The 72,089-nt window shown below is 42.6% G+C and overlaps 1 protein-coding gene across 1 annotated transcript; it reads right to left on the minus strand.

The window, feature by feature from the left end:
- Positions 1–7,386: 7,386 nt before the first annotated feature.
- Positions 7,387–41,416, minus strand: pip5kl1 (phosphatidylinositol-4-phosphate 5-kinase-like 1). The gene is made up of 10 exons (XM_080476292.1): positions 41,338–41,416; positions 35,428–35,643; positions 22,267–22,317; positions 22,030–22,184; positions 17,362–17,486; positions 13,735–13,769; positions 13,595–13,650; positions 13,400–13,512; positions 10,244–10,406; positions 7,387–9,388 (listed from the first exon to the last, which is right to left on the minus strand). The coding sequence occupies exons 2-10, from the start codon at positions 35,641–35,643 to the stop codon at positions 8,947–8,949; spliced, it is 1,356 nt and encodes a 451-aa protein (XP_080332418.1). The 5' UTR covers positions 41,338–41,416; the 3' UTR covers positions 7,387–8,946.
- Positions 41,417–72,089: the final 30,673 nt, after the last annotated feature.

The following is a 72,089-nucleotide window of genomic DNA, read 5'->3' on the forward strand; positions in this document are numbered from 1 at the left end:
AGATTTGCTCGAGGATACGGAGTCTTGTAACTTGCGAGCGATGACGGCGTTTTTGTTTGAATGGCTTACGTCGGCGGTGGCAATGCAATAAGTGTGTGTCTCAGCTGTGTGTCATGTTGTGACCCCCCCCCCCCCCCCCCCCCCCGGTCATTTCTAACCCAGAATGCATGAGAGAGAACAGAGCTCACGTCGCTGGTTCCCGCAACCTGCAGCGTTCTCCGCAAACATCAGAAAACATCAGGACAGAAAACCTTTTGCAAATCGTCCTCAGGAATCCGCGGCGACATCCCAGCTGCAGTAGTGACGAGGTTACAGCAGACAAGTGGGGGGGTGGGGGGGTAAAGGGAGAGAAATGAAATAAACTTTGAAGCTCATTTTATCTGCAACAGTTAAACTCGGCGTATACAGGTGCGTCTCATGAAGTTAAGAATATTAAGAAATGAATCCATTTTAATACAATTTGTACAGTGAAATTTCTGGATAATTTATTTTTAATCATAAGCTCACAGATTTCTTTCTGTTTAATTATTTAAATGTAATTTAACCTTATAAGTCATAAAAGGGCAGTATCCCGAAAATTCCATTTGTTATCAACCAGAGTCTGTTAATGTCATAATTTCATTTAATTTAAAAAAAAAACTGTTTGGTGCGTCTTTCCTGACTATATAAATAAATAACTTTCCAATGACGTTTCCTGAGATGCATCTGTATGTTCTGTTGTGACAGTTGCCGACGATATAAAGACCTAGTAGATATTTTAAAATGACAGACGTTTGTGTGAGGGTGAAACACTGCGACTACCCAGTTTGAAAGCCCCTCAAAGAGCTGCGGGAGCGTTTCTGACCCTGGTGTGCAATAAATGAAGTTTTTTTTTCCTCCAGAGCTTTCCACTGCGTCTCGGTGCATGTGAACTGAGTAAATCTCATTGATATCGACCACGACAGGCTGTTCACTGCTCCAGAAAAACATTCCTTCATTGAACTTGTGGCTGCTCTCATCACACAGATCACTCGGACTGCCGAGAAAACGGTTGTGTTACGTTTGCCTGTTTATGTTTTTTAATTTGGAGTGTTTTTTTTTTAAAGGTTTCCTGTGTTACACTGTCCTCTCTTCACGATGTTCTGCTCCCTCTGATGGCCACTGGTTTGATGTGCAATAAACATGCATGTGTGTTACATGTGAAACTCCAGCATCTGGTTCTGCTCTGTGCTTTTCTTTCTTCTTCTTTTTTTTTTTTTACTGAATTAGAAAGTATATTAGGAACAACACGTACACTGACCAGCCATTACATTATGACCACTGACGTGTGCCATGATGAACAGCTAATTAATGTTATCGACCTGTAAGTGGTTGGGACATATTAGACTGAAAATCAACAGAACAAACTCATAAATTTTTTATGTAAATGCAGTTAAGTCAGTTTGACAATGAAGAGTGAGGTGGAGTAAAGGATGATCTAATAACAGTCGCACTTTGGAGCAGGGGTGTCAAACATGATGCCTGGGGTAAAGACCAGCACGCCACAGGGTCCAGTCTGGCCCTTCATGGAGAAAAAAAAATCATAAATGAACCGTGAACGTACATTTTGATTGAAAGCAACTGCTTTTTCAGTTTTATTTTTTTATTGGGAGGATGGATTCCATCATCCCAACCCGGACTTTATTAGGCTAACAACAAGCCGCGGATAAAATGCATTAACAGATAGAGGGCCTTCAAACAGGTGAAGGTGGAGGTGAGCAAAATACGGGAGGAGCTCAAGAAAAAGATCTTGAGAGGATAAGACGAGATAAAAGAGGAAGCTGGAGGGAGACGCTCCAGGATTTATGAGAGAAGACTGGTGTGACCCCAGACTGGCTGGAGAGCAGTTGAATCAGTGAGGATCAAAATGATTCTCTAAGTGCCATAAGGTGCATTACAGGAGTGTTCAAACCATAAAAGCTCCACAGGTCATAACGGTAACATTGGCATGTTAAAGCTAAAGTTAAAATCCTCCCATTCAAAACCATAAACAGGAGTTAAAGAAAAGAAAACCCATACCCAAGAATAAACTTCAAAACAAAATACCTAAATAATCAACAAAATTATAAATCCTGCTAAAACTCCCTGCAGCCTCCCCCAGCTTGCGCCCCCTGGTGGTTCAGCCCGGAACGTCTTCTGGGTGTCTGTTCTCCCAGGGAATCTTTTGGCCAGATGACGCCCAAAAAGACAAGAGGAGAATGTAAGTTAAAAACCTTCCACTCACACCTTAAAACATTCACTGCATGCACGCCAACACCAAAAAGAAACGATGATTTCACGATGCTCAATAGTGAATCGTGGCGTTGCCTCACAGACAGCCGCTCACTGAAGGTGACGCACCCGACCTAAACACTGGCAAAAACCCAAGCTTCATAGTTACAAAATGCTTAGTGTGTGCAATTAATTTGATATATGCAAATCATATTTGCTGTGTGCCAATAAAAAGTGCTCTGTGAACATTTAAGGCGCTGGTTGTAAAGGATGTGCGTAAGCACGTCGGTAACAAACTGGCTGTTTGTTACACTTCCTCCTCCGTCTGCAAGGCAAAACCTACGTCTTCGAGCTCCTGTGGAGAAACAGTCCGCTGACACACTGGACTTTCCGGGCCGGTACTGGACTGTGAAGTCGTACGGCTGCAGGGAGAGGTACCATCCAGTGATGCCACTCTTGGCATTCTTCATCCTGTGCAGCCACTGGAGGGCGCTGTGGTCTCCAGCACAAAGTAACGTCCAAAGTAGGTGGAACCTGAGAGTCAACAGCCCTTTTTACCGCCAAGCACTTCGTTTCCACTGTTGAGTACCTGGTTTCATGGTCCAGCGACCTCAGACTGAGGAACACGACTGGTCTCCTCCTCCTCCTCCTCCTCCTCCTCCTCCTGGATCAAGATGGCCTCCAGCCCACAGAGACTCTCCACCCCCCGTGTACACGACAACGTTTCAAGTGAAAACACCTACTCCATTAAAGAAAAATGTTACAGGTACAGGTGGCAACCATCAGCAACAAAAAGAAGCTTTAAAAAACAACAGAGCAAATGTAGTTTTTCTTTGAATGTATTTATTATTTTATTGTTTTGCCTTTATTTGTACTTCAACATAGTCCAAACAGAACTGCAGGTACTCGTGCAAAAATACAATTTGAAAATGATGTAAACTTAAAACTGTGGTCAGCCTGGCGTCTCGAAACCGGTGAGGAGGTGAAGAATGAGGGAACAAAGGGAAGAGGGTGAGGAGACACAGAGGGAGCAGGAGACAGAGAGGAGGGGACACAGAGAGAGGAGGGGACACAGGGGGAGGAGGAGACAGAGAGGAGGGGACACAGGGGGAGGAGGGGACAGAAGGAGGAGGGGACTCGGAGAGAGGAGGGGACACAGGGGGAGGAGGAGACAGAGAGGAGGGGACACAGGGAGGAGGAGACAGAGAGGAGGGGACACAGAGGGAGGAGGGGACAGAAGGAGGAGGGGACACAGGGGGAGGAGGAGACAGAGAGGAGGGGACACAGGGGGAGGAGGGGACAGAAGGAGGAGGCGACTCGGAGAGAGGAGGGGACACAGGGGGAGGAGGAGACAGAGAGGAGGGGACACAGGGGGAGGAGGGGACAGAAGGAGGAGGCGACTCGGAGAGAGGAGGGGACACAGGGGGAGGAGGAGACAGAGAGGAGGGGACACAGGGAGGGGGAGACAGAGAGGAGGGGACACAGAGGGAGGAGGGTACACATCAGTTCTTCAGTGTGTCTGTTCAGTCCACTGTTCAAACAATGGATGACCGGGTCCGGCCGGGGCAGGCTGTGGCGCTGGTACCAGCCTGTACCATGATGAGTAAGAGGATGCACATCTGGAGAAATGCTGAGCAACAGTCACTATTTAGTTCATTGTCGGATCAGAGGTGGTGTCGTCCGGTTTTTGATCCAATCATAGTCCATTTAAACGGCACATCTGGATCCTCCTTCTTGAGTTAATTCAATTTTTGATAGTAGGGGCTTGTGGGTAAAGGCAGTTGTGGGATTCTATGTGGATGTCACCAACTGCAAATGCCACAGTGCAAAGCATTATAGGATTGGTCCACTGAAATTAATCGGGTCAAATCCTGGTTCATATAAACTGGCACATTTGATCAGTGTTCATGTGGGCTTCAACTTTATTTATGTAAATGGGACAATCTGGGACATCTAAGTTTGCTCTTGCAGTGGTTGTTTTCTGTCTCTTGGCCTCTCAGGTAGCGTCTTTAAATTCAGGTGTACCACTGGGTTCTGTTCAGGGTCCGATCCAGTTTTCTTCAGGTATGCTACACCCTGTGAGAGCCATTATGCTGATGACATTCAGTTGTACGTTTGTTTGTCTGCCCGATACCACAGTGTTTGCAATGCTGGGTTGTAGAGCTGTCATCACTGTCTCAGTGTCAGATCACCGGTAAAAATGACAGAAAACTTTGTCCACTATTTTTGGAGTCTAAACTGAGAAAACTGAGCATCATATTTGATTAACCATGAAGTGAAATGAAATGGCCACATTAGATTTACCTTAAACATAGTCCTTTCCTCTCTAAGAAACTCCCTGGATTGAGGACCCAAAAGCCACGGTTCCACTGCACTTTCTGTGCCGGGATGTCGCGGGACGGGACGGGACGGGTTTTCGCGTGGTCCGACTGAAAAGGTTGTGGATGGTACGGAAAGAAACCCCGGCCACCGGCTACGATTTTCCACTACCTCTCCATTGAGGTACCTACTACCGAGTAACGGGTCTGTGAGGAGGAGCGACAACGCAGCCGTCTCCTGATTGGTCCTGACGATCGTCACTCTCCACTTGGGCCGTAAACCCTCCTGTTGTTGTTTACATACGCTGCTTTGTGCTCACTGGTTGTTTTGTTAACTGGGTTTAATGAAACGTCGGCGTGTGACACAACATCTTTCCACGAGGTTCAGACGCTCCTCTCAGGAACAGGAGGCGGAGCTTCAGCAGAAGCTGCTGTTTACAATGAGAAAGTTTGTGCTGTGGAGAACGACCCCGACAGCCGCAGGGTTGTAAAGCCGGCCGTTTCCGTGTTCTTCGCTCGACGCGCCCCCGTGTCATTCACAGCCCCGCCTACATTTTAATCCTACTTTCGGTGGTGGGACCGCGCGACAGAGCTGAGTCTGGGTGCGCTTTGCCGTACCGTAACCTCCCGCTCCGGTGGAACCGCGGCTAAGGTGGACCAAAAAAACCCAAGCTGCTAAATGAAAATGTTTATGGTTTCCTGCTCCAAGATGTGAACCCTTTTCTGTTTTTCATTTCTTTATTTAAAATATAATCTAAACATAAATGTTGGCCTTTGATGCATCGTACCATATTTAGCCGGAGGCTAATTCGCATCTGCAGTCCCGTTGGATCGCGCAGCACAGCCGACTTTAGCTGCATCAGTGAGCCCAGAAGCCGACACTACGAACCGGGTTTAACTCCCCTGATATCTCTGTTACCTAGTTAAGTCAGACACACGCGATCCTGATAAGCGTCACCGCAAAACATCTTATCAACTCGTTAATTGAAGCCAGGGTTTTCCCACCAGTATCAGTGGGTGTGCATGTACAAGGAGTGAAGTTTGTCTGACCAATCACAAACCAGCTCACTTCATGGAGGAGCAATTATTCTCCTGACAAATGAAGAATCCAAACACATCAACCAGACTAAAAGCAACACTGCTGCCGCAGCCAAAGCAGGAAGAAATGCTGCAGAAAATTCTCAAATCTGTTAATGCTTAACTTCATGAGATTATTTGATATTAATTCATCAAACAATAAAAACATACAGCACTCTGATCACTCAATTTCACCTCATAATGACGCAGTCGCATCGGGCAGCACTTCCTCACTGATCCTCCTTCAAACATTTTTCATTGGGTTATTTTGAGGCTGAGTTTCCCCCGTGTGAGTGCTATTTGTGTTGGAATATTAATTCCTCACTGTGGTGGCACGAGCAGTTCTGCTGTCCATAAATTCATATTTCTACAGTTCTGTCAGTGTGAGCATTATCATCAACTCATTATTCCAGATCAACCCTCAGGGAGCCAAACAGACTTGGAACAAGAACAAGAACAAGAACAAGAACAAGAACAAGAACAAGAACAAGAACAAGAACCAGAACCAGAACCAGAACCAGAACCAGAACCAGAACCAGAACAAGAACATTCTTCAAAGCTCAGTGACAAAACTTAATTTTATTATTTCAAAAGGTTTTCATCTCTCCCTAAAAAGTCTTTCTCTCCTCAAACCATCTGCACACCAATCAGGATCTTCTAAGAATGGGCAGGTTATCTGATTGGTCAGGAGGCGGAGCCTTTATACCGGTTCATCTCTGATCCAGATCATAACCTGCTCCAGAGCACGTTAGAGGTTCAGTCAGTTAACAGTGATTTTCCAGGTAAGAAGTGAACCAGCATTGAAAGACTGAAAACCAGAGTCAAATCCTGAAGTTAATCCGGAAGAGAAAACCGGAGTTAATCCAGAATAGAAAACCAGAGTTAATCCTGAAGTTAATCCAGAAGAAACAATCAGAGTTAATCCTGAAGTTAATCCAGAAGAGAAAAATCAGATTTAATCCAGAAGAGAAAACCAGAGTTAATCCTGAAGTTAATGCAGAAGAGAAAATCCTGATCCGTAATACTCTGTTCACCCATGGCCTCCCTTGCCCTTACACAGTTTTTGGTAGACGCTAACCATTGCAAACCAAGAAGACCTTGCAAAAGTTGCAGTTCTGAAGACGTTCTGATCCGGTTGTTTAATTTAAATATAAATTTGGTCTTTGTCAAACTCAATCAAATCCTCATTTTTCCGCTTGTAAAATCAACTCTAATATATTGCTCTTACTAACACCTGCCCTCATTTACATACACCTGGTTCAGAGCTACTATGAGCAGCCACACCTGTAGGGGGCAGTGTAACGAGAAGCATGAAGCCATATTAGCTCAATTTCTAGTGTACAAATGTGTTTATCTATAGTAGCCTGGCTGCTCTCAGTCTGGGTTGGAGGCTGATGTTGACGGCAGCACACTGGCTGTAGAGACGGAGACTCTTCCACAACTCCCCAAAGCCAGTGTGTCTGCATTTGAACTCCTGACTGACCACTCAGAAAACGATATGTGAGCGTTATCCTACTCTTTAGTTGCTCTCAGGATTGCCTGCACTCTGTATTGGTTGCTGAGAAAAGCTTTTCCAAACTAAAATTGATAAAACAAACTACCTGAGATCATCAATGGCCAGGAAAAGACTGTGGACTTGTGCTGCACTCAGAATGTGTCACATCTGTGTTGATGGATGTAAATTATTAGGCACTTCATTTTTGTTAAGACCAAACATTCCATGAGTGAAATGAGACATTCAGTCATTAATTTCACATGTATTGTGGTTAAAATCCTCATTTTATTGGAAGAGGGAGAGCGGAGCCGGCGCCGTTTCGCTCCGGTACCTTTAGGCGTGGGCCTCCGCCGCCTCCTCAGAACAACTTTGGGTTGGTGTCTTCCAGGTTCTACTTTGAAAATCCCACCAAATCACGGTAGGAAGCTCAGCGTTTTGTACCGTGAGTGAGTCGTGCTTTGTGGGTGTATTTTTGGTGTAAAGTGAGTTAAAGAGCAGAGTTCAGCAGGTAGTTCAGCTGTGTGAGTGAACCTGCGCCGAGTCACTCTACAACATGGCAGATGCTGCTCTGAGCTTCTTGTGGGTTTGTATTTAACCAATGTGTTGAGTTTATTAGTGTTTTCCTATGCCGTGTGTTGGATGTTTCAGACTGAAAGCAGATCTACACCACATTAGCACCGTGTTATATTAGCCATGAAGTCAGTTTAGATCCTGAAATAGACTTGGAAGAGATATCAACGTCTAACTGGGTTCATGCCTGATAGGAAATTGATGAGTGAGCGTGAAACGAGCCATCCTGCTGTACTTTAAGTGGACTGAACATTGTGAAGCAAACAAAAGGACCCTGAAGCAGAGACACATGTTATGAGCATGAGTTATGAGTTATGTTGATGACGAAGGATTTAATAATTGCTTTTAATAAATGAGAAGTACTTTTGGGAAGATGAATGATCGGTTTGTGTCAAACTTTAACTGTGTTTTCCACAAGAATTCTTGTTGAACCCAAGCTATGTTTGCAGATTTCTCAGTTTTATTTCATTTTTTCAATATTTCATTTATTTAAACTAAAAACTTAAAAAATGTTTTTTTATTTGTTTATTTTCTTTGTTTAAAGAAATCATGGTTATGTTCGTCAATTTTTTTTACCGAGTCAAAAATGTGTCAAACTACGATGTAACTCAAGTTGGTGCTTTTATTTTGTGGTTTGCTTTTGCTCATTTTGGGCACATTTGCACTTCTGCTTCCGTTTCGTCTGAAAGCGAAAAACATTAATCAGGATGATAGTTTACAGAGTGAAATATCTTTCCTGAATAAGTTCAGTCGCCCGGGTGCTTCGCGTAGAAAACGTCAAACAAAAGAAGTATGGTGTAAAAAACACATCTACAATTATTACAGCTGATAATGGATGCAACATTTGTCTGTAACCCTTCAGCATTAATGGTAAAGCTCAGAGGAGATTGAGGCGCATGAAGGGGCCCCGAATCAATGTTTGCATAGCGCCCCTCTGAGGCTTGGGCTGGCACTGCCTTCAGTCAAATTTCTCTACTAATGTAAACGTCACTTCAAATGAACTAACATGAGCACAAAGTGGAGTTTCGGACAAGCCCGATTTACGTGATCAATTATGTTCACCATAAAATGTTTATTTGCTCGACGTGCCGAACCTTTTGTGCCTCAGCCAGTCGAAGCCAATGACTTGAAATGAATTAATCTGGGCATGTGGAATAAAGGAACGATCGCACCCATGGAATAAATGAAGATAAACACACTTCATGTGGACTTTGGTTAACTAGAGTTGCTTGGTGACAGTTGAAGGATATTCAGGTTCTACTTGGTGTGGTTCTGGACCCACTGGCACAGCCGGACGCAGTAAGTCTGTGGACTGACAGTCGAGAAGGAACGACCGGGGTGTCTTAGCCTCTTCCACAAGTGCTCCAGCCTTTTCTTAAAACTGTAAACTGTGAAGATGTCAATGATCCCAATGAAGTAACGTTGCTCAGGGCCATCGATGACATGGAGAGGATTCTTTAAGTTTGGTAGTAATCGTCGGTTTTGGACTTTGAAGTCTGGTAGCTCAGCCGCATCGCTGCCCGGCCCTCCGTCACCCGGACTGGTCTGAAAAGCTCCACAGCCTGATGGACTCGCTGCATGTGGTACCTTTAAACCACTATCTGTTTCAGATGAAGGTAAGGTGCAGTCTTCTTCCGGGACTGCTCCAGGGACAGCAATAAGGCTTGCATGAACAGGGCTGGAGCCTGGATTCACAGACCTAAAATAATAAACGACAGGGACGACAATGAACCAACTATTCTGGAAGCTGCCGTGGGTTTGGTGTCGAAAGCAAAGTTGACTCTGAAGTAGCGAGTGATCAGTTTGAGACCAATGTACAGTATAATATATAGGCAGTACACACAAGATTGCCACCTCATATTTTTCTATTCCCCTTCAGGTGTCTTTGCCAGAAGTTACTCTGTTCTGGTCCTTGCCAGCTTGAGAAAACAAATGTCTCTGTTCTTGTGGAGTATGACTTCTCTTTCAGTCCCGGTCAGTCTTTGTAGTCGTTCTTGTCTGGATTCCTGTCTCGCTCCTGCCTCGGCACCATTCTGGTATTTATTGTAGATTGGTTTAGGTAGTCCTACGTTTGTCATTAATGATCATGATCTATTGTCTCTTAACCCTGATCTGTGATTGTGTCCTCTGTCCTTACACTCGGACTGTAAACCCGTTAGAAAGATTGAGGAAAATGACCTTTCCCCAAAAGATCTTTTGTGGAAGAAGATAGTTCTGTCGTTGGGTGCAAACTGGCCATCAGGAGCACATATGGTCTTTTAAAGTGAGCTACCTCTCCTTATTCTCTAATGAGGAAAGTGTTATAACCAAACTTTAGCGTAGCACTCATATCAAAGGTCCTGGATGAATGAAGAGTTGCTGGAATTGGTACTTTTTTAGAGAACTTAAATAACAGAACTTTTGAGAACGCCTGACTGTGGATTGAGTTTGAGGACTTCCCTGTGAGAGGTCACTTCCTGCGTAAGCGCAGTCTCCCAACAGACAAATATAGTACGGTTTTCTAACGGTATCAAAGTTTGGCTCACGAATCACAAGGTGCTCCAAAGACACTAACTTTTTGGTTCTCATGATGAGAGTAGCAAAGGAGAGGCTCTGGAAGCGCTCGTCGTGGTGTAGTGGTTGATGGGCCAGGAGAAGGCTGTAGTCCAACACGTTGAGCCTCCGGAGGAAGTGAGTGTCGATCTCCACCTGCCGGAAGAGCCAGGCCCGCTGACACTCTGCACACATGACACAACGCAGCACAGCGACCACAGCTGGAATTATTACCATGCAGAAAGTCACACGGGCCAGTTTGGTTCAGTTGGTATGATTGCACTGATCAGCCATAATATTAAAACCACATGCAGATTATCATGTATTGCAATAAGAGCTCTGTAAAGCCCTGATATAGCAACTTTCACATCAAGATAGATATAGACGAAAAGATGGAAGGACAGATAGCAGCGGCAGGCCTGCAGGGCCTGCAAGGCCTCCTCTGCACGCCTAAGAAATGTGTCTGAATCACAGATTGATGTTAATTATATTTTGTCCATAAATACTTACTTATACTAAATAATTCTAAATCTTTGTTCTGTTTCCTCTCATAGCTTCTACCCCAGTTGCGCTGCTTCCAGATGTGTAGTTTCATGTTAAAGCTTTTAACCAATCACATATCAGCCATCATCTGTTGCCAGTTCAAAGAAATCTGCCTGAGGTCTTCAGATAACGCTGCTGCTTCTGCCAATCAGAGTTGGTGATACCAGGGCCGTCTGGAAGGCTTCCGGTGACGCCGGCGTGATTACGCCCTCTGATTGGATAGTCAGAGTTTACTGGCCAGACCTAGCTAACTGCATCTGTAGCGAGATGCACGAGGAAAAATATAGTTGTGCTGATTTAATAGCAGTTTTGTCAACCTGCAATGGAGAAGGAGGTGAGAAAGAGATTTGGGTGTAGATTTATTGTTAAAACCATTTTCAAGGAGGACTTTTCAAAAGGTCAGTGAACGCACCGCAAGAGCATCAAGCTGGACCTTGCACACTACCAGCAACCTCCCGGTAGGATTCTGGATTATATTATCTACCGGACACAAGATTTCAACACCAAGAAAACGGTTTCATGTTTGTCTCCCTCCTCCACCCCCGGAAGTTTCAGGAATACCAGGAAAATGTCCTGCATGCAGCCTCTTTCAGCTGATCTCAGAGACACGGAGCACTTTGTCCCATTTAAGAACAGAACTGACTGTCATGTATACCAGGGATGATTTTGGAGGAACATCTCCCACTGATCTCTTTGACCCTCAGTAGAAGATCCTGAGTGAGAGCAAGAGGCAGCTTGAGTGGTGGTAGAAAAGGACTTCTTGATGGATTTTTGGTGAGTGAAATTATGCCATTTCCCTAAGTAATATTACAATTTAATGAGGTTATTAATTTTGCTTTTTTATTGCAGCTGAACTGCATTAGGAGAGTTTTGCACTTCGGGTTTATTTCAAAAGTAAAAGCATTTATTCTGGTTACATGAGTATCTATCTGTAATGCAACAGCTCTTTAAACTGCATTTCTGCATCATAACATGGTTTTTATGGCCATAAAAAGTTAATGAGGGGTGGATTGACTCAGACCAAGCACTACTGAAGGCCTCAGCCTGAAATGCATGGCACGCCACTAATAGCTGGTCTGTGTATGTATTGCACCGGTCCTCGCTGAGGTCACTGACCCTTTTCTCTGTCTTGGTGGAGTTAAAAAGCTGTGTGACATGAGGGAGGAAGGATTCCCTCAGTCTGTCACTGGAGCAGTCACTTGTGCCTTCCTCACTATTTTGTCCAGGCGTGTGGTGTCCTTCTTCATGACGCCCCAGTATCCAGGCCACCAGCTAGTCTGTTATCCAGACCACCTGGTAGTCCAGGATCCAGACCACCTGGTAGTCCAGTATCCAGGCCACCAGGTAGTCCAGTATCCAGGCCACCAGGTAGTCTGTTATCCAGGCCACCAGGTAGTCTGTTATCCAGGCCACCTGGTAGTCCAGTATCCAGGCCACCTGGTAGTCCAGGATCCAGGCCACATCCATCTCTGTTGGTTTCGATCCCAGGTTCGGGGCCTGGATGGTGTAAAAGGTGCCGGAGAAGTCCAGGAATGTGATTCTCACAGCACCACTGGGCCTGTCCAGGTGGGAGCGGGATCGACGGAGCATGTCGGGGCAGGGGTGGGCAAACTTTTTTGGCTCAGGTTCCAAACTGACTTTTAAAATTTGACAGAAGGGCCTGGTCAGCTCCAGATGCATGCATATCAAACGTAAACATTAAAAGAGGGAAGGGGCTTCTGCTCCAAGACCCACCGGGAGTATACGTGAAAGCTATTGCTATTGGTGGAAGATAGCCAGGCCATGTTTTCTAGTGCTGACCATCACTTGTTTTGTTTACTGTTTTCGATGGGTTCAGCATGGACACGTTTTGCAGCTTTACAGGCTGTGATTAGAATGTCTTTTATTAATTCATCCTGTAGCACTTCAACTTGTTTGATAACTTTCTGTCCAGCTCCATAGTATCGCATTTCATCCATGGCAAACGCAACCAAACAACCACAAAATCAATACCGTTTCCAGCAGATCGTTGTCGTATTAGCAGGGCCCAGGGCACCTTCATTTGGACACTCCTGTTTGCCTGTTATGTTACTGTTGATGTTACTCCTAATCAATCAGATGACAAATGCACGCAAACCCAAAGTACAATCTGTGGGCTCTCAGCAAATCAGGCGTATTATCAAAAATGCTGTTTTTCACATTAGTCTTTTTAATCCTGATATACCAATGTGAATCATGGCATCCAGAATAAGATGAGATGACAGCGAGTTTCCCTTGTGATCAATTGTCTCCCGGACATCTGTGATTAGTAATTACAAGGCCATGTGTTGAACCAGCCGGACGAGGATGTGATCTGTTACTGACAGCCCTGCTTTTATGACCATGTGACATGTGGTTCACAAGCTTCATGTTTCAACACTTTCACATTCAAGAACCGGCTGTTCATTTGCTGAATAACCGATCAAAACTACAGAGCCATGGGATGATCTGTTATTCAGTCTGTGGTTTTAATATTGCACAGTGTATTTTAGTACCGACACCAAATTTGGAAGAGTGTGACAGAAAGCGCAGGTAAACCTGACAGAATGAACCTGACAGAAGCCTTTCCTACCAGCAGAGAGTAGAATGCAAAACAAAGTGTCTAACAGATGCGTACCCAGAGTGATGAACTGGCCTTCAAAGTTGAGGTCTTTGAGAACCACAATGATGTGACTGCCCTCTGGCGCAGGCTCCGTCCATCGACTCACCTCACAACCCTTGATGTCGTACCTGGAGACACAGAAGCAAACACATCCAGCCTCACGAGCAGGTCGTACTGTAACTGCTGCAGCTCACGTTTGGTATTTCCTACCTGGCGTTGATTCGATCATCTGGGTAAAACACGCTCTGCATTACAATGAAGTACTTCTGCAAAGGTAAAAATAGATGTTTATGTTGCTTTATGATGTCTTCTAATCGGAGGGAATGATCGCACTCAAGTGGAAATCATACCTTCAGTCTGCGCGGGATTTTGATCTTGTGCACACCTGAAAACAGAATCTGCTAAATTATAATCACTTTTATTATATTTATGGTCAACATATTTGAACTTTTAATAAACAGTCATTTGGTCCTTGAATCTCATTTGGACTCAGCCCCTTATTGAAATTACTGTATTGGAATCTGTCGTCTCTTGAAGCATCCTGAAACAGTGAACCAGCTCTTAACCACACTTTATTACCATAAAAAAAACAAAAACAAACAACAACTTTATTCACAACTTTTCAGTTTAATACAAACATACACGGGTTACATGAATGAAAGTATCAAGTATATCAGGTCACAGTAATCAATCATGTCCAACAGTGACACTCAAAATGAAATTTGGATAAAGAAATGTTTGAATTAAGCATGACAAACAAAAAACAAACATAAACCAACCAACCAACCAACCAACCAACCAACCAACCAAACAAACAACCAACCAACCAACCAACCAACCAACCAACCAACCAACCAAACAAACAAACAAACAAACAAACAACCAACCAACCAACCAACCAACCAACCAACCAACCAACCAACCAACCAACCAACAAACAAACGGTTAGGCTCTAACCTGCTCAAGACACAGCAGGACCAAAACATATGACTCATAGGGGCGGAAGACTGTGCATCAGAAGTGTTAAATAAACTAGAGATTCAGGTCTTATATGATGTAATGAGTTTTATATGAGAGGTTTGTCCTCAAGAGGTCGAGAGTGCAAACGATCCTCGACTGGACAGGAAGGTGGTAGGGTTGGATATGTAGTGAAGTGCTTTGCTACAAAGCGACGGGCCTGTAATTACCTAAAAGAGTGAGATTTGAGGAAATCTAAATCCTTAATTAACAGTTTGAATGACAAAAATGACTTTTTAACCAACAAATCATAGAAATATACAATTCCTTTATTATGTCAGGTTTTAACCAGAATCACTCAGAGTTGGTAGAAATTAGGATTTGATGTGACTGAGGTACAGACAAGTGACTGTTTAAAGCGAAAATTCTATGACATTGAAACCAAATATCATGAGAGTTACATGATATTACATCACCGGTGATTGGTAAGACATGGTTGCAATGGGGGATGGAATTTTGTTCTATAGTGGACGAAGGTGGGCCAGTGCCTTCTCTAAATACACAAATCCAAGTGGATATTTTCACATTATTATCAGTAGTACATGGAGTTTGAAAGGGCTAATCTCCCCTCATGGACTCGGCCTCCGTCTCCACCCTCTGGCTCGACTCCGACCTTTTGGGCTCGGCCTCCGCCCTCATGGGTTTGGCCTCCAGCTCCGCCCTCTGGCTCGTCTCTGCCCTCAGGGAATTGGCCTCCGCCGTCGAACTCGTCTCTGCGTCGGCTGATGCTTCTGCTGCTCTCTGGCGCCTCACCGTGGCAAGGCTGGCCGCTGCAGCTCCTGCCATCGCTGATGCAGGTGTGTGTGGGGATCGCCTCTGCTCCGTCCTGTGCGGGGTCGGGGGGTTGCGCATCGAGTCTTGGGTCCGTGAGTCGGCTCCCATAAGATGACCAGAGAGGCGGGCAGATGTTTCTGCCAGCAGCAGTGGCCTGCCAGCTGATGCTTGGCGTCACACGCAGCATTCGGGTGTAGCAGCCGTCCAAGGGCTTTTCAGCTGTAGATATTAGCTTCCAGCACTCGGAGCCATGCAGGAGTATCGATTTCACTGTGGTCTCTGAGGACAATGTTGATTTCCAGACGTTGGACATGGAATGTAGGGCCTGCCAGGCCAGAGCTTTATTATTCTTGATGTGCCGCTCACTAGCGTTAACCCAGGAGTCCAGATACTTGAAGTCGTCCCCCTCCTCGAGAGCCTTCCCATTGTTAGTATTGAGAGTATACGGAGGAAGTACATTGCAAGATGTTGTCCTATGTTGTTTGATATCAGCGCAATGTCATCAGCAAAGTCTAGATCTGTGATGGCGATCTCTGGATTTCTACCAGAGCGTCTCGGTGTCACTTTGAAACCGAGTCTAGATTCCCCGCCGCTGATCACTTTGGGAAGTGCATTCAAATCAGATCCAGAGTCACAGACCCAGATTTCTGTCACCAACGTGAACAATGAAATAGTTTGAATGTTTTCTAATGGAATGTTTGGCCGTGGTGAATATCTCCAAACTTAATTTTACACCACACTGAAAATGTATTGAAAATCTTGACGGTGCCCCAAAATATCCGCGATGGCACAAAAACGTGTTGAGAAACAAGCCCAGAAATATTCTAAATGAACGAGTGTACTTGCATAGTAATGTAAATGTGTGTGTTTGGAGGTGCCGAGACAGCTGACTCAGATGAATTGAAATTACATTTATTGAAAATATAGTAATTCAATTTTTCTTATTTCTGAGAGAATCTTTAACCCTTAGCAACAGTGATCTTCATTTTGTTCATTTAAAGAACTTTCTGCTGAGGATGTGAGGTTTGCTAAACACACCAGTCAACCCAGTCTCAGTCCAAATTGCGTAATACTTGTTTGTCCACGGTGCAAAAACGTTGCCATTTCACAAAACAGCTCTGAAGTTGTGACATGGGTACGTTTCATCTGCTTTTCTGCAGGCAGACGTCAGGTCATGTGACTGCCGGCGTGAAGAAAAAGATGGTGGACATCCCTTCTGTAATTGGTGGAAATTGATAGATTTCAAGATAGCTTGTGCCTTTAGCTTTGTTCCGATAACTTTTCTCGCGACCATTGTACACTTAATTTTCATAGCATCCATTCGATATTTTTCGGTGAACGTACATGATTTCAGGTTTCTCAGTTTTCAGTTTTCTAAAATAAACCTACAGGTTTTTTTTTTTGAAATTCACAGCACATGCTCCTCTGGGGCCTTGGATTGTGTGAGTAAAATTCTGTGTAGGTACAGTAGCTCAAGTAGAAATACCAGAACCTGAATTTTATTGCTCTGAAAAAGCTCTAAGAAGATACAAACCCTGATTTTCCCAAATTTCATGAAGCCTAACATTTTTCCCTTTTAACCTATAAGTAAAAATTTTACTCTGTTGTTCTGCCGTCGCTAAGGACCACGTCCGTTGTGGTTAGTGGTGGATCATATGAAAATAAAATTTGTAGCGAGAAAAGTTGTCAAAACAAAGCAAAAGGCAGAAGATATCTTAAAACATAGCAATTTCCACCAAAAAGAGAAAGAATGTTCTTTTCTTCATGTGAGCTGAAGTCTGGCTGCAGAAAAGAAAAGGCAAACGAAACCCACATGTCACAACTTCAGAGCGGTTTTGTGAAATGACAATGTTTTTCAGCTGTAGACAAACAGCTTTTACACAATTGGTGAGTGAGACCGGGTTGGACAGAGCAGAGCAAGTGGTGTCAAATTGCTCAACAAGCCGTTTCCAGTGTGTAGCTCGAATTTGGACGTTAGGTAATCTGATCCTCTGATCGAAAACATGCGAATGAATTTGTTTTAGAGCCCGAACATAGACAGAAAGCAATGATGAACCATCTCTGAGGAGAATTCCCCCCGAAACCCACTCGCCACACACACCCTTAAAAACACTGTCAAACCCTGTTTCAAAAATAACTTCAACCATGTGTTTATGTTTATGTGTGTGTGTGTGTACGTGCAGTACCTAGGAACTTGACCAGTAGTGAATGTGGGTATTTCTTGAAATGATCCATGTAGATCTTCAGGTTTGCTAGAAGGAATTTGATTTCTCTTTTGTTCTGGGTCTTTAAAAAGAAGCGCTTGTCGTTTCTAGAAGGTTAAAGAACAACACAAGTCAAAACGCATTCAACAACACAGCAAATTAAAACAGCATATTTTATTACTCCATGAATAGCTGTTTTCTCTGACATTAGAAAAAAAAACCAGAAACAAATGAATTGGCGATGTTGATTAAAGAACAGCCAATATGTGTTGAGCTAGAAACAGATTTTACAGAGAAACTCGACGGGACCGATCATCAAATCACTGACATCTCATCTCTGCAGTTACAGGAGCTCCAATACAAAGATTTAAAATCAATCTCTGACTTTACAGTTTCCTGTATTGACAGGTTGTCATCCGCAGCATTTTGCTACCAGTTGAAATTACATTTATTTTACGGTCCATTTCAGACGTCTTCAAACTATAGCCCATCAGCCAAATGCCACCCTGTAGTGATTTATATTTCTTCTGTAGAACATTCTATAAACATAATGGAATCTTGTCCTCCTGACTCCTCACTGTGTAGACTTTGTGAGTGCAGAACACACTAAAGTACTTCAGTGAAATGTTTCTGTCTGTACTTTTTCCCTCAGACACAAACATGTGGACCCTCCTGTTTGATTCTTTGATTAATGAGGTGATACAAATAATTATGCAGATAGTTTACTAGATTTTGGAAGTGTCTTTCTGGATTTGACTAATTACGTTCACTTTTCATTCTTCCTGGATCAGAAAGGTTTTGGATTAGGAGTCGAGTTACACCTGAAGCCCACTGCACGGGTCTGCTGAACATGAAACACACAAATGTAAACTCGACATACAGATCATTGAGTGCCACACTGATCAGCCACAACATTATGACCACTCTCAATTTGAGACGAATGACTTTGTTTATCTCAGATCCTCTCAGTTGGCGAGTGTTGATATGCTAGAAGTGGAAAGAAAATGGACAAACGTAAGGATCTGAGCAACTTTGATCGTGACAGCTCAAAACTGCAGCTTTTGGAGGGATTCAGGGCGGTGAGACTGATCCTCTTCTAGCAGCAGTTCAGTGCAATTGGATGTTAACCTGCACCGCCACATCATCTCCGGCCTCTTTTTGAGGCTTCTGCTCGAAACATTACATACCCAAAATGAAAAGACTCCACCCCTGCAACCACGAGGTGCATTTCAAATAATTCTGGTGTCACAGTAAAGAGAACACTTGTGAGATGTGTTCAGAGGTGTGTCAGTATATATGCAACTGGGTCAGAGTAAATGAAGATGGCACACAGCATTAAGGAAAGATTTTATTTCTGCCTAAAATGTTTTTACACTTTTAGAATGTATATCCCCGTCTGGGCGCCGTCCGGGCCCGCTGATGTCCCGGGATGTTGGGACGAGTCTCCTCACATAAAGTTCCAGCCACAGCCAGTGGGCAAACCTCTCACGCACAAATGCACGCACGTGACATTTTAAATTTGTCATGCACCAAACTATGTATCTTACATATATGTGACTGCTGGCGTCTATTATATCTAAATAGTTGAAAACACTTTGGGGCTTTTTTTTTTTCCTTTGACTCCATCATATTTCAATACATGCAATATGTCAGACACCTATATCGACCCTCTATCGAGTCAATAGAATTGAGTTGTGGTACCCAAGTCCCGCCCAATAACCACCATTGACTAATCACAAGGAAGTTAATGCACTTTGATCCAGTCTCAGGATTCATGAGGTATCTCAAATGAATAATCAATTTCCTTCTCTCCTGTGAAGAGTGATTTGAATAGCAGAGGGAGATCCATATGATCCACGCATCCTCCCAGCGTCACAGTACCATAGATATAAACAATGAATCCAGCACAGCATCATGTCTCTATGTCGAATGGTCCAAAGAGGAAATTTAATACTTTTGAGAGTTTATGCCAATTGTTTGAGTTGGGTAAATCAGACTTTTTCTGGTACCTACAGATTCGCCACTTCTTTTTCCTGGAAATAGGGTGTGCTGATTCAGTTGAACCATCAACAGTAATACAGATCATTAATGATGCGTATAATTCAAAAAATCCCAAAGCCATTGTAGGCAATCTACATCAGGGTCTCACTTCATTGAACAAAAACTCTGTTTTTATAAAGCAGTGCTGGGAAAAAGATAATAAATTAATAATAGAAGAAGAGTTTGGCTCACTCTGTGTTCTACCACTAACTCTTTTTTTGGGAAAGATTTTTGTTAGAAAAATCTGATGCATTTTTCTATGACTCCCAACCAAAAATCCAAACTCCGTGGGTCCCAGAGTTTTTGCTGGAGGGAATGTGGATTGGCTTCAGTGGACAAGGCCCATATTTTTTGGTCATGTCCACAATGACAACAAATACTTTGGGCCTGAAACCAGAAACTATCTTTTACCTTCCTTTATCACTGTATAATCCCCAGCACCCTCTGTAAAGGTGGGAAATACCTCCTGAAGTTCTTTATGGCCGCAGAAAGCTATAACAGAGTGCTGACTTCAGAGGTCTCCTCCTCCGACTGCCCTTCTTCATAATATAATCAACACCATCCGATTAATGGAAAAGATGACATTCTCTCTTCGACTCCGGTAAGAAAAAAGGGAAAACACTGGGAAAAATGTAATTGTTTTAGCCAGAATGACTCCTAACAATAAAGTATTTGGTACTCTGTGAAACTTTATTTACAAAAGTTACTCTTTGCGTTGGACTACTGTAATTAGATTTTTTCCCCAGACCCCAACCTGTTTTCCCATTTATTTATTTATTTATTTATTTATTTATTTATTTATTTATTTATTTATTTATTTATTTAGTTATTTAGTTATTTATTCTCGTTGTTTTTATTGTTTGTGTGTTTCTCTTTTCCCATTTTGTTGTTTATTGAAAAAAAAAAGAATAAATAAAAAATATGACATTTCATCCGAAAACAGCAAAGCTAAGACTGACTTTATGTTTCTCGCTGTAAACAAGTGATTTTTTTTTTGATTTTTTTTAACTTTAGTCTTCTATGTCCTCTTGTTCACTGAGTTCTGCTCATAAACAGTCACCAGTGGTGTTGCTGGAATCGTCTCAGTCAGCTTTCATTTGATACCTTGTTTGGGCATTTAGCAAGACAAAGCAAAGCACTCTTGAAGAAAATGAGGGGAAAGGTTTGACTAGGTGATGCTATACAGATTTGAATATTTGAGAATTCATTTGCTTGATGTTAGAGTTGTGTTCATTGTGTGATAAAATAGCTTATATGTGTTTGTAGCTCAGTTTGTCCCGGTAATTTGATGAGAAACACGACTATATTCCTAAAGAAATGCACGGATTATGGATTTTCTAACGAGCGTGCCTCCACGGCCCCCAATTGAAGAGGTCTGGGGTGGGACAGACTGGTATGACTGTGAACTCTGTGAGAGTGAAGTGTGTGTATGAGCGACTGTTTCTTTTGGAGCTTCGAGAGAATGTCTGTTGAACATCTGTTGAACATCTGCTTAGGGTGCTGGGTGAGTTTGGACTACTACACCGAAAACACCAGATGAAACATCTGTGGCCAAGCCTGGAGCAACACCCCAGAGGAAACACTGAAAACACTGACGGTGGTCTGGTCATGTACATTAGTATTAGCTTTAGTTCCTGACTGTAATATGCCGGCCATTCTATTTGACTGCAGTCATAATAATGATGTTGTCTATGAACCACCAGCACCAACATGACGAAGGCCAAGGCAGAGCTTTACAACCACATCAGTGGGCCGCAGAAGGATAATCCTGATGCCTTTTTCACATCAACTGGCAGCTTCAACCAGGCAAGTCTCACATCTGTTCTGCCTAAATATTACCAACATGTGGGGAGCAGGTCAACACCTCTAAGGTCCTGGGAGCACACCACACTGATGACCTGTCCTTCTCCATTAAACCACCAAAAAGCAGGACTCCCTCCACCACTCCTCATCACACTTTACAGGGGCACCACTGAAAACATCTTGACTCACAGCTTCACATCCTTGTTTGGCAGCTGCAGGTCCCAGGACAAACGACAGCCCATCAGGATTGTAAAGACAACAGCAAAATTATTAGTGCCCCTCCCCTTATCCCCATACGCAGATCAACCTCCATCATCAATTACCCCCACCACCTCTCTCAGGGCCTGTCCTCCTGCCTACCACCTGACAAGAGGTACAGGAACATCCACTGCAGGACTAGCAGGATGTAGAACAGCTTCTTTGCACAAGCTGTGAGACTGATCATCTGATCTAAAGAGGCCCTGCCTCAACCCTGCAGGATTTAAAAGATCTGCTGTTAACATGTTGATACCAGGTCCTGTACAGTTCGTGTCTCGACAAGGATGGTTTGGCAGCAAAAGAGCGTATGTGGAAAATATATATATTTTTTAATCATACTTTGTTAATCACATGGGAAAATTCCCTTTTTTCCGCATTGACCCATCCTATTTCCAGAATGCATTGGGAGGATCGAACACGCAAACTTCCAAACCCAAGTCTGCCTCTATGGCACTGGCCCGTGTTGGTCATGATGCTGTGGCTGATGTGGACATGGGCGTTTGGACTTGTAAGCCAATCGAACAACAGTGCGTGTGAATGGTGACTCACGTCAGAAAGAAGTCGGCTTTGCTCTTGGAGTTGCTGATGAACTGAAGGTAGCAGGTTTCAGAGCAGAGTGACTGCTGATACTCCTGCTCTGTCATTCCCAAAGAGCTTCTCAAGCTGGAAAACACTGGGCCTGCATATGTATCCATTGTGAAATCCTATAATCAGAAGAAGATAGCATGAGCTGGTGAAGCCTTTAATGTGTTTGCTGTTAGTTGTTGGCTAACAATCGTCACCTACCTCGTGAATCTGTGAGGTCTTTATTCTGAAGTCTTTATCTGACAGTTCAATCTAGGGAAAGAGACCGATAAGAGATGTTATTGAGACTCACAATATACAGGAACCATGCTTATGTTTTAGTTCCATAAGATGTGTTGTACAAAGCGTTCAGGGAGGACATCACTGCCCTGCACAGAACTATGACCTTAACATCATGAAGTCTGTCTGGGGAAAACACCAAGACCTCCTGAAGCTAATGAAGAATTCCACTAAGTTCTCAAAGACAAACCTTCCCCTTTGGTCACTTTGCTTGAAAGCACCACCCTCAGAACTGATTCCCATCCCACAGCCATAAGGACTGCCGTTCTCTTTCAAGAATATGCTGACATGTGCATATTGCTTGAAAGCTGTCTTTGCCATCCAGGTTTCCTTGCTGGCAGTGTTTTAAAGTGTAGCAGACTCTTGAAGGGATAACATGGAAAGAATCTTCCAGAATCCCTAGATGTCAGACATGACGATCGGCAATGAGCAGGTAAATGTGCACTTTCTACTCGATATACCCCCATTCTTCACACGCGTCTTCACACGGCTTTGAAACACGTTAAAGTCAAGCAATCCTCTCACTGTAACAGACTATCAATGTCAATATGATTGTTTAAGCTGCAACCTTTACTGAAATTCTCAACATATTTTGTACTGGTCTAATTGTGTCGATACAAACGTTTGAAATGCACTCCAAGCTAAGTAAAAGAGGACCTATGACCGAAACTCTGATCCGGCCTGCTCAACACGCTAAAGCCCAGATGCGTGGTGATTCGCAGTGTCTAAGTAGTCCATCTTCGGGTGTAAATGTCTGTCTGTTCCATAATGGAAACTGACCATAGTCTCTGCTCGCACAGAGTTATTGCGGGCGGTATCTTGGCAATCAACAAAAATAATCATAAAAACCAACAACTGATTCATGCTGAAAGTGTCATTAGCAATGGATGATGGATCAATACCATGTTTTAACTTGAATAATTCATATTCGCAGCAGGCTGGAGCTAATCCCACTTTACTGTGGACCCAGGCAAGAGACTGAGCCAGCTGCCCTCATTTGAGCTTCATGGACTGGGAACAACAGACCTGTCCTGGCTGCCAACTGCAGCCTCGCTGTCAGCAGCAGCTCATCACAGAAGAAAATGTCTGAACTTTGAGATGAAACTGAAAGAAAATTCCATTGTAATGACAGAGGAATGACTAATTATTACATGTGTATTTATTGATAGATATTGCTTCAGGTGGTTGTTGGATGATCTACCATTAAGATAATCCATAATACAAAATAACTCACATGCAGGAATATAAACAATATGTCAGGGAGCCTGATTCAGTTCAGATCTAAAGGTATTAAATGTTTTGTTTCATTCTGCTGCAATGTTCTTAAAGGAGACATATCATGCTTTTAAATCCTTCCTTTTTACATATAAATCATACAGTTGTGGTCTATACAACGCGAAACTGCAATGCTTGGGTCTGAATTCCTCATTATTATAGCTCCACAGGCCCCTTTTCAACCCCTTTTCTGATGTGCTTCTGAGAGCAACTCGTTTTGGGGCGGTCTCTTCAAATGCAAATGAGACACTTCATACCCCGCCTCTTCTCCAGGTTGCAGAGGTCACACTCGGTTCAACGTCACCCTGTTCGGCCATCTTTGTAGTTTGATAGAACAGATACAATTATCTAGCGGCGCAGAAACTTTATATTCACACATTATTTACAAAATGTCAACAACGGAAGATTTGTCCATCCAGCCATACATGTTGGAGCCAGAGTCGGACCCGGCGGAGCGAGATGAAAATGACGATGATGCACCTACAGAACAACGTCTTCATATGGATGTAACGCAATGGTGTGTTACTATATTTACACTAACTTCTCCATCCATGCCCACTACTACAATACTGCCTGTATTACAACGACTATTTAACACAGAAGTTACATTATAATCTAAAACGAGCACACAGCGCTAACATATGAAGACGGTGCAACTGCTAATGCTAACAAAACAATGACAGGGACGTCTTATCATCACACTTTTTAGCGTTATATACAGCTTACCGAAGTGCTCTGTTCGTCGTCTCCATAGATAGAAGGAACTGACCGCTCAATCAGACCAAGTCTTTCGGCAAATCCTTCTTTATACTGGCGGAGGTTGTTGAAGCAGTCGTCCTTAAAGTGATTCGCGCACACAAAAATGACCTTACCCACAGATGTGGGTACATTTCTGTGAAAAATAAAACTCAACCAGGCACTTCGAAAAGGTTCTGATGCTGGGAGACGGTGTAACGAAGCTTGTGGGTTACTACATCCAACAACCGAACATTTCGACTTATCCTCTCGTAACTTCGGTTGGACTACAAAATCGCAGCGAGAAACAAAAATGGCGGATTGCTCGAAATGTCGATGTCCTAATTTGGCAGTTCCGCTGAGAATACTGTGACGTCATTGTTCAAAAAACGTAATAGAGAATAGAAAAATCGAAACCGATCGCAAAATATGACCAAAACAGAATATAAAGATATCAACGGAGCACCTGAAGAGACTACTTTGAACTTTTCTGTACTTCTAAACACTCTAAATATACAACAAAATGCATTTAAGGGCTAAAAAAGTGGATTTAGCATGATATGTCCCCTTTAACATTCCGAGTTGTTTGTTTTATTAGTTTTATTATTCCCAATGCGCTGTCACTTTAAATGACACATTCCTGGTCCTGTGTGACAGTCTGTGGAAGTCCTATCAGTGTGTCGCCTCAATTATTAACCTCTGTTATGATCACAGCTGCTTTCCGCTGATAGTGCAGACATTTATCTGTTTTCATCCCTCCATTCTCTTTTGGTGTGACATGTAAAGTGGAGGAGGTCCCTTGTTTCTGTCGACCACCTGTATTTTCATGCCTTCCTGTGCACCAAACCTTAACTATTTGAAAATAAGCCCAATAGCTTGCATCACCTGAGTTGAGCTCTCAAATCGGTGTCACGTTATGTCACAACAGACAAGAGGAAGTAAAGGTTTGTAGCAGTAACTGTTGGGTCAGACTGTGTTTCTCCTCCATCACCACAGACTGAAGCAAATCATTTCACACCATCATACTTCACAATCTAACACTGTTGTAATGACCGGCACTCGAAAGATGATGTGAAGTCCTGTGTTTGTGTTTTGATGTGGGGTCTTTCGACTCTGTGGCTGTTTGGGTACAAATATTTTTACTCTGCAACTGGTTTCTAAGAGTACTTTGACAAACTTTTGAGTTTCCGTTGGTGACTGAGCCTTCATTCATTTTTAAGCTGAAGTGAGACGGATCTACAAGAACGGCATAGAGACAAAGTTGGCGTAGAAATCGAAGCAGGGTCTTGTTACGTAGACTTGCTGCTCTGAGCTGCAGACAGGAGTCAATTGACTTCACATATACACAATTATATCAACCTCAATGTGACTTACATGATTTGTCACAGTCACACTCCACTGGCGAAGGCATTGCAACAGACTCACGCACCATTAGGAGCAATTTGGGATCCAGTGTTTTGCCCTAAAGGAAATAAACCTCTAACCTTGAGAAGTGAACAGACAGTGCTGTTACAACAATTAAATTCAATAAAAAGACCGAGGTTTAGGTAAAACCGAGGCTTAAGTTAGAGCTGAAAGCGAGGTTTGGTTGGTTTGGGTTAAGGAAGGGTGAAGCAAGGCTGACTTTGGTGTGAGTCTGCAAGAAATGGCTGTATCAATGCAATACTCCCTAAAACACAAAGGGCCCGATTTACTTTGAACAGGTGTGAAGTGTGCTACGACGCGTGCTCATGTAAGCAGATGTCGGTGTTTAGAGGATGATCCACCCTCCACTTGTGAGAGACGACACACGCAAACAGCAGTATTCTAACCTGTTACTGCTCGAAGGAGCAGATACCATCGTGGTGGAAGTGCTGGCGGGGAAACGTCTCAACGGTTTTGATTGTTACAGCAAACAAACATGAATTCAGCAAAAAAGAGAAACACAATATGAGAGGATCAAAATGAAAGCTGTTGATAATTTAAAAAAAAAAGGCAACGTAAAAAATTCTTAAATGATGGCAAGACCAAGCAACGAGGTAGAAAACATCTTTGAATAAAGTCCACAAATACGAGTCATTGGAAGCCAGCAGCAGAAATGACTCAGCAGATTAACAGCGGCGTCTCTGCTAAAAGATGAACTGATTTCAATCTCGTTTTCAAACATTTTAGAGACAGAAGCAATCGTACACACTACACACGTTTTCAGATGTTGTAAATAAATTCATCAGCATACACTCCTCCCAGTATTTTGCAGAATCCGGTACACACAGCCGATATTCTGCTTTTAGAAAGATAAAGGCTTTTTAATCTATAGCCAGGGACACTTTTTATATGGACAATCCTTTAATAGATCAGACTCTGTGTGTGTGTGTGTGTGTGTGTGTGTGTGTGTGTGTGTGTGTGTGTGTGTGTGTGTGTGTGTGTGTATTGCACTGTCAGCCTCTTTACACTCCCAAACCAGCCAATATTGCTCGTTGGCAAAAGGCCAATAAATGTCAATCAGTGCAGCGTTATTGATAAGAAGTTCTCACAGCAGTGACTCTTGGAATCATTTTACAAATGCTTTTATCCAAAGTGCTGCAGTGAGGCGTGTCGGTGCATCGATCCATTCACATATTAACAACCTGAATAAATTCAACGAGGCGAAGTTTGATCCTGACTGGACGTCACTGCAAGGACAGAAACACCGAGACAACAATGAGACTCAGGCCTCGTCCACGCCACAACGCCAGACGGCGCGGCGTTGTCGGCGCCTGAAGACGGTGTTGTTAAGCGAACGAGCTCCGGAGTGGAGAAATTTGAAAGCGTCGACATTTGCTGAAAACGATGATGTCATTGCCCACCTCTCGACCGATGACCCTGCGAGCCTCTCCAAGACGCCGCTAAACAATATCAACAATGGCGGACGACCTGCTCCAGAGCGAGCTGCAGAAGCTGGTCGTGTTCAGTTTCACGAGGCCAGATGTTCTATTTGTCAAATCCAAGAACTTTTTTCACGCCTTCTCCTCAGTTTTTGCTGTATTTCTGGCAGTGTTACAGCGCCACCTACAGGCCGGGCATATGCACCACATCGTTTTGAGTTGTTTTCATGGTGTCGCAGACGTGTGATGGAGAAACTTCTGAAGAACGACGGAGAGAAAAAAAAGTTCTGCCTGGAGTGGACAGGAACGCCGATTGATCGCCCAGAGGCCGGAGAGTCAGTCACGAGCGTGACGGTAAAGGTTAAAGCCTGGGAGGGACTCGGTGTCAGTGCGTGATGTTTGTGACTCATGGTTCAACACAACGGGCAGGAAACTGCTGAACGAGCAGAGCGAGTGTGACTGGGATTAGAGGGGGAAGTAGCGGCGGCACGCAGCGAGCCGTTCATTCAGCACGGTGGACGACGCGCGCTCTGTGGCAAGGCACCAGGCAGGGGGTCGATTCTGCTCGGCTGTTTGATGTTTTCACCGAGTTGAAGCAAAGATTTATGCTGCATTTGAATGGCCAGAGAGAGAAAAACAAGCAATAATTCAGTGTTTAAATTCGGCTGTGAACACAGAACAGAGATTTTCATGGAAGAATAAATTTCACATCCTATTATTTTGAGTTGTTGGAAAATTGTATTGTTATTTTCATTCTGCTTTTATTGAAATTTATGAAAATAAAGACATTTAAAGCTCAGTGCAACTGGACTCACAGATATTTTCAGCTTGAAAAGATATTCTTTTTATTGGGGGGAGAACATGGCAAACTCCACACAGAAATAACCGGACAGTATTTGAACCCAAACCTTCCTTGTGAGTCAAGAGTACTAACCGCTGCCCCTTTAATATGCAATACTTGCTATTTAGTATTCTGGTCCTGAACCTGTTGAGCTTGAATATATTATATGACTTTAATTATTGTTTTTATACTTAAAATTCATATCTAAAAATGATCTTTTAATAAAATGATTAGTAACACTGCCCTCTTTTTTTATTTCTTTTAATCGCTTTAATTTATTCTCAAATATCCAAAAGAAACAAAAAAAAAATCAATGTGGGAAAAGGCACCGCTAATAACCTCCAGACTCTCTGCTGCTCTCACTCTCACACTCTCAACCACTACCGGATGTGGAAACGCAAAATAAAAAACAGGACAGAATTATGTATAATGATTATAACTCTGTTTTTTTAAAGACGTCAAGGATTTTAACAGCTAAAGAAGGCAGGGACTTATCCCATAAAGGTTGTGACGGGGCCTAAAAACAGTTAGTGATTCTGTGAAAATAAGAGCGGAATGAGCAATTTTTAACTGAATGAATTCTCTGTTTGCGCCCTCAAAACATTTTACATCTTTTCATTGGCCGAATTCACAAACCAGTGACGACGCAGAAGCCATGCAAAGTGCCCACTTGGGGGGGGGGTTGACTTAATCCACTACGCTTTGTGATTGCCACACAGGGAGAATATCTCTCAGAATATCCCCACAAAATAAAAACTCTCTGGGTCATGGAAGAAATCTGAGAAATAGAGGAATTCTTTCAAGATAAAAAAAACATGACATCAATCAAGCAAAAGAAAGTTTCTTTATTATTCTTTATTATTTAGTTTATTTCTCGGACAGCGGCTGAATGATTCATTGAAAGAATTTGTTTGGCAGAAAGCTGCATGAAACACAACAGACCAAGTGTAAAACAGTGAGTCTTACATTCGGCTTTCACCGCACACCAACATGAGAAGATTATACAACCTCAATTGTAATTTAGCTGTCTGACGTGGACTTCACTTATACAGCACGCTCTACATCATTTATCACATTCACACACACCAATGGAGGCTGCGGCCATGCAAGGCATGTGGTTCAATGTCTTGCTCAAGGACACTTTGGCATGTGGAGATGGGAATTGAACCTGCAACTTCCAATTGGGAGACAACTGCTCCACCAGCTGAGCCATGACTGGGAGTCACTAACTATGAGACATGATTATTATATAGTTATGTGTCTTTGATGAGTCTCTTTTCTGCTTACAGCAAACTGAAGCCTCCAGTCACCTCTGCAGGGAGAGTTGAGCCACCATTGACATGAAATGACTCTCTCTCCTCATCAACACACCCCCTGGCTCTCTCTCCTCATCAACACACCGCCCGGCTCTCTCTCCTCATCAACACACCGCCTGGCTCTCTCTCCTCATCGACACACCGCTCGGCTCTCTCTCCTCATCAACAGACCACCCGACACTCTCTTCTCATCAACACACCACCCGACTCTCTCTTCTCATCAACACACCGCCCGGCTCTCTCTCCTCATCAACACACCGCTCGGCTCTCTCTCCTCATCGACACACCGCTCGGCTCTCTCTCCTCAACAACAGACCACCCGACTCTCTCTCCTCATCAACACACCGCCTGGCTCTCTCTCCTCATCGACACACCGCTCGGCTCTCTCTCCTCATCAACAGACCACCCGACACTCTCTTCTCATCAACACACCACCCGACTCTCTCTTCTCATCAACACACCGCCTGGCTCTCTCTCCTCATCAACACACCGCTCGGCTCTCTCTCCTCATCAAAACACCGCCCGGCTCTCTCTCCTCATTAACAGACCGCCTTGGTCTCTCTCTCTCCTCATCAACAGACCGCCTTGCTCTCTCTCCTCATCAACAGACCGCCCGGCTCTCTCTTCTCATCAACAGACCGCCTTGCTCTCTCTCCTCATCAACAGACCGCCCGGCTCTCTCTTCTCATCAACAGACTGCCTGGCTCTCTCTCCTCATCAACAGACTGCCTGGCTTTCTCTCTTCATCAACAGACCACCTGGCTCTCTCTCTTCATCGACAGACCGCCCGGCTCTCTCTCCTGATCGACACACCGCATGGCTCTCTCTCCTCATCGACACACCGCCTGGCTCTCTCTCCTCATCAACACACCACCCGACTCTCTCTTCTCATCAACACACCGCCTGGCTCTCTCTCCTCATCAACACACCGCCCGGCTCTCTCTCATCGACACACCGCTCGGCTCTCTCTCCTCATCAACACACCGCCTGGCTCTCTCTCCTCATCAACACACCGCCCGGGTCTCTCTCCTCATCAACACACCGCCCGGGTCTCTCTCCTCATCAACACACCGCCCGGCTCTCTCTCCTCATCAACACACCGCCTTGCTCTCTCTCCTCATCAACAGACCGCCCGGCTCTCTCTCCTCATCAACAGACTGCCTGGCTCTCTCTCCTCATCAATAGAACGCCTGGCTCTCTCTCCTCACCAACAATCTGCCTGGCCTTGTTTTGAGCCTGAGCTGCAACCCAATAATCGATGGGCTGGGCAGCAGTGTTGTTTACTGTCCCAGCCGGCTCTGTGTTGCTGCTCAGCTCTGTTGATGACACTGTTAGAGCTGAAGATGTGAAGGCAACAGTGATGACCCTTGACGTGTATCTAAACCAGTCAGAGGGCTCCTCCTGGTCGTCTGCCAGAGAGAAGTGTACATCATTAACCCTCCAGCAGCACGTGGTGGGAACCCCAGCAGCACGTGGTGGGAACCCCAGCACGAGACTTTATGTGAGTCTTACTGTGTAATCTAGTAATCACACTGTGATGACAGACGGTCCTCAGCTGTACGCCCTGCCCAGTGACCACTCAATATGAAATAATGAGATACTATGTCCATGTCCATGTCCTGTAGGACTTGTTAACCACGATAAAAATTCAAAAAAGTCAGATTTGTGTCATGTAACTTTATATTTTTCTATGTTTCATTTGATGTATTCTGCATACCTCAAAATAAAATAAACTGTAAGAGCACAACATTTGTGTATTAGTTGCAAATAATCACTCTTTTCCTTCAAATTAATTAATGATAATTAATTTGATGAGTGAAATAAAAGAACTAAAAAAAATTAAATGAGGAGAAAAATAAGAAGATCGCCAGCCTAGAATGCCGTGTAACAGACCTGGAGCAGTACACCCCGCAAAAACGACATTATTGTCAGCGGCCTGGAGACCAGGCCCCGGTCCTACGCCAGGGCAGTAACAGCAACGGCAGATTGGGAGTACACCGACCAAGATCGGGACTCAGTGGAGCAGCAGGTAACTGCCTTCTTTCATAGTAAAGGCATATCCATCTCCAATACGGACATCGAGGCATATCATCCTCTACAACGAAAAAACCAAAGTGGTAAACCGGCTATAATAATTCGTTTTACGAACAGAAAACACAAACTCTAAAGGAGGCCTGGACCTGGAGGCCAGGGCACTATTGTTTTTGCAATGTTTCTTCTTATTATTATTCTTTTTTTGCAGCAAGCTTGCACATAAACTCACCAAAATTTGGCACGCTCATAAAGACTGCCGATAGAATTAAGGAAATGTAAAAAATAACCCCCAGAGTGTTAAAATGTCTCTCTAGCGCCACCTAGAAAAACCAAAACGGCCACCATGGCCCATAGGAATGTCGTAGAGAGATTTGCCTTTCAAAATAAGATTGGCAAACGCGAGCCACTCTGAGCACAAATATCTACCGACTTCAACGAACCTATTAAATGACAGAGGAGAGCGCATGACTCAGACAAGGGAAAAGCTCAAGCGATTTGATGTTTATGTGAATGAGCACCTTACAAAGAAAAATGCAGACATCGCCAGAAGTACACGCTTCCTAAGAAAACAGAAGAAAATCCAGTCAACCTGGACATCAAACTGTAAGGTGTTCATAAAGAGGAGGCTAAAGTGCTGACCATAAGAGATATCGAGGAGATGCGCAAGTACAAGTGACTCCAGAACAGTGGCTTTGTCTGCCACCGTGACAGACTTGAACTATTCTGACTATGGACTCTTGCCTGTCTAAACTTGTCCAAAACCTGGAAACGAAAGGGACAATGATGGTTGTGATGGTTGGAACTTTAAAACATTTAAATTCACTGATCATAATATGCACGATTTTGAACAAGATATTGACCCTCAAAATAATTTTCTCAACACTATAAACAAACAACTGGCGTTATTACTCTGAAGAACAATTTAACATGAACATGAAATCAGATCATGGAATGTCAGTTATTCATTTTAATAGCAGAAGTTTATATGCAAACTTTGACGAGATTGAAAAATATTTGCGTCATTTAAACAAACCATTTATTGTGATAGCCATATCTGAAACCTAGCTTAGCACTGAAAGGGGTGTGGATTTGGAGTTGAATGGGTATGAACTGAATTCTATAAATAGGAAAAATACAACAGGAGGAGGAGTGGCTTTGTATGTTGATAAAAGATTAAATGATAAAATAGTGGAACATATGACAACTATTATTGATGATGTGATGGAGATTATTACTGTAGAAATCTACCTGGAAAAAAAGAAAAATGTAATTGTGAGCTGTGTCGACAGAGCAATTGGCTCCAGTATGGAAACATTTAAGAACAGCATGGAAAGATTGTTGGCCAAGAAAGATGACAAATTTAGAAATGCATTACAAATACGAAATTTGGAAACAAGTGCTTAAAGAGACCGACACCAACAAAGCATATGAAACATTCCTGATAATATTTAAATCATTATATGATGAACACTGTCCTTTGAAACAATACAACAAGAAACAAAAATACAGAGACAGGCCTTGGATGGCAGAAGGACTTCAGAATGCATGCAAAAAGACGAATATCTTTTATAAAGAATTCATAAAAATCAGAAGTATAGAAGCAGAAAGTAAATACCAAAGATCCAAAAATAAATTGACCAGTAATATGAGGAAATGCAAGAAAGATTATTATAATAAAATATTAACCGATAATAAAAATAACATCAAGGGCATATGGAATGTGTTAAATAATATCATCAGGAATGGATCAGTGAATTTAAATTACCCTCAGTATTTTAAAGACAATGATACCATTGTAAGTAACACGGATGATGTGGTTAATGGGTTTAACTGTTTTTTTTGTAAGTGTGGGACCAAAACTGGCAGAAGAAATCGATAATCCTCAGTCAGAGGAAGGAGAGAGGAATATTGTGGATTTGTTAGATAGTAACCCAAACTCAATGTTTTTGAAACCAGTTGATGATTGTTGACATTGTAGGAATAAAAGGTCAACAGACTGAACTGACATGGCTCTAATTAAGGCATTGGTGTAATTATAAAATCCTTAACGTGTATTTGTAATTTATCCTTCAAAACTGGTGTATTTCCGTGTAAAATGAAAACTGCAAAAGTCACCCCACTATACAAAGATGGCGCTAGAAATCAAAGGCCTGTGTCTTTACTCGCTCAGTTCTCTAGAATATTAGAAGAACTGTTTGTCAGTAGATTGGATAACTTTATAAAGAAGTATGAGATGCTGGTTGAGAGTCAGTTTGGATTCAGGTCCAACAGATCTACATCCATGGCATTAATGGAATTAATTGACGACATCACCAGTTCCATAGACAATAAGACATATGCAGTGGGTGTATTTAAAGATTTGAAAAAAGCATTCGACACAATTGATCATCATTTGTTAATCAATAAACTGTAAAAGTATGGAATCAGAGGGGTTGTACTAAAGTGGATGAGAAGCTACATAAGTAATAGAAATCAGTTTGTGCAAATAGGGGATTGCAAATCAACATGCGGAAATATAACTTGTGGAGTCCCACGGGGGTCGGTTTTGGGTCTGAAATGATGTATTTTGTATATTAATGATATATGTAGGGTGTCAAACATCTTTAATTTTGTGTTATTTGCAGATGACACTAATATTTTTTGTGATGGGGAAAATCTGCTGCAGCTTTTGGAGGCGGTCACAGCAGAAATGACTAAACTAAAAAATTGGTTTGATTTGAATCAATTATCATGAAATTTAAATAAGACCAAACGTATGCTGTTTGGAAAACGCTAAGTAAATATGCAAGTAAAAGTAATGATAGATAAGGTTGAAACAGAAAGAGTGCATGAGAATACATCTGTGGGTGTGATTCTTGATCACAAAATCTTCTAGAAACCCCACGTGAAACCTGTGAGAGCAAAAGTAGCGCGGCGCATTGGAGTGGTGGGGAAAGGAAGGCAGGTTCTGAATGGGAGAGCACTGTATACTCTGTACTGTACACTGGTGGTTACCAGTGTTGTGCCTGAACGAGTTCAGTGAGCGCTCGTTCATGAACTCGGTCATATTTTAGGCGAACGTGAACTGAACATTCTGTATTTCTATTCAGTTCAACGTTGTTTAAGACGGTGCCAGATTTCCCGAGCCTTCCAGTTGCCAATCTGACAACAGCAGCCAACAACAGAGTCGCACCGCCGCATACGTCATCAAAATGCGAAGCGTCGCGGCAAAAACAAATGGAGGACAGCGGCACCGCCTCAGACTCAGCCTCCACCATTAATATCTTAATATTTGTCATATTTAAATGACTGTGTGGAAGTATGGGGCAATGCCTATAAAACCAACTTACATTCACTGAGCACAATACAACAAAGAGCCATTCGTATATTAAATAATGTCGGATATTATGAACACACCAATATACTGTTTTTAAAACTAATGTATAAGGCAATAAATAAACTGCTCCCTGTAAACATACACAAACTGTTCAACTGTTCATATTATACCATCATCTATATTCTGCTTATGACAGAAACACGATCTACAGTGCTGACCAGAGGTCTTGCATGCTTTCACCTCTTCGACTCCATGGTTGAGTCAGTTCTTAAAGATTGAGCCTAATTTTAATTTTGGCATATTTTTTCTTTTAATACATAAAAATGACATAGAATATGCTAAATTACTGTGAAGCAGATGTAATGGTGGGGAAACAAAAACCGAAGAGAAAATCCCCCCCGTATTCATTCCAGCCAATCACACCATCTTCAATGGAATATGAAGTGAAAGGTCGAAGGTTATCCATTAACAGAATTGAGATTTAGTATTCAACGTCATAATACAGTAATATATGATTCATAAAGTATAAACATGTAAAAGTAGACATCATTTTGTTTCTGTAGTAAACTGTAGTAAACAGCTGACCTCAGTGGCCTCCAATCAAAGCCCAAACACACTGCCGGTTTTTAATGATTTTATAAGACATATAAATTATATTCTACCAGTACCACTTGAGTGATGAACATTAAGATTCCGTTTTGAGAGGAAATGATGAGGACTCACTGTGGGAGTCTTGTCTGTGGAGGTTTGGATGGCCGCCCTCAGCCCCTCCTTCATCATGCAGGTCAGCCCGTAGAATTCGTGCTGCCGATCGATCTCGAACAGGCCCAGAAGTTTCCACTGCTGCCGCAGACCCCCCCACCTCCTTCCCTTGGTCGTGCCAGAGTCCCGATGGCGGTGAGACATCCCCCGGCCTCCCGCGGCTGCCGACATCTCCATCTGAGATAGAGAGAAGCACACAGACGTGAAGCATGTGACTGCTGCTGCCGCCGCCCGATGCTGCACTGTCAGCTCCACCGCCAGTGCGGCGGTTTTCAGAGCTGCAGCAAAAAGAAATCAAAGAGTAAGTACGGGCCAGAGAGGCCAGTGACAAACACAAAAGACAGCTGACTGTCAGTCGAGTCTTTAACAGGGTAACTATGGAGACCCTAAACAAAGGCTTGAAAGCTTCCCGGGCTGCACTGTGGCTAATGGCATAATGCCGGCCTCTGACAGCCACCGCTCCTCAATCACACACTGTCAACACATGCAGCTCGGACGAGAGGAGGAGACAAGAGCATGAGACTGAAGACAAATGTACCATAAAATAAATGAAATAGCGGTAGGTGAGTCTACAGTTAATATATCACATTTGTGATTTACGCTTTCCACAGAAAGTGATTTATTGAAAGTCTTTAGCTTTTCCATTAAAATATAAGTTATGGTCAGTCTTAATAACTGACCTGTAAGTATATATATATATATAGAGAGATAGATAGATAGATAGATAGATAGATAGATAGATAGATAGATAGATAGATAGATAGATAGATAGATAGATAGATAGATAGATAGATAGATAGATAGATAGATAGATAGATAGATAGATAGATATAGATAAATGTGTGTGTGTGTGTGTGTGTGTGTGTGTGTGTGTGTGTGTGTGTGTGTGTGTGTGTGTGTGTGTGTGTGTGTGTGTGTGTGTGTGTCTGTGTGTGTGTGTGTGTGTGTGTGTGTGTGTGTGTGTGTGTGTGTGTGTGTGCTTTAATAAATTGTTTTGATAAATTACTTACTACTTATTGTTTTTTAATCATGACGAACAAAAGGTGTGTGCATTCAAAATACAAAGAAGAGGGACCTGGCTGCAGACAGACAACGTGCACCGCCATACCTTCACTACATACCAGACATGGCATGAAGCCTCATAGACTGACGCTGCCAATTGGAGCTAACGTCTCGCGCAGCCGCCATCTTGGATGGGGCACACATCTGCCACTAGTGCATTTATTTCAACTGAAGAAGATGAAGTCCAACTACGATAATCATAACTCCCTGAATTTTCACACATTAAAAAATACTTTGAATTATGCTCTTCAACAAAGACAGACGTATGGTACGGCACATTAATAAATGTATAGGTTAATTTATTTTATAAGTTAATGAAACATTATTCTCTCTCTCTCTCTCTCTCTCTCTCTCTTTCTTTTAAATAGTGTAAAATTTCAAATGAACAACGCATACAAAGGGCCAGAGTCTCTGTAAAACAGTTTTTCAGAAAGATTTGATTGATGATCACTGAGAAATATAGTTTTTATCCTGATTATATCCTGCCCTGAAGATATTTGTCAGTTTGTATCACAAATCCATTTCCCCTAATAAGTGATCCGTAAAGTTTTCCAGACATCAATATTGATTGACTTCTTCTTTTCATTAGCTGCACCCCTCGTTTCAAGGAGCCAGTGGGGGGCGCACAACCTGGTCATCCTCAGAGTTTGGATGTTGGCTGTGTCCTAAACTTAGAACGACAACAGAGGGCATGATTCAGGGACGTCTGCAAAACCGCTGTTCACATGATGAGAAATATCTGTTTAGAGTCATAAGCTTTCACATCTGACTTTAATGTTGGATAACATTTGTCTATTTATGTGTATAAAAGTATCATATGTGAATCAGAGTTATATTGAGGTCTGAGGATCAGCTTGGCAGGAAAGCAAGTTGCTGTCAATGGATCCTCACTTGTGGGGATTTGTTTGTTTGTTCACGGCCATTAGAGTCATCGTTACGTTCCCCAAAGAGGTTTGCGTTTTAGTAAGATGCATCAGTTTTGACCCGCGAACATTACAGTCACTCATTTCCATTACAAAATGCCAGCTGAATTCCTCTTCCTGTCTGTGGTTAGAAGATGCTCTCTGAGAAATGATTGGACTAATAGTTCCTAGAAGTCCGCTGAAGCTGAGCAAAGTCTGGTTTTCACTGTTGGTTCGCCTCACATTGTTTCACCACTCATCATCTCTGTCTGCAGGATCATTCAGCCTGCCGAGAAAACGGGAATCCCAACAGTGTTTTCAAAGGATCAGGTCGAGGTAACTTTTAAATAAACTGTGCTCTCAGTAATTAAATTCTCTAGCAACAATAGACGTTCACCCTGATGAGCTAATGAATGGGAGGATGCGTCCCAATCCAATGTCCATGTGGCAGAACCACAGACAAACAAGTAAATTCAATGATTCATCCAACGATTTGAATTATAAATTACATTAACGTAACATTACATAACAATTTTGTTGTTTTTTTTTAATTCAAAATCGCTGAATTTCCCCTTCAAACATGGGTAAGAGACGCATGGTACCGTGGTGAGGCTCAGCTGCTCCCTGGTTGTGCAATCCTTCACAAACTGTTCTGGTGATGCGTGTGAGCTACGAATGTCTTCAATCAGATGTTTCTAACACTTTAATAAATGCCTCCTGACTGTCCAGTTTAGCTGATGTCTATTATGTGCGTATTGAAACCTGTTTTGTGAGCTCAGCGATCTTCTAATGGCCGTGAAGAGGCAGGAGGTGAGGCAGGCAGGTAGGGGGCGCTCGTGAGTCCAGATATTGTTATATTAGTCCGCAGCTGCAGAGTGAGAGACAGCGAGCTACTCTGTGTTTACGGCCTGTGTGGTTACAGTCAGAGTCACGACCAACCAAAAAAAACCCCAAGACGGAACAGTCGAACAACATAAAGTCCCACTCTGCAGGAAGGCAAAGTCTTTTCACCGAAGCACCTTCAGCCTAAAATCCCACTTCAACGCAAATCAAACGTCAGTCGGGATTCTGTCGACTGTTCTCAGCTGCAGCAACATTGCAAATCAGAAGCGGTCAGCTCTACTTTCGGACAATTTCAAAAAGTTCGTTTGTCTTTGTAGCTGCTGAAAAAGGAGTAACAGGAATATTAATGTGGATAAATATTTTGAGTAAGAGACGTTCTTTTTTTTTAACATGAAAGGTGTCTAATTAACACTTTAAGTGCAGATATATTCTTTCTTGAGTCTTTTTAAAGATGCAAAATGAAATGTTTATATTATAGCCTTCTGCCGTTAAAGGAGTCTATAATATGTGTTTAGAATGACAGGATGAACATAATTCAACAAAAATTAAATGCTACTAATATAGATTAGAAAATGTATTAAATCTAATCTTTATTCATCGAAGTTAATCCACAGCAACCCTTAGATTAATCTGAATTACAGTATTAATCATTTGACAGCACTACCAATAATTGTTAATGAAATATATTTATATTAATTAAACATAGACAAGACGTTTTGTTGTGATCACACAGAGGACACTCAGGCCCTGTTTACACCACAAACAAAAATGAGTGAAACTGTAAACAATCTGTCCAGTTTTTGGGGGTCCGTTACACGACAGCGGTGCTCGGAGCCACGTCAACCGTCACTGTCCACAGAGACCGCCAGAGGCTACGTAGCGCTATTACTGCGCATGTGCACCTCCGCTGTGGTAAATAGTTCTTCTGCTCATGTGCATGTGACAAACATGGCGGCGTCCGTAGTGCGAGGCGTTGTAATTGGAACGTTGTGTAAACGAGGTGTTGTCATTTGGAACTTTGTCGTTTAAATGGGGCTTTACCAACAAATTTTACAGCTAGCGCCACGCCAGGCGCCACGCCAGGCGCCACGCCAGGCGCCACGCCAGGCGCCACGCCAGGCGCTCCGCTGCGGGCCTGCACTATAACCGACCGGCTGCATTACTACAGCATCACGCTGCAGAGCGTCGGCCACTGATCAGGGTTCATGACCTCACAAGATCACGGGGGGGTTGCGCCATAACAACCGCGGATACAGACGACAACAAAACACAAAAAAGGGAATTTACGCGCTCAGTCTTCAGTGTCTTCAGTGACTTCTGGCCTGGTGCGAGCGGTAATGACAGAATGTTGACATGCTGATGACATGCTGATGACATGCTGATGACATGCTGATGACATGCTTTTATTTTGAAGGAGCAGAAGCTCTGGTTCATGTATGTGTGTGAATTCCTGGCTGGTGTGATCTGCTCTGTGTATATTGACACGTGTTGGCTGCGGTGAATGGGGAAATAGACTTGCTGTCTATCTTAAGTGCTGCGCTAAAGTAAAAGGCAGCTCAGCGTACCCAGTGGATTCATAGTTACTGACTAGAATGGGCCAAAAATCTCTCTTGTGTGAAAGCAAACCAAACCACATGGACAACGTCACGGAATGTCACCGCTCCTTGTTATGGGGGCGCTATTGCCCGAAACAAACACTGAGCAGAGAGAAAGAAAAGCATGACGAAGTAGCTCATTGATTGATCCGGAATGAAAGCAGAAACACCGCCGCCTTAGCCGGCTCGTGGCTAATGGTTAGCCACAAGCAACCGCGATAAATAGCCTTTAGACGAAATATCGATGAGAGTCTTCCTCTCAACTTCTTCTGTCTACTCCACGTTTTTCATCTTTTTCTTTCTGCGTGTGCTTCTTTAAACTCGCGCTGTTAGCTTTGCTTGTCTACGACCCAGAATGCACTGCGCTCTACGTCACATTCGCTGGAAAGTCAGTTGAAAATCTGTTCACTTGCAAGTGAACCAAGACCCACGTTTTCAGGTGGACCAGAGTTCACCTTTTTGAACCGGATCAGAGTCCGGGGAGCGTTCACACCGGGCCAAATGAAGCTGACTTTACTTTGAACCAGGTCTGGTCCAGACCAACCCGTGGTGGTGAGAATCACACCAACACATCAGGCCTCACAAATTAGAAAATGACTCCATATGATTCGAAATACATTCAGAAATCATTATTTTGGTATCCATGCTGCTGTCAAATCCACCAACCAGGTGCGCTGTCAGACACCTCTGTGTCAGAAGAAACTTTGCAGGAAACTTTACTCAAGTTGCAACAACTCCTGTTACATTTGATGAAAATGGTACTAAAGGTCCTGCTGTTTAAAAAAAAGATGACTGACTGTTATATTTCTCCTGCGTGCACGCACGCACGGCTTGCACTGAGCCACAACACATCACACAAGGGAACAAAAGAGGCCAAACCTAGTTACTGTAATCTGCCCCTCAATATGCTTTGATTTGCAGATATTTGTAGAATAATGAGTAAAATATGCAGCCTGCCAACAGAAAGACATAGACTTTACTAAAAACATAAATGTATAAGTGGATTATTGGAACAGAGAAAATCCTGTTTAATATTATATTTACTACCTGAAAAGAGGTAGGAGGAAGTAAAACTTATTTAATCTTACACAATCTCCAATATTCCATATTCACATTTTAGGATTATCCGTGTGTATTATTAACATACATACTGTACATACATACGCGCGCGTGTGTGTGTAGAATTGTTGAAAAACGGACTATAATATGGGACTTTTAATGCATCCTATATTTCCCTGCTGGATTAAATGTCTAAGATAAAGCATCGAGCCACAGCCTAGTGAAACACTCAGCTGATGCCCAAGTTCAGCTTAAAGACGCGCACAGTGCGGTGGAGGATCCACAGTGACACAGCAAACCCTGGACTGGATCATTGGGAAAAAACAGACAGATGGAAGTCTACACGTGGTGTAGTGGTGAGAAAAAGTAAATAATGTGTTAAAAGGTAGAGTAGTCAATGATAAACTTGCCTGGTTGTAGATCAGGGGCGCGCAGAGGAGCGGCTCGGTGCGCAGAGGGGCGGCTCGGTGCGCAGTGTCCGGGCTGTCAGCGTGTGTCCGTCACATGTGCAGCTGCACACTGAGCAGCTGGGAGCCACGAAGCTGGGCGCTGGTAGATCGGAGCTGGTAGATGGGAGCTGGGAGCTGGGATCTGGGAGCTGGTAGATGGGAGCTGGGAGCTGGGATCTGGGAGCTGGTAGATGGGAGCTGGAAGATGGGAGCTGCAAGCTGGCACCTCCTGCGATGACACTGTCCCCGCCCGTGCGCACTGCTCCAGGGGCGGCAGGAAATACTGTGTTGGCGCTACAAAATAAAAAAAAAAAAAAACAACCATGAGCCACTTTATGAGAATCAACTTCATTTGGCTTGTTGGTTTCCTACTACTTTGTAACTTTAAACACATTTTACCTTCATAAATCCATTGCTTCTCTTTTCCTCTCCCACTTTGTTCACCATTTATCATTTTAGAATGCTCTATACTCATTTTTCTTTTAGCTTCAACTCCAAACTGTTCCACAAGTCAACCGAAAATAATGATATATGGTGGTTTAACACAGTTTTTCATTATTATTAATATTTTTTTCTCCTCTTAATTTCCAGCCACCTCACATTTTCTGCATTTTCTTTGGCAATAGGGATTTTTGGTTTTGTCCACAATGTGTGGCATCTTCAATTCAACCGAACCCATAAATTTCAAAATGTTTTTCTGTGTAAAGCATATTTGTGTTTCTTTAAGGCCTACATTGTTTATTGTCTCACTACGCTTTTTAGTTATTGCCTCAGACCTCCATGCAGTAAAACAGACAGTGGGCAAAAATATGTCTGAGATAAAAATCCTCCATCCATCCATCCATCCTACTCCTATGGGGTCACGGTGGGAGTACAGAGAGCAAAGAAATCAGGCATTTCTGCCCCCGCAGCTTCCTCCAGTTTTTCTGGGGCGACCCCGAGCCGCTCCCAGAGAGAACCAGAGATCTAGGCCCTGTTTACACGACAAGGTTTCACGTGACAACACCTAATCCGTTAAAAACACAGGAGTGTGTTTACACTGCGGCAGCGGACACACAGACAACAATGTAGTTAGTATGCTGGGTCACAGGAAGGCGCTATCAGGGGTGAGTCTCAACTATAAAACTACTAATAGGGACGATAAAACTAGAACACGGACCGCGAGTCATACCACTACGGGTCCGCCATGTTTGTTTACAAGTGGATGAGCAGGAGGGAGGGGAGAGATGTGCGCATGCACAGTAAAAGGCTCCGAAGCCTCCGGCGGTCTCTGCAGGAGGGAATAGCGGCCGTGAAAGAATCTTTCCACCTTGGGAGTCAATATAAAACCTTTGCGGATACAGTGGATCAGGACACTGGTGTCGTGTGAACGGACCCCCCAAAAGTGAAGAAAGTTTTGCGGATACACTCGTACTCTCCATCCAGCCAGTCCCGGACCGACCTTCTGGCCTCCTCCCAGTCGGACCTGCCTGGTAGACCTCTAATGGGAGGCGACCAGATCTGATGAGGATGAACCTCCTCAGCCGGCTCCTCTCAGTGTAGCGGAGTAGGAGCTCGACCTTCATCCTAAAACTGAGGCCTGTGCCCCGGGTTTGAGAGATCCTCAAAAGCCTTGTTTCCACTGCGCGGTACAGTATGACACAGCACGGTACAGCAAAGTGCACCGAGACCCCGATGTGTCCACCGGCCTGGGTGGCCGCCATGACAGACACCAGGGAGCCTGTCACGTGACGACCCCAGCGCAGAGTGAGAGCATGCTGGGAAAGGCTTGGTGATTTCAACCGGGGACACGGGGTCCGAGTGGACCCTGTACAAGACCTCCACTGTGGAAGCTTTTTATTAAAGCACAATTGTTGGAATGTTAAAGTGTTAGAAATAAATTTGACTCATGATGCTGAAGGAATAGATTTTATCCTGAAAGAAGACGTAAAGGGCAGCCGAGGTAGTGAGCATATACTGTACTGTATTTAAGGGTTGTATCTTTACACTTTCTAAGAAAGCATTACTGGTAATAGATTACTCCGGTGATCAGGACTAAACTCACATTAAAGCGGCCATGCATTACACTGAATTTTTTTTTTTATAGCCCCTGTATACATTTTTTTGCAATTATTTCATTCCGATTGCTAAAAGAGCCACATAAAAGAATGAGAATGAGAATAAGAAACAAAAACACATCAGATAACACTCACAAAGTGAAATATAAGCCATTTAAGACTTTATTATTTGGGCGAGAGTCATGTTGAACAAAGAGAAGCGTCGTGACCTCCACCTGTATGGGTGTAACCTGACATTTCCACGAGCAGGATGCGATCCGGGCCAACATCAATAAGTGAGGATTAAACAGCTGCTGCCTGACAGCGTTCAGCTAAAGACAGTTGAAGCCGCGTGTCTCTCACTGTGGAGCAAACCTCCTGCCGAAATGTGTGAGAGAGCAGCTTCATCACTGGAGAAAAGACTCCCCTGCATTTCAGGCTTCATCCTCACAACCGGAATCACAAGTTGCTCAACAGGTTGTATGTTAATAACGTTTAAATAATAATGTTAAATAAACTCAGTGCACGGTGAACGGTGGTGTGGTTTATACTCCCGCCCTACATCTCGCTGTGTGTTTGCAAAGAACATGTGTTTTGAGGTGAATTGACGACTTTAAAGGTTCAGGTTCCTCTCTGTGGTCACTTCAGCGTTCTCTTGCTTCTTTAAAACTCTGCATTTCAAGTTAATAAGAGTCACACAAGACGTCTCTGTTCGGATGTTTGCGCCACCTTGTGGTGATCAGGATGAGACGACAGGACTATCAAAGCTTTTTGAAGACTTCAACTGAGAGTTTTGTCCTATTTAGAATATTTTTTAAACTACATATTACAAAATAAAATATCATTTTGCACCATTATACTATATATGTATATATGTGTATATATAGGTATATGTATATATACATAGTTATAATAGTGCAAATATATAATAAAACAAATATATAATAAAACAAATACTATAAATACTATAAATACTATAAATCTATAAATCTATCTATCTATCTATCTATCTATCTATCTATCTATCTATCTATCTATCTATCTATCTATCTATCTCTCTCTCTCTCTCTCTCTCTCTCTCTCTCTCTCTCTCTCTCTCTCTCTCTCTCTCTCTCTCTCTCTATCTATCTATCTATCTATCTATCTATCTATCTATCTATCTATCTATCTATCTATCTATCTCTCTCTCTCTCTCTCTCTCTCTCTCTCTCTCTCTCTCTCTCTCTCTCTATCTATCTATCTATCTATCTATCTATCTATCTATCATCTATCTATCTATCTCTCTATCTCTCTATCTATCTCTCTATCTCTCTCTCTCTCTATCTATCTCTCTCTCTATCTATCTATCTATCTATCTATCTATCTATCTATCTATCTATCTATCTATCTATCTATCTATCTATCTCTCTCTCTCTCTCTCTCTCTCTCTCTCTCTCTCTCTCTCTCTCTCTCTCTCTCTCTCTCTCTCTCTCTCTCTCTCTCTCTCTCTATCTATCTATCTATCTATCTATCTATCTATCTATCTATCTATCTGTTTAATGATGGTTCAAATGGAGTTTAATCAACGAGCAAATCAAGAAATAATGTTTTAGTTAAATCAAGTGAGGAGGCCGACAGCAGTGCGTCTATCCTCCTCAGAGCATCACGTGATCACATGTTTTGATAAGTTCAGAGTTTAGTAAGTTTTGGAAGCTTGTGTCACTGTATATTAAGAGATTCAAATACTTGTTTGTTGATTGAGGAATGTCTTGTAAATCAGCATCGTTTTTAACGTAAAGTTACATTTTGCTGGAGATGTGAGGGGTTTTGCCCATAGTCTGTTTGTTTTTTTGAATTGCGTGTAGAGTTCTGAAGGTATGAGGGATGCTTTCAATAAATGTGTGTAAACAATTGAGAAAAAACTCAAACAGGTTCCACAATATGTCCAGTCACATGCTCTTTACAATGGCTGTCACAAGAGAGACAGCTCGCCGTGGTAAAAGGAAGTACAAATCCCATCTAGTCTTGGATTACCTTAAAGGTACAAAAAAAGGAAAGTAAGTCCACTGTGTGTTCTCAGATCTCACATGTCAAGACTAGAGACTGTCCCGGGCTCCAGAAAGGCAGAATGGTGGCGTTTGCATGTCCTCCCTTACTTTAAGTTCTTGATTTCTTTATTTTTTTTTTTTAATATGCATGAATCCCCCAACCAATCAGTGATTGCAACAGTCTTTTCAGGTCAAATGTGAAAAACTAAACCGGAATATCAACATGTAATGACACATTGATCACAGTTAAAACATATATATGATAAAGTCTACTTGTCATCCACAGCAGCGCTATTCCAGCTGCTATTCACTAGGCCAACACATCAACATACTTTTAGATCATTAAACATTTTTTTTACTTAATGATCATAAATCTGTCAATGTGTTTCTTCTGATTCTGCTTTAATTGATTAATGTACGAGTGCCCAATAGTGATGTCATAGCTTTTTATATATATTACACAAATACTAAGGAGCTGTGTGTTGCAGTGCTGTTTTTAACCGCTAGATGTCAGGATATGACCATGTTTAAACTGACTGTGTCAGAAGCGTCTCAGCTGGAGCAGCAGGTTTTCTCTTTCCACACCAACTTCAGCTCATTCTTCACAGGAAACACTGACTTGTTACCAGATGTATTCAAAAATATTTAAAGTGAATCAGATCGACCCCAATGTGTGTGAAGGCTTGTAATGTTCTGCATTCCTTCACTTCAAATCTCCATATTCAACAGGATTTCTTATCTGACATGACAAAGACACAAACCCCGAGACAAAGATGAAGACAGGAGTTCATATTTGAAAGATTCAGATTTATTAGAATAATTCATAAAGTTCAGAGCTTTGTCCACTTTATGAAACAAAACAATGAATAAGTAATGAGTAACTCGAGGCTTCATAGAGAAACATAAATCCTGGACATTTTAAAAGATTCATGTTGACTATAACACACTTCCAGCAGGGACGAGGCTTCGCCACTGAAGACTGATGAATCCATGAATGTGTGAGCGGGTGAACGAATAACTTAACAAATGTATTCATAAATCAATGCATGCACGAATACCTTGTTAAATGAATAAATGAAAGTAAATATACCTATAAACAAATTATGGATTGATGTGATGTCGAATAACCCCCCCCCCCACTAAAAAAGAGAGAGATGGATGAATGGAAAAGAAAGATGACTGGATTGATGGATGCATGCACAGATGAATGAAAGTAAACAAACAAATAGATAGATAAATAAATAAATGGTCAATTTAGATTATCAGTAATGAAGAAATTAATCAATGATTGGATGAATAAATAGATGTGTGGATGGATTAAAAAATTAATGAATGATTGAATGAGTATAGAAAAGGAACATCTTGACAAACAACTTCATATATTACCTTGCTTACTTAACACGCACACGCACACGCACACGCACACAAAGCATGTTTTTGTTGTGTTTTAATTTTTAAGAAATATTACTCTTAAAAATAATGTTTTGATCTGGAACAGGAAATACAAATATTTCACTGTGTATAGTAGTCTTTAACGCTATATAAAACCAATGCATTATTATCATCATCATCATCATCATCATTATTATTATTATTATTGTTATTATTGTTATTGTTATTGTTATTATTGTTATTATTATTATGTTATTATTATGTTATTATTATTATTATTATTATGTTATTATTATGTTATTATTATTATTATTATTATTATAGTCGTGTTTATAACAAATCAAAGTCTTGATTCTTGAAAATGAGCAGTTTAGAGTTTTTATCAAATAGCTAAGACACTAAAGTGACACAAATAGCAGAATTATTTAAACCGACACACGGAGAGCAAAACTTCTTTTCAAGTCTCCAAAACTCTAAACACATTCTCTGCTTTACAAACATTTTGCAAATCAAAACGGAACCCGGTTCTCCGCACAAGACACAACAACCTGACATAAAGTCACAAACTTCTCACCTTAAAACATTTATAATGACACCGCATGAGCTAAAGGGAAACTCTACGTTCCACCTGGACAAACACCTCGTTGGTTAGTCGGTACACTTCAATCAGGGAAGTCCGCGCTGTAACAGGACCACAGGTGAGCGCCTGTTTTTTTTCTTTTTTTTTTTTCTTCTTTATTTAAAAACAAAGAGAGAAAAAGAGGAAGAGTGAGAGGTAGAGCGGATAGAAGAGTTCATGGCCAAAGACGACAACGACTTTCAAAAGAAATCAGAGCGACCTAATTGATCACATCATCAACAACAGGCAGAGAGTGAAGCCCGACTTGAGCCGCTTCACTGTCCCTCTGTCATCTGGACAGGAGACTGGAGTCTCGCCAAACTTTCCTTGACATTATATTCAGTGGTAAACATGTCGTAGAGTCTCAGTTGGATGACGTGTGTTTACTTCATGAACGGCTGACGTCACAACACCAACTGTACACGTTTCCTGTACAATTCACGGGGAAAAATAACTTTAGGTTGTGTTGTCCAAACCCTGTAATTTAGTTTTTCTGTCTCTCTAGAGGACGTGAGAGCTGCAACCGCTAGAGGAAGAGGACAGCAGGAATAGGCCATGAGCCAAGGGGGGGGGTCGGTCGGTATTACTCATATGGAGTAAGGCTCATTGTGATTTTTATTAAGATATATGTCCTTGGAAAAAATGTGATAGCATGTCTCTCTGCATGTCTCTTGGCCTTTTTGATGTTATCGCCCTAAATGTCTAAAATGTGAAAATCATGCCCAATACCCAATATATAGTGTAAATATTTTACCTGTGGCATGCTCATGAGTAGTATAACATTTCTGGTGATTGTTTCTTGATATTGGTGAAATATCCCACAGAAATATTCCCAATATCCCAAAAAATAAACAAAAATCTCTTCGAGTTCACAAATGTTATTGCACATTTTACTGATATTTTGGTAACTGAAGCACCGACAGCAACAAGTGACCACTCAAAATCCTCCGTGGGATATACTGAAAATGAATACACCACTGCCGGGAACAATGTTTGTCCATGAGGACATGTTTATTGTCATTTTTCAGCCATAACTCCAATTACGTTTTTTCATCAAAAATGGTCATTTTCAATATTTCTGTTTCAGGTTTCTTATACTGATCATTTTTTGATCACTACAGAGTTCTAATATTACATTATTGCTAATTATTCATGAATAAGCTATCAAACCTACTCTCATACTGTGATGAAAATACATACGTGTCTATCATCTGAAGCTTGGAATACCTTTGCCATTCCAGTTGGTGGTGATCGTGAAGTTATAGGCTGGGGGTAACAGTAGAAGGAGTCTGTGGAAGTAGTCAGAGTGTTTTCAAGATCAATGAACAGTCCAGAAAAGAACTAGCAGAATGCAGAATTCAGAAAGGTCCGATCAATATTGCTGTAGATGGACACCTGACGAGTCCACAAGGTTTGGATTCATGGCTTCACTGGAGGCTGCTTGGATGAGGAACTACCCCCCCCCCCCCCCCCCCCCCCCCCCCCCACACACACACACACACACTTGACATTGTCGACTCAATTACAGGCCAGGAGGGTTCTCAAGGTCTCAAGGTCTTCGAGCACTGGGGATGAAGGAGCCTGTTCACTATGAGGAAACAACTTGAATCACTGAAACGCAAAGCAGAAACAACTCTGGCCGAAGATGCCGCAGCTGGTTGTTCAAGTGTGAAGCGTCCAATCAGAAGATCATCTTCTGAATCGCACATTTATGAGAGCAACTGCGGATTCTGTGAGAAGACAAGAGATACGAGGGCACATCGACTCAGGAGAGACGCCAGGAGAGGCGCGAAGCTTCGGGCCTGTGGGATCAGCAAGTACGATACCAAGATCTTAGCAATCACCAGTCGTGATGTAGTCCCCGCCAAAGCACATTATCATGACACAGAGACTAAGTGAGACCCACGCCTGAGGTCGACGTAGAACCGGTGACTTCTCACGACATTGAGAGTATTCATCAGATGACAAAAGAACTGTTCCATCACACACAAACTGATGTCATCCCCAACAAGCAAGTTGCTGGACACTCATCCCACATGAGTTTCTCTTTATAGAAGAGGCTGGATTCAACCTAGACAGACCAGAAGAAAAGGGAAGAAACGTCATTTGCCACAGAGACGTTATAGAAGTTCCTGGCCAACATGGTACATCAGTGTGTGTGCTGCCATCTTCAAAACGCATGGTGTCCTCCACCGTCAGGCCCATGGACCAGTCAACAGCTCATATTCTGCACACTTGTTCTGCAATTTTCTTTTTCAGTTGACTATTTTTTGCGAAGATATTTTTGTTTGCTGTGCATAGGCCTGTCACGATAACAAATTTTGCTGGATGATAAATTGTCCCAGATATTTTTGCGATAAACTATAATATTGCCGTTTTGATACCATTTTTCCATTAATATATTAATAATGGTATAATAATGCAAGTATACCCTTTTAAAGATAAATAACTTTTATTTCTTAAGAATATTTAAAATTGGAATTGTATTATTAAAAAAAAGACATTGTAAATAGCCAAAATAAATAAAACAACCTCTCTCTCTCTCTCTCCCCTCATCTCCCCCTCTCCTCCTCATGGGGCTCTCATGCTGCACTCAGGTGTGCCAGGTGCCCCGCCTCCCCACACAAGAGTGATCGACAGGCAGTGTTGGGAAAGTTCAGTTTCTACACTAGTTCAAAGTTCAGTTCACAAATTTTAACATGAACTAGTTCAGTTCATAGTTCTACATTCATAGTTCCGAAAATTAACTAGTTCATCATTCTTTTTTTTTCAATATGTTGCTGCGAGCTTTGGAGTTACGTGATGCACCTGAACGCATCACCCACGTATCAACAGCATGAAGCTTGTTCTCCGCCGCAGGGTTCAAAGAATGAAAAAAAAAAAGTAGCGGCTTGTCGTACGGAAAGTACGGTAACCATACGAAGATGAAGTATTAATGGTGGAGACGGAGTCTGAGGTGGTGCCGCTGTCTTCTATTTGTTTTTGTCGTGATGCTTCACATTTTGATGACGTATGCAGCGATGCGACGCTATTGGCTGCCGTTGCCAGATTGGCTGTTTTCCCCCCGACATGTTAAGGCCCGTTTACAGTGAGCCTTACCCGGGTTTTCCACTGGAAGGCTCAGAAATCTGGCAACTCTCTAAAACAACATTAAACTGTGAGAGCGCTGCCCACTAACACCAGAATGAGCGCCGCTCACACGGACGTCTTTGATAAACGAAAAATTATCGGGCCTGGCAAACTTATCAAGCTAATTTTTAATTATCGTGCAATTAATTGATTGATTGATATTTGCGACAGGCCTCGCTGTGCATAAGTTGCATTGACTTGTTTGGTGGAGAAAAAAAAAACTGCGTGTGTGTATCTTCAATTAATTCTGTGCATGTGAACGATCTATAGAATATTCTACAATTTGGACTATTTTAGTATAATGCTTTTCATTATTGCCAGCACTGTGTAGTTGGTTAGACAAACATCTGGTAATGTGAATGAAGTTTGTGCCATTTGGTGGAAAACTAGATTTTAATCATGCTTTATGAAATTTGTGTTGCAGTGCTTCACTTTACAGGATATAGGAGGCATTTTGCAGTTTGGGTGTGTGGTTTTGTGAATTGTCTTAATGTTTTGATAACACCAGCCTAGTTTGAAAAAACGTGTTTTAGCAAATGGAAAAAAAGGAATATCAACAGACAGCAGAGATGTGAAAGCTTCTCAGTGTTTTTTATTTCTATTTTTCATGTCCTTTCATTAAAAAACAACTACTATTTTCAAACTCTGAGAAAATAACAGACTCAAACAAAATCTAGAAGATCCAACAAAACCCAGAAGACAAAACAGAATCTAGAGGATCCAGACCAAAGACTGGAACATTTCCTGATCAGGACGTAAAGAAAATACAATAAATCACCACCAAACAAATCTCCAATTCAAACCTTGACAATATGCTAAACCGGGGGATTTTCCTGATGAAACACTGAATGTTTTAATTCAGACCCATTTGAAAACAACATGGTAGATGTAAGATGAAAATTGGAGATGAAAAGGGATAAATAGAAGAAAAGAAAATGTGTGAAAGGATTTCCATCACTTGTCACATTGAAGCTCAGTTTTGGTGGGTTTCCACTGCAGCGTTTCTTTTCTTGGCACTGGAAGTGAATCCCGTCCCGGAGCAGTTTGAATGAACTCATCTCTCTGTCAACACGCCGGCACGTCCGTCACCATCCTGGAGAGACGCAGAACAATTGAAATACAGCATGGAGGTGACAGGAGCTGCTCTGGGAGAGACGCTTTCATCAAAATCAAGGGAAATACTGGAGAAAGGGAGATTACAACATCATTTAGGTTCATTATCACACCACACGAGGCTGTTTGTTTTGTAGTGGTTTGCACTTTCACATCACAGTGAGGATACTTTGATATATTTTCAGAATAATTTACACCATGAAATTAACTCCATTACTTTTAAAATCCTCTGTTGGTACTTTACACAATTGGTGATATGATATGATATGATATGATATGATAATTAAAGCTGATAGCAGCATTGAATGGTTCCTTGCACACCCACGCACATCGGAATGTGTCGAATGTCAAGGTTTTGTGCACGTCACCCCCTTTCCTGTTTCCAGCAGGTGGCGCTATGCCAAATTGTTTTAACCGTTTTACGGCTGTGATCAAAGGTGGACTCTCATGCAATGTGTAAAGTTTCAGTCAGAACTGAGAATGTACGCCTCACTTCCTGTTTCCAGCAGGTGGCGCTTTGGCCGATGGTGCCAGTTGTCATATGACTGTGATCAGATGTGAAGTCTCATGGAATGTTTAAAGCAGGCATTACCAATTGGCGGACCGACATCCAGCCCAAACAGAAGGTTACTGTCGGAGTGCTTCATTTTTAAAAATGTTTTTTAAACAGGCGCAGCTATTAAAGTATTTACGGTAATAGAACACTGGGGGGGGGGGGGGGGGGGGTTATAGTCTTTACGGTAATGGTTAGACGCCTTCTGTTAAGTCTGAGCATCCTTCCTTCAGGTGTACTCACTAAATAGGAACATGGCTGGTCAAGCCTTTTCAGAACCACTGCTTGTTTCCATTTGTCTCCAGACTGCATTCTCACATTTTCTCCCTCTTGAAGTTCAGGCAGTCGCTTAGCATGACGGTCATAATATTCCTTTTGCGTTGTTTGCTCTGCTCTCAGCTGTTTGTGCACATTGAGAGCTCCTCCAGGAGTGAGTAGCGAGGTGGATGCTGGCAGCTTTATCTTCAACCGAGGTGGGGAGGTGAGAGACCTACACTCTCCAGCGGTGGATTTCAGTACTCCAGCAGCGCCATGTAGGGGTCACCAGCATCACTTTGTGATTTTGTAAGCAGTCTTTTCACTGTTTGCGCTGCTCTTTCTGCCTGCCCATTGGACTGAGCATGACCAGGACTTAATGGGTAAATTCCCAGCTTTCTCCAAAGCTTCTAAATTCCTCATCAGTATATTGAGGACCATTGTCAGAGACAAGGACATCGGGAATTCCATGCCGAGCAAATATGGATTTTAAAGCAGTCATCACACTCTTACTGGTTGTGTTGCTCATCTTCATTATTTCAGGAAACTTTGAGAAGCACTAAACACACAAAATAAACTCTGAACCAATACAATGAGACAAGTCAGTAGCGACCTTCTCCCATGGTCTCGCTGGTAAGGAATGCAAGATCAATGGCTCTTTTTGATTACTGTGTCGATTCTCATTACAGATAGCACACTGTGCTCCCACCTGTTCAATGTCATGCCTGGCCGCTACAGAACATCTCTGGCCCGTTCTTTACACTTGACCACTCCGAGGTGTGATGGGTGTATCTTGTCCAACATCTGTGATCTCAGCTGCAGTGGTACGAGGAGCTTCTCTGCTTTGAATAACAGTCCTGAAGCAAAAACGGATTTCTTCTTTCAAAGTCCAAAATGGTTGAATACACTGTGGGACATCAGACCTGCTTCTTTGTCCTCCTTGGACAGATTTCCTTGAAGGCTGAGACTGGGTGGTGGTTTGAAGAGTGCCATTCTTTACTTCTGACACCAGGTAATGTTTGGCTTTGTGTTTGAAGAAGTTGACAGGATGACCCAGAGGAGCAGCGCGCCAAACTTTAATTCTATGACTTCCGACGCACACGCCGTGACACGGGACGTTATATCCCCCAGCACCGGTGGACTTTCACAATAAGATGACATTAACAAAACAACAATACACTACAAGTACCAGGGGATAATGCTTGGTACCCGTCTCATAAAAGTCCTTAATAAACGCCGTGCTCGCTTGTAGAAGCTGCAGCTCCATGTCTCCAGCCCTGGTTCAGACTCCTATTGGTTCAGTCCACAAGATGGTTCTGGGTCAAATGTCTCAGTGGTATTTTTTGACAGGTGACTGTGCATCAGGGGTGTCTGACGAGAGGCGTTTCCTTCCTGCTTTAGGAAAATCCATACTCTGAGTCGTGATAATGGTACAGTGTTCTACTGCCAGAGACTCATCTCACTTGAAAATCTTCAACTAACCCTCTGAGTGAGGTTGTCTTGTACAACACCCTTTAGAAAGTGTGTGTGTCCTGTAATGACCTTCAGCACCAAGCAGAAATGTGAACTGTTCAATTACAAGTTTTTCAATATATTCACAATAGATATATAAATATATATATATTTTTTTTTTTACATGTTTATATGTCTCAGCTCACTGTTATGACTTGTGCTCAGTTCAATTTAAATGGCTGGTAGCAGGTTTGATATTTCTAACAGGTTCTCATCGCAGAGCTTCTGATGTAATTGAGCATGTCCAGGAAATGCCATTCTCTTTACACAATGTCTTCAGCAAGACAGTCTTTTTTTTCCCTTCATGTTTTTGTGAATCACTCTGCTGCAGCTGGACCATGAGCTGAATGAAGGTCCCACAGTGAGAAATGTTGTGATCAGCTGAGTTTGCTCAGTTTTGCAGTGTGTGCACAGGATGTGAGAAAGACTCTCCCACTGTAACTCGTTACATGCTGACACTGACAGCAGCCTGGTCTGTGCACACAGCGGTCAAACAGTTGCTCCGTGGTGGTTTCTGTGGTTTGCAAACAGTTCCACCAGCCCAAGAAACTCAAACTTTATATCCTCCAATATTGGGCAATGTACACCATCTCCGAGTTGATCTATTTCATATCTTCAATGCATTGAGACCAAGGATTTTATTTTTGCTATTTTCATGTTTCTTAAAGGATGACTGAAACCCTTTGTATAAAATGCGTCTGCTTTGTTTGCTGGGTGTGGATGCGAGTGACATGCCTTAGACTCGTTTCAGTGCTTTTCCTCTGTTCAGGCTCAGTCTGCCGTCTTCTTTGTAGGTGGATAAACACCAAAGCAGCAGCTTATCGTCTGTTGTTTCTTAGATATTGTTTATCAGTGGTTTGCTCAGTCAGAGACCAGAAAGGTGGCGTCGCTCATCCAGTATGCAAATGTGCTGCCATGACGTAACTGTTGTTACGCAAATGGCTTTTTTTAAAAGACATGCGTACAGTTATGAGCACCCCTACTCATGGAGGTAGTTTATTACGCGTGTTCCAACACCACCTGGATATACAATGTAGGAAACGGTCAAAGTGGCCTCCAACTATGTATCCAATCCACCAAGACATTTAATTGATAATTGTCTGCCAATTAATACAATTCTTTCTACATGTCCATTATTCTTTTTTTTATAGATGCACTGTTCTGTCTCACATCCACCTATCCATGTTTTTATTCTCAAATTTTTTTAGGTCAATAAAAAAAATGATCACGAAACATTACAATTGCCCAGTATGCTTTTCTTGACAGGGGAGGGGTCAGACTCTGGGTCTGATTAATCCCTTATCCTCTTTTTCCAAGTGCTTCTGAGTCTTTGGAGGAGTGTTGGACTTGTTGGATGTTTGTGTTGAAACAATGTTGGTGAAACTTTTCACCTGACACGGCAGATTTAAATTCCTAATGTGAAATAATTCTCATCCAACTGATAAAAATTGTGCTTGACGTCGGTGGACTTCCTAGACATGGTCGTTATCGTGGTTTCACCAGGGTTGATTTTCATAATTTTTTTTAGGTGGATAGGATAGCTGCAGTCAAGCGTGTGGCAAAGCTTCTCTTCTCTTCATCACCTTGTTGTACAGAGCTTTCATAAACAACAAACTGTTAGCTTCTCAAAATATCATGCAGAAAAGAATCGTCAAAGGGAGAAAGTTCAAAATACCCAGGGTCGTCCTCACCGTCCCAATGTCTTTTGGGTCCCGAGTAGTTATCCTGTGTGGAAGGACACTCTCTGATGCGCTGCTCAGAGCTGCTGCTGCACCGGGGAGTAACTTCTTTCTCATCAGCGTGCCACTTGGGACTGATTCTATATGAGTTGGGTGGACTGTGGTAGACTGGAAGACAGTCAATCGTTGAGTTCAACAACTTTCTCTGTGGAGGCACCAAGCATCTGAGGCCCAGTTTACAAGACGTTTCACGGGACAACACCTAATCCGGAGTGCGTTTACACTGTAGCAGCGGACGCAGTGACAAGGATGTAGATACTATGCAGGGCCACGGGAGGGCGCTGTTGCTTAATTTTGTAATGAAACCACACAGACATGTGTGTAGCGAACAACACGCTATTAACGTGAAGAAAATAGAGAGAACTCGACATCCGTATGGACTGATGTCACATCGAATGCTATCAGGGGTGAGTCTCAACTACAGAACTACTGATATGGACGACAAAGAATATGGACCGTGAGTCATTCCATTACGGGTCCGTCACTTTGTTTCCAAGTGGATGAGAAGGGGAGGGGGGGCGGGAGATATGCGCATGCGCAGTAAGAGTGCTCATAGCCTCCGGCAGTCTCTGCAGGAGGGAAGAGCAACTGTGAAAGAATCTTTCCACCTTGGGAGCCGGGATAAAAACCTTGTGGATACAGTGGATCTGCACACTGGTGTCGTGTAAACGGACCCTCGAAAGTGAAGAAAGTTTTACAGATACACTCGTATTCGTTGTTGTGGAAACGGGGCCTGAGAGACTCTTTCAAGCTGTCGTAGCCACTGTCCAGGTGGCTGAGTATCAAGAAGGGATGTCCGAGAATGCATGAGGCTGTGATTCGTTGGTAGCGGTTCATGTTGAGCATATTGGCGATCAACTCAACAAAGCTCGCTCTTCAGCTGGGACATCTTCAAGTGGAGTTTCTTGAGGAACCTTGCAGGTACAGAAGAGTAACAAAAAGAAGCCAGAAACCACATAAACCTGTATGTTCAAATCATAAAAACAGATGTTTTCCAGGTGATGTGACTCACCTTCAAAAGCTCAGTCACATTTTTGATGCACCATGGTCGGCAACTGGTCTCATCTGTTGACTGAAGAGAAGAAAGATTTCATTCAGTTGACATGTAGATGATGGTAGTTCGAAGAAAAGAAACACCAACTATCTTGATCAAACACTGTTTAAACTGAAACCATGAATCATAATTTGAGAGACGAAGTTCTGGTCTGGTCAGGTGAAGATGTGATTACAAAATATTTTGTGGTACAACACCCAAAGTTGTGTCTCCGACCATAGCCATTGATTGGTCTGACATACAGGAGAAGAGTTCATTAGGACAGTTTAACATCATGTCACCCTTTTCAACTGAGTGGTCAGAAAAATCAAAATCTTTAAGAACCTGGTCATCAAAAAAACTTCAAGATATCTTACCTTCACTCAATTTAAGGCTCTACAAGGTTCATAAGGGGACTAGCAGTGGATACTCAACTGTGAGAGGAAAAGAATCCTCCAACCCATATGAGACATCAACAATACTCAATGAAAACTTGAACAAAGCATATTTAAACAAAGAAGAGCAAGAAATAATATATATTCGTCTGATTCAACCTTTGCTGTCCTTCAATATCCGTTCAATTGTCAATGATTCATCAGTTCTTCAACTTGACACCCCGCCCACCCCTCACCCCCAAAATCATAGGAGCCCTCAGTAATATAATAATATCGGAAATCCTCCAAACGAATTGGAAAATCCATTGCCTACCACCCTCTTGGGAAGCAGGTGGCCTTTGGTTGCGAAGCATCCATTATCGGCATCTCAGATGGCATCCGGTCCTCAGATGGCATGCTCTGTTCTTTATCCAGATTTGTCCAACACACACAAAAAAACCCTCAGCCGGCACACAATTGTGCAGAACAATTACTTCAGTTGTCAAATCAAATACATAATCTATCTAAATGTATCTTTAATGTCCCTATCTAGGTAATTCTTACTGCCAATAACCAATAAATTCACCCTCACACATACCTCAGTGGACTGCCAGTAACCTGTGGAAAAGCTATCTGCATATAGATTGTTTGCACTGATGTCACAAATTTCCCATGATCCTCTCTGATTCGCCAGTGTCCGCCATTTTTTATGACAACTTTGATTAACAACACGGCGGTGACCATTGAGGAAGGCGCAAAATGGGAATTATTTGTGCAGTTGTCGGGTGTTCTAACAATTCTGCTTGCAACAATGTTTAGTTTTTTAGTGGGCCAAAAGTCGAAGAATTAATTCCCAGATATCAGACAGTGGCTCACAAATCTGCACAGATTGGACATATAACCCAGAAGCTACAAATACACACGAGTATGTGAAGAGAATTTTGTCCATTACGACCCTGACTTATGTGTGCACCATGTCTTTATGATTATCATACTCTCTGTCTGGTTCAACTGTACTAAAAAAAAGTCACATTTACTTACCCTAGCCAATATTATTTCCCTTTGTTTGTGAGTGTCTTTAACTACAATATTCCTCACCCATCCTGACACAAAAAAGTTGTATGAGGAGAGGCTTTTGTACGCCTTCATCTGTCTCCCCGTTACAAAATTTGTAGTGAGGACCGAGTAGTTCTTGATGTCCGTGTAATTTACACTAGGCCACATGCCTACATCGTACCTACATCACAAACTACAACACAGTGACGCTCCGCGGTGACGTAAAAAAAAAAAGAAAAAAAGATACCGGTACCAGCCGGGCCCAGTATAGTATCGTTTTAAAGGCGTCAGTACCGCGATACCAATACAGTACCAGTATACCGAACAACCCTACCTGAGACTAAACTACAAAACTAAAGCAGCAGGACACTCGCTTCAGGTGTGCAGCTGTGGCAGGGAATCATCAATTAGGGGGCTGAGGCCCTCAAAAAAGCGTCAGTTCGGGTTGAAAAACAATGTAAAAATAATAACAATAATAATAATCGCTATGGTTTTAATAGGGTGCTATGCACTGTCAGTGATCGGACCCTAATAATAATAGGTGTGTGTATCATCTCCCTTTGTCCGGTAAAAGGCTGGTGACCTGCAGAGAGATTAGGATAACCTGTGTTAAAAGCTTTTTTCCTTTAAGCCCCCAGAGATTGTCTCTCAGAAAGGATGTGCCCCCCTCTCTGGTCTCTGATTGAAACATTCCAGTGAAGCTAAACGCTGGTGGGTTTGCCCACTTTCATCCGCCAAATAACAGCAATAGGAATTTTCCCAGGTCGAATTTTAATCATAGAAAGCATCTTATTTAATTTTTTTTAACTGGTGCAAATTAAATTTTAACAATCTCCGAGGACGTAAATCCTCAGCCCTTCATGATCTCTGGTTCTGTAGAAGATCCAAAAAACATATGTGGATTTCTGTACTGAAGATTTATGAAGCAACAACCCTGCTGAAAGACTTGAAGTGAAGAAGCAGAGAGCTTCATTCAAGGTTTTACATTGGATCTGAAGGCGCCACCATCAAAAACCTCATCAGAGTTTTAAAAGTTAAAATTAACATAATTTCCACTTCCAATAAAATTACTGGTGTAACAACCTAAACTGCATGTTAAATCATCTCTCTTTTTTTTGGCTGCTATCTCTCAGTCTCTCTGTCAAATCTGCATCAGTTCCACGGCGGCGGCCTCCGGGCGAGCTCAGATAATGCTCTCCATATTTACAGTGGCAGGAGGATTGGGAGGTTTTTCACTAGATCCCATTTGTGTGAACCTATTAGTGCCGAGCGCTCTGAGCTCCCTCTGATACGCCTCTGAGATTAGGCAATGGTATTACTGTAAGAGGATCGACTTGCCTGGAGGTGAGGGCCGAATACGGGGGGGTGGGGGAGGGGGGGGGGGGGGTGGCACACAAAGATGGGAACATGCTCACACTGATAGGACCACACACTGGGAAAAAAAGAGGAGAAATAGGGCTTGGCAAAGCGAGCAGGAGAGAGGGAGGAACATATGTCAAAATGATCAAATTAAAGTGAAACAAGCTGTGGTCCCATAGAACTCATCAGGATCACAAACTGAGAGAGAAGCCTCATGGTGGAGGCCTCTCAGCTCAGTTTGTATGAGCTACCCGCATATCATGTCTGGATCCTTGATCTCTCTTCAACAATGAAAAAAAAGACATTTATCATCGGTGTCCCACGTTGGACAAAGGACGGACGGACTGATGGACGTGTCAGGAAAACTGCTTCAGATGAGAGTCTACCGACTGAACTTACTCATTATTGAATCCGGCTCTGGTGCCTGTGGGACCTTCACAGCGAGATTCTCCACTGAATACTGTTTGCTGGTAAAAACTGCATATTTGACTAAACCTGATGATGGAAAACAATGCAGTCATCAATTATATCATTTCCCTCCAGAATGTATTCACTGACATGCACTAATTTAATTCTTACTCCTGCAATGAAGAACCCTCACATTCAGTCATCATTTTATCACTCTAGAATAATTTTAACTGGTCGATGCTGCTGGTTGAAGCTGCTGGTTGAAGCTGCTAGTTGAAGCTGCTGGTCAGCGCTGTTGATCGATGCTGTTGATCGATGCTGTTGATCGATGCTGTTGATGGGTGTACGAGAAGCTGTCGGTGTTTTGCGTGTAGGTTTAGTGCTGTGTTTCTGTTATATTGTTTTTTCATTATTTGTTGTATGGGTTCTGTTCTCCCTCGGATGAATGTTTCTGTTCTTATCCATTTTTTTCTGTGTCTTTTGTTTTCCTTTCCTTTTTCTTCTTTTCTTTACTCTGGACTTGTTGTCTTCCTTTGTTTACGACCCATTTCAAATATTGTGTGTGTGCATTCCTGATGTGTTTGTCTTCCTGTCTCTCTACTTCATCTGTTATGATGCCAGCCTAGTCGTAGAGTCCTGACAGCAGAAAGTTTGAGTGCTGTTCTGATGTCCAGAGGAGGGACTGTTTCATATGAGTAGGTTTCCTGTAAACTGTGATTTTTGAATGTCCAGGGCCAGAAAAGAAATGCTCCTGTCTGTTTCCTCTCCAGTTTTTATTATTTCCAGGATGTCCTCTACATATCTTTTCCAGAGAGTGGGTCTGCAGTGTGTGGGTGTTGTGTCGATGGCTTTAGTTTTCAGGTCCTCTATGAAAAAAAGTGCTCATTATTGCAGCTAGTGGCTCTCCCATAGCAAAACCTTCTTTTTGTCTGCATATTGTTCCATTGAACTGAAAGTAGTGGTATTTAGCAACAAACCATAGTATTGTGTTCAGCTGTAAGATTTGATGTTTATTTATTGTCCTGTCCTTCTTGAGTCCTTCTTCTACAATGTGTAACAAGACATCAGCAGGGTTTTTTATGAATAACCCAAAAGAAGAAGATAAGATATGATGACAACATGAACATACTTCAGCTAGTGAATCAAACTGAATCAAACTGAATCAGACTGATCAGACTGAATCAGGACCATCAGAATGACCTGGGAGAGAGTCAAGGGATCTCGGTTAGAAAGAGAAGAGGAAGTCCCCCTCCCCAGCCAAGCTGGAAAGCAGCATGTCATAATTTATGACTTAAAAAACATGAATTTTTCAGCACACAGTGGCAGGAATGGCACTTCATGTATACGGCAATCATTTCCTTAGTGAATGATTCATGTCAATGTGCTGCTTATGAATCTTTCAGTGAACAAACAGAAATACAGACGCTTGCTGCTTCAGACTCTTTTCACTGGTGACTGTCTCAACACCCAAAATTGAGTCGGTGATGAGGCTGTGTGAGCAAAAACAGCCATTGCTCAGTTTTCTGTCCTTCTGCTTTCTTGTTTGAGATCCAAACATGTGGCTTAGGTTTTGTCAGGCACCGAGGAGAGAGGAGGCAAATCCACTTGGTCTATGAACCCTTCGTCTTTGGCTTGCATGGCTTGCATTGGATAAATGGTGCAGTAATGGGGATGCAACAGTTTTTGGTAAACTATTGAACTGTTGCGTTTGCCCTGTGTTAATTTAACACGCCCTTATGGCCAGCGTTATTTTGGTTTTGCAGTAATGCAGTAATGCTTCACAGGCCAGTGTGTGTGTGTGTGTGTGTGTGTGTGTGTGTGTGTGTGTGTGTGTGTGTGTGTGTGTGTGTGTGTGTGTGTGTGTGTGTGTGCGTGCGTGCTTGCGTGTGTGTGCTGACAGGCCAGTCAGCCAGCACAGAAGAAAAGTAGTCTGTCCAGTTGATACGTGGAGTCCGACCTGTTGTGGTTCAGCAGGTCTCATTGAGCAGAAAAGCACAGCAGTTCCTTGTCTCTTTGTGGAAGTTCAGTCTCAGCCTGAGCAGGTCCATCTTGTTGTCCAGGGAGCGGACGTTAGACAGAACTGGGTCGGAGGAGTGGGTCCGCTGTTCGCTTGGTCAGCATGTTGGCTCTCCTCCTCCTCTTCAACCATTCGGCACACCGTTGTCTCCTAACTTTTCTAGTTCCAGTCCCACATTCTGGTTCCTCAGAAGGCGGAGGCCAGGGGCACTGTATTTCAGCCTGCTGTGCAAACGCTAGTAAAAGTACAAAGAGGGCGCAAACTAGTCTGGAGCCAAGAAGCCGCTGCACCGCTGTGCCCTCAGACAGGCGTGGCCCTGGGTCGAACCGGAGGCTGAGGAAGGTGCATTCGTTGTGTCGATGATCGATGTGTCCAGCAAATAACATTAGTTTTCGCAGGTAGCTGTGTTCTTCATCGCATGTCGCTACACTCCTGGTGGTGCTCTTCAATCAATTCCTTTAAGTTTCAGCTTTGCAACCATACTCCCTCAGACATTGCCTGGAAACCGAAGATTGCTTGTAAGATTGCTAGTTGGCATCTTTTATGGTCGGAACTACAACGATATCTTCTCATCTCGACCCCGAGATCCAAGTAAGAGTTTTTTAACTGCAGCAACTTTAAGATACGCTATTGGAGCTGAAATTACCGCGGCTGCTGGCACCAAACTTGTCTTCTAATGGATCCTTGTTAAAGGATTGATAGTGTACCGGTTTGGATGGGATCAACAGGGGAAGTGAGTGCGGGCCCATTCTGGGCCTCAGCTTTGGGGTAGGTTTCGGTGCCGTGGGTGGCTCACTGGCCTGATAGTGCTCGCAGTGCCGGTGTGGGGCTCCATGGGGTGAGCCGGTCTTTTGTTGGACTTGGGGGAACCAAGGTCCATTGGGGCACTGATGTGCTGGGGAGGCATCCTATGCTGACATTGGCTTGGGGTCTGGCCCGGGTCTGAGTGGGACCGGAGTGTGCAGATTGACCCCTGGGCACTCTGGCTCAGGCTGATCTGGAGCTATGCCCCAATTTGGGCAACCCTGGGCTGGGCTGGCTCCCCGGTGCTGACCACACTTGGCTACCTCGTGGGGCTGCTGCCAAGTGCTCCTGTTTCGCTCCCTCGGGGATGCCCCCCATGGGATAATAGTTTGTGGTGTAATCAAACCGGTTTTAAAAGATAGTTTTAAGTTGTTAGGTTTATCGTATTAAATAAAATTTCATTAGCCATGTATTGTATTAACAGTATTGTGTAAATTAGAATACAAAGATTGTTACATTCTATAGTTTGAATTGTGGTGAAAATTCTTTGATCTGTTTCATTAATTTTTAAAAGATTTGTTTATGTTTGCAAGATCAAACAGAAGTCATTATTTGATGCATAGTCAATTGGCCCACCATGAAGAAAATGGTAACCTGCCATCAAAATACATTTCTGCGGGGTCACGGCGTATTTTGCTATTTCGGCATGCAAATAGAAGCGTTTATATCTCCGCTGCACATGATCCAATCGACCCCAAACCTCATGTGTTGGCCCAGTCTGAAGACATCCACACTCATACATTTGGAAATAGTAAGAACGCCACCTATTGGTAAGTGGACGTTGAAAGAATTATAGTTTTACATACCATGGACTGAAACTTTGTGAGATCATCCTTCAGCTTGGTAGGGCTATGAAGCACATCAGGACACACAAAAATGTCAGGACAGCCAAACTCTAAACCCAACAGGAAGTCCGCCATTTGGCGTTAACTGTGAAATTCTTGCTTTGAACTCCTACAGGGTAAATATAAGAGACCTAAAATGTGTCCCGGATATACAACAGTCCTTCCCGATGTAAAGGGTATCACAATTCTTTGCAAAAGTCAAAGGGCGTAGCCATGGCAGCCTACCGAAAATCTGATGGTTTGACATTAAATAGGAAGTGACACGTAACTCTACTCTACATGCGGTAATGGGCCTAAAACTTTACATGCTTGATGAAAACCTCCCCTGATCAAATCCATATGCCAAACTCCATTCACAGACATGGTGGCGACTCCTGGCAACTGGATAGATATTATATGTTATGTTATTAATTACTTGACCATATTAACCTTAAATGTGGCGTTCTGAGTGTAAAATATGTTGACGATGACTCAGACTGAAAACTGTGACTTTTCGTTAAAGGGGTATGTTCGTGGCGACCCTCTGAACTTTGATGTGTCGGGTCTGACAGACACACAGGTCCCGCAGTGAGTTGCCGACAGCAGATCAGAAATTTGACAGTTTTTGCACATTCATGTAATATTGATATCCCACATTTCCATCACAATCTGACATGCACAAAACCTCGACATGCACCAGGCTCCAACGTGTGGGTGTGCGAGGACCCGTTCGGCGCTGCTTGCAGCTTATATTCCATTTGGTTTGTTTGATTTAAGGGTGGCACCGTGAGCGGTAGTTGGTGCTATCACCTCACAACAAAAAGCGCCATGTTCAATTCCTTGGTCGAGCCTTTTTTATGTGAAGTTTGCAAGTTGTCCCCTTGTGGTTATGTGTGTTTCTCTCCAGGTAATACAGCTTAATGTTGCACTTTGAAGAGATGCTTCAAAGGTTAGCCTGGAGACGTGTGATTGTGTCCTTCAGTGTTTGCCCTGAGATAGCAAGGCGACCTGCACAAGATAGCTCGATAGATACTTTATCCCTTTCCATGGGGAAATTCACAGTTCCAGCAGTATCAACACACGACAGGTGAAGAGAATAAACTCAAAATAAAAATTAAAAAAGAGATACAAATCAAATTAAATTAGATAAAATTATTAAGATCTAACTTCTGTTCCAAAGCAGAATTTGAAATTTGAGGTGCATGGCAGTCTGTGTTTTGTACAGATACTCCATCTGGCCCTGCTACCTTCTCAGCGTTCCGGCACACCTGGACTGCTGTGATCCTGGGTGGGGGAGCATTCTCCTCCGGCCTGGCGTCGACACTGCAGTCGTCGAGAGTGCGAGTGAGTGAGGGAGCTTCTTTTTGCAATCGGCCTAGATCTGGATGAAATTAATGGGTTTTCTCTCTGAGCTTTCAATCAATGGTGTTCAACCCTGGACCTGGACCAAAGGGTCCTGATGGTCCTGGACGGTCCTGGAGGGTCCCTGTCCTGAAAGTTTTAGGTCTTTCGCTGCTGCAATATAACAGATTGCAATGAGTAGCTACTTATTGGTCCAGTTTAAACAACATTTGTGAAAATGAAAACGGAAAACTTTCATTGCGTTTTGGAGGTCCATCTACACGACAACAGTACTTGGAGTCACTGAAAAGGGAGGAAAATGCAACTTTTCTGAAACATCATGCGCACCACGGCCACATGTTCAGTAGCTTGGCAGAACAAGGTTTCCTCTGCGGTGTCAGGACTTCCAGTCTGTATTCTCCTGGGACTTGGTTGTTTTGTTTTGACAGTCACCGTAATATCAATCCAACTCATTGGCCCATTGTTCTCTGCTGCATGTGGGTGTGATTTCATTACAAAAAACAAACAACAGCACTGACTAGTGGTCCAACATGATAACTACATCAGTTTTGGAGTTTCTCTCATTACTGTAGAAACAAACGTTGCCATGCAAATGGGAAACTTTTCTGAAATAAAAATGCAAAAATGATTTTCACTTGGAGCGTTTTGTAAACGTGGCCTCAGAGGCTTGTTGAGGACTTCAGATTTGAGTTGGTTCAATCAGAGACATCTAAAACAAGCAGGACAGAGACTAGGCCCTTCTGACTGAGCTCGATGAGAAAACTGGGCCTGTTTTATATCTTTATATGTATTAAAAGCAGCTTCTCACCAGAAGTTTTTTTTTTTTCCAGTCATAATACTGAACCCGGAATGTTAACTCTTAAAAAAATCTTATCAGGTTAAATCCTCAGTAAACACGAGCGTCATCCACCAGGGTTGATGTTTGCTGACTAAAGACGATGGATGAGGCACTCTCGACGTGACATTGCCTGTCACTTCCCTGCTCGGTGGAGCCGTGTCCTCCTTTAGAAATCACATTTATCTGTTGCCTAGAAGCTGCGGTGGCCTGGTGGAAATCTTTCATCTTGCCTGCATAGTGCCCTTCAGAGGGCCCTGCCGGCTGTTTGGATTTTAGCCAAGGTTACTATAGAAACACAGAGGGAGAAGTGCAGGATGCAGGGAAGCCTGTCTCTAATGGGGAGAAGCTCACTGATGCCCAATATAACACCAGTTTACATGGAAACAAAAGGCAGATTAAAAAAAGCCTTTCATGTCTTTATTATTGTTTTATAATTAAGTTTAAAATGTTGAAAAAGCACCAGTGAGGAATCCTGTAACCGTTTAGTTTGAGTCTCTGAAATCTGTCAGAGGAATCTGCTTTCAAACATGACAGTGTTCTCACTCATTAACATGTTATTTTCACTTCAGACACCAGTGTTATTGATAAGGCATCAGGTGCAGATACTGCGGTTCTGGTGGGTCTCGTCTTCTCACTTTAGTTGTATTTTGAAAAAACAAACAAAACAAAACCCAATAACTTAGAGTGCCTGTCATTTTTTATCGAGACAATTTTCAGCATTAGTTATTGTGGGACATTACTGTAACAAAGCAGCAACTGATTAGCTTTAGCATTACTGTTACTCTTTCACTAAACTTGTGTTTTCTGGCAGCAGAGGGCCTCGTTCATCCTGAGCTAATTCAGTCCTGACGGCAACATGACAGATTTCCCACATTAGCATTAGCATATCATCCACAGGAGCTGTGATGGATTACCAGCCATAAATAAACTCCAGCTTCTCTCTTTAAGAGCTGTCTTTTACATTATTTTGAAGAATTCTGACTTATTTAGAAACACTTTTTTTTCTCAGTAGTCTTCTGCACATCGATTGATCGCTGGTTTGAAATGGGATTGACTCTGTCCAGTAATTTGAGGGCTCATCTCACTGTTTTGTCTTTTAATCTGATTCAGGTCACTGAGAGGTCTACTCATTTCAATCCTAAATTTCACACCAAGTGAATCAGGTGAACTGGAGTTTTTGTGGAAAAGATTGGAAACATTTAAGAAATGTGACTGAGCTGGGTTGATCTGTTTCAAATGCTTTGAGGTGCCTCCTCAATGGAAGAATCTAAAGCCATCAAAATCAACTTATATTGATCTTTTAATTACAGATCTACCAAATAAATGCACTGCCCCCCCCTCCAAGAAAGAAAAAAAAGGTTCAGAATGGAATTCCGCCCCACGGAAGACTCTCATGAACTCAGGCCACGTTTACACGTACAAGGGTTTTTACAAAAACAGATATTCCCCCATTTAATATTCATTGACATGCGAACCTGCATATACACCTGGTTCGGAGCTACTATGAGCAGCCAAACCTGCAGGGGGCAGTGTAGCGAGAAGTGTGAAGCCATGATAGCCAATCAGAATACTGAAAAAAAAACACCACCTCACGAATTGTGATGTAAATATCCGCCAACCCCCCTTTTAGATGCAACCGGAGACAGAGTTTATCCAGATCTCCACTGTGGCCGGAGCTTTAAGGAATTATCGTTTGTGGTGAGTCGTAGCTGCGTTTATGTGTACATGCAAGACCCAAACGCAGAGAAATATTACTATTTGTCTAAATACCCAGGTACCTGTAAACGTGGCCTAATTCATCTCAAATAAATTCTGGGAGCTTCAGGTGGGAGGAGACACATAGAAATTCAGGGTTTCCTCCACATAACCTGCCAGCGAGCAGGTTATGTGTACAGAGTCTATTACTGTAGTGACTTACTCAGAGCTTAAGTCAGCTCTCTTTCTGGAACCGATAACTCAGAGTTTCCCTCATTTCAGGGTTTATGTACTCTGAATTTTCACATAACCCGCTTTCTGGAATACCCTCCTGAATGTTCAACTTTCTGTTGGTTAGAATGTAGACTTTTGTGAAAAATAAATCCAGTTACATTATACATGATACTGTGTGATTGTGTGTTCTGAGTATAAAAACAATATTCTAAAATATTATATCACACAGTTATGCATGGACTGTCTGTAGTAAATATAACGCTGAACAAAAAAAGACCCAAGTCATTATCATAAATGCAGAAGAAGTGTTTTCCATTGATCATAGAGATTCACATTAAGCACATCAGTGTTCAACTGCTTCTTATAAATGTCTGCTCATACGATGGTTTGACTCATTTGAAAACAAAATACGATTTTGAGAAGAGAAAACATTTTTTTGTGTGTCTTTTTACTAGATAATTGAGGGGATTTGCCCTTTGTGTTTGTGGTTTTTTTTTTAAATTGTGTGTAACAATTGAAAAAAACTGGAATTTATCCATCTTGAATTCTACCAGATACGTGAGTTTTAGTTGGCCGGAATTAAAAAAAAAATAAGACATTATTGTGGTGCTGGAAGCCTTGAAAACCAGTCTGATGGTCCTGGAAGCCTGATGAAACGACAGGACCACGTTACACCGGTTTTAAAGTCACTGCATTGGCTACCCGTGCGTTTCAGGATTGATTTCAGGATTTTATTATTAGTTTTGAATGTCTTAGTGGTCTCGGGCCTTCTTATCTTTCTGACCTGCTTTTACAATATGAGCGCTCGTGGCCCCTCAGGTCCTCTGGCACCGGCCTATTAAGGGTTCCTAGTGTCAAGACCAGGACCTATGGTGAGGCCTTGTTCTGTCACTATGGCCCACGTCTGTGGAACAGCCTGTGTTTTTAAAAGCAGGCTCAAAACACAGTCTTTAAAGTTTGCATTTAATTAGTTGACTATTTTACTGACTTTCTTTTCTTCTTCTTTTTCCTAATGTAGTCAATGTTTTAGCTTAATCCTTTTTATGTTGTTTATTAATTCATTTTATAAGCTCCTAGTTATTTTTATTAGCGGATCATTTTACATATTTAGATTTTTCTGATCTTTCTGCTGTAGCCAATGTTTAAGCTCAATTTCTTTTATTTTCATTTATCGATTCATGATTATAGCTCTTATTTATTTTGCCCCAGTGTCTCCTCATGGGGGGCGCTCCGCATCTGCAGTTGAGTCTGGTCTGCCTGTGGGGGGCGCCGTCTCGGGGACCGTTTTGGCCACAGCGGTGGAGCTCTGTACTGTGGTTCACTGATCGTGGTGTGGGCTCCTGACCGGCTGGGTGGGGGACCCTGTGGCGGGGCCCCCCCATAGCTGTAGACTGTGGCTCCTCTCCATGTGGTCGGCCCCCCCAGGATGGTGTTTTCTCTCCTGGATCATCAGGGCCCATCCATTCTTACCAGTCTGATGCTCTTTTCTGGACGTTGCACGATGGTTGGAGTGATGATTTGTCGGTGTTGCCCTGAACGTCTACACAGCAACTCAAATATGTCAGTATTAATGAACCGTATAGAATATGTAGTGTTGTTGTTTAAGAAATATTTTGCTTTGCTGAGGACCAAAACCTTTTATAAAGTTGAAAGTAATTGTAGAGCATCTTCCATTGAAGGGTTGAACATCAACTAACGTCTAGATTATAAAGCATCTTCCGCTTTTTAACTGTAACTGTAACTGTAACTAACTGTAACAGCCGTATGTACGTCACTAAAACTGCTTACACGTATAGGATTAAAGGTTACTATTACTGCACTCCACTACTTTTAATTGTAACTGTGAACACATTTTAAGAAGTTTACGCACCACTTATGTGTTGTGGATAAAACTTACAGTGGAATAAGTTATTGATGAGGCTTTTTTTTCCAAATCATCATATCAAATCCGTCACATTATATTTGTTCTCATGTCTGCAGCGACTCAATCAGGGCAACTGCAGGAGTGATGGAGTGACGTGATGCAGTCACAGGCTGCCTTTGCATGCGTGTGCATGCGTGTGCATGTGTGTATAAGTGTGTGCGTGTGCATGCGTGTGCATGTGTGTATAAGTGTATGCGTGTGCATGTGTGTATAAGTGTGTGCGTGTGCATGTGTGTATAAGTGTGTGCGTGTGCATGCGCGGCCTCGGAGGAGCCCTCTTCCCTTTGAGCCGAGTTTGACATTCATGACGGATACCTGCGCAGGTCCCAGCTGAAATATTGGAAGTGCTCCAGTGAGGAGAGTACGGGATCATCGGCAAACACACGAATGAATTAAACTGCTGACATTAAAATGTATGTTGGACTGAAGTCAGCCACAGTGAAAGCACTAAACATGCATATTAAAAGTAGACATTAACATGAATGAACACACAGGTGACTGAGGGAGTAATGAATAAATGGATGAACAAATGAGAATGAATGAATGAATAAATGAATAAATGAATGTCAGATTACAGTGTGTGATCAAAGCAAGCGAAAGTTTAGAAATGTTTTATTGATCCACATCAGACTACAATTATTGTGAGACAACTGTGCTAAATGGTGGCTAAATTAGTGAGCTCAGAGTAAGTCAGTTTCAAGATGTGTGTGCATGCGTGCATTTGTGTGTACGTAATCACCATTGTAATGATTTACGCTGCCGAAGTTTCACTTCATCTCTCTGCTACTTGGTTCTGTGTTCAGGCAGCAAGGAAGTGCGTCTGAAATGATCACAGAAACACGAGCAGCAGAAGAGACGTTGTGTCACTTTTCACTGTATCGAAATGAGGAGTGTGAACATGTGTTTACATCAGGGATGTGTGGATAGAAGACTTGAATGAATGAATGAATGGTTTATATCGGTTACAGTTTCAGTGCAAAAATTGAATTTTGTGCATTCAGTTTATAGTGCTTTGAAGTGCACGTTGTTTTCCTTTTTACATTATCTGTAGTCGAGGCAGAAGCTTCTCCCTTAAAAACCCATAAAGTTACCCAGGACCAGTGACACCGGTAACGCGTTACTCTCATATGACCAGTAACGAGTAATCCAACACGTTGCTATTTCCAATCCAGTAATCAGACTAAAATGACTTCTCCAAGTCACTGTGTGTTACTATTGCAGCGTCCAGCAGGACGAGTTTCTTTGTCTGTTAAGTCGCTTTATTATTAAACAGAACCAGTCGCTCCCCCAATGTCCTCCAAACCGACACAGACACACACTGCATGCTCACCGCCCCCGCCCCCTTATCCACTCTCAGCCAATCACAGGCCAACTCGCTTTAACTCGTTCAGGTGACACAAAAGAATCGGAACAAACAAATGTCGTTACTAAACCCCATCATTGCAACAAGAACACAACTGCAGAGATGTTATACTATTTTAGCAATTTTTTCTATTTTCAATCAATCAATCAATCAATCAATCAATCAATCAATCAATCAATCAATCAATCAATCAATCAAAGACCGTATTTGTTCCAGAGGGAGGCAATTAAAAGGTTGCATAGAGCAGGTAGTGCAAATAAATAAATTGATAAATAGTGCAACAGCAGATTAAAACTATATCTGGTTATTAAATGTATCCATGAAATATTCGAACAGGGACTTGGTAAAATATTAAGCGAACTTTATGTTGTATCCTCAGTCACTCTAGAGTTGGAGGGTGATGAGGAGGTCGTCTGTCTCCAGCACCAGAGCGTCCAGAGCGCATGGCAGTGCGGCACACCCACACTGTCACTATATGTACGGCTGTCACTGCACTATTTAGGTGTTCACTCTGAAATTACACTGTTACACACCTTGTCACAACTGATCATCAATCAGTTCTGTCCACCGCTCTGTATCATTTGAAGATGAAAGTTTGACATACGAATATAGTGCTGTTAATTCAGTAGTAATGTTCCACTAAAGAAACACATCTATACCACGGCAGCTTGACTGTTTACGATTCTGTGGATCTGTAAGTCTGACATGTGAAGACATTAACTGTATGAGATGAATCTGGCTTCAATTCACCACTTCACCATCTGCGCCGCCAGTTTCACCCGTCTCCACAATGTGCGTGCGCAAGTTCCGTAGCGGTACGCACATTCTCTTTCAAAGTTTATTTTTCTAGATCACAAACTTTATACACGTATAGCCTGATGTTTAGGAGTATAAACCACAGCGTAACTCGACATAATACAATACGAAGCCGCTCACACTCACCCAGCTCGACAGAGACCTGGTGGACTGAAGGTCTCTTTCTATAAACACCAGTTCAAACCGAAGTGTAAAACTGACGACCCACAGACGATCACTTCTTCTATAATA

The sequence above is a fragment of the Lipophrys pholis genome (genome assembly GCF_963383615.2).
Source record: "Lipophrys pholis genome assembly, chromosome: 12".
Classification (NCBI taxonomy): domain Eukaryota; kingdom Metazoa; phylum Chordata; class Actinopteri; order Blenniiformes; family Blenniidae; genus Lipophrys; species Lipophrys pholis.

What these genes read in the sequence shown, in the direction of transcription:
- pip5kl1 (XM_080476292.1), bottom strand. Translation starts at nt 35,643, where the DNA reads ATGGAGATGTCGGCAGCCGCGGGAGGCCGGGGGATGTCTCACCGCCAT. An exon ending in AAATCCCGCGCAGACTGAAG is followed by an intron (nt 13,651 to 13,734) that starts GTATGATTTCCA and finishes TTACCTTTGCAG; the next exon opens with AAGTACTTCATTGTAATGCA. An exon ending in CTCATCATGAGAACCAAAAA is followed by an intron (nt 9,389 to 10,243) that starts GTTAGTGTCTTT and finishes TTATTATTTTAG; the next exon opens with GTCTGTGAATCCAGGCTCCA.